The following is a 72,089-nucleotide window of genomic DNA, read 5'->3' on the forward strand; positions in this document are numbered from 1 at the left end:
AGGGCCCTGCAGACTAGTGCTAATCAGTGCTAATTTCATATGTTCCACAAATGAATAAGCAAATAAATATTAATAAGGAGCAGCCCTGGACTGTAATTGTGAATGAAAGCAAGAAGGTGATATTCATTCTCAAGAGAAAAATGTATTAGGATCTTAAAGACGTATAATTCAAGTTAACAGTTGTTTCTCCACTTTATGAGAAGCAAAAGTGTCGCTCTTCGTGACAGTACCATTTTTGAAATGTTGAGAGCTTGGATTATGTAGAGAACGATTTAAAAGCTCATTTGAAAGATTCAATGGCTTTTTATGAAGTCTGTGTTATCTTTTCTTTGAGGAACAGGGATGTATATCAGAAAATTAGATTAATCACTCTACTTAAATTGTTTTCTTGTTTCATTTTATATACTAGAATATTTTATATACTACCATTTTCATTAAAAATATTTAAGACGATCCTGAGTATACAATATGCACATGGGGGGACTACAGAAAAGTGCCGTGGTCTGAGTACCAAATGAATGCCTTTACTCTCAAAGACTTTATGGAAGGGGGTACTCTTTCTCTTGACATACATTGTGCTGAAACCAATCTTTGTTCATTTAAGAATTCAAGCAAAATAAGAGGACCACACAGATGCAAAAATGAGTCTAACTATGTTTTCTATTTTATAAACGTTAGAAGTGAATAAGTAAAATGTCAAGCATTTTGTTAAAAAGCAGTTTTTAAATTTAAGTATTTTAAATAATATTAAATATTATCAATTAAAACCTAAGCTTCACTCAAAAGCACCAGACATATCTTCTTTTTTAGAATGGGGAGACAAAGCTTGTTTTTTTCTCAATATGGTTCTTGAATTAACTTGACTACGGAAATCAAACTCTCTTAAGCTGTTATAAATAATTAACCAAAACTGATGTTCTGGGCTTCCCTGGTGGTGCAGTGGTTGAGAGTCCGCCTGCCGATGCAGGGGACACGGGTTCGTGCCCTGGTCCGGGAAGATCCCACATGCCGCGGAGCGGCTGAGCCCGTGAGCCATGGCCGCTGAGCCTGCGCGTCCGGAGCCTGTGCTCCACAACGGGAGAGGCCGCAACAGTGAGAGACCCGCGTACCGCCAAAAAAACAAACAAACAAACAAAACTGATGTTCTACATTTTTTGAAAGTACACATTTTTTTTCAAACGTTAATGCTTTCATTTCAGGAGAGTAGTCTTTAAAGAGAAAAACCAAATGCATCTTTAAAAAGCCAAGAATATGATTTCTTCTCTCTCATTAATATGTTTATGGCACTGAAAAAATATCTTATTTTAGGTAACTTCTTATTACTGGCCTCTACAAAACTTCTAGCCTCTACATACTTTCCATATGTCCATGTCAGTGCTTATTTGCCACAAAAATTAGTTATTATTTACAAAGATAGACATTTTTTTAAGTGAACAAGATATTTATCTTTGAGAATTTACATTTTGGATTGTGCTCTTAACTTTTCTTATAGGAATGCGCTAATTTTACATTTTAAGGAAAATGTCCTTTATAAATCGGAAAAATATTTAGTGATAAATTGAGTAACTGCTACAATTCAAAGTTGTAGATTTTAACAGCTAGTGACTAGAAAATAAGATTGTGCTTTCTTTTAATTCTCCAATTAATATAGCTTGAGCCTCTACCATTCTAATCACTGGAAGTAAGACTTCTGAGAGTTGTCCTGGGTCCCGCCTTTCATCTGCTCAGAAGTATTGGGCTCTTCATTACACTGTTGCCTCAGCTGCTGGCCCTGCTCCTGAAACCTCTAAATATGCAGGTTCAGCAACGTTGTCCTCAAGAACAACTACCACTGCTGCCTTTCTCTGATCCAAGTACTAACCAGGCCTGACCCTGCTCAGCTTCCAAGATCAGAGATCGGGTGTGTTCAGGGTGGTATGGCTGTAGACACTTCTGCCTTTCTGATCTCTCACAAGCCTGACCCTCTCTCTCCTCCATCTGAAAAATGAGATAGATCTCTGCTAACTCCCCAGAGGACAACTGAGATCAGGTTAAAATGTTAAATTGGCCTTATTAAAGGTTTGGGCATCATGGAAGGAAAGTACAATAAAGACAGTCATTTTACTATTGCTATAAAAGTGGCTATTTTAGAGTAGACAGGACCTCAGATCTCTTTTTGGTCCAGCTTTAGGCTGGCTGATATCTTGCCAGCAATGTTCCAGCATATCCAGCACTCAGAGCTCCATCCTAATCCCTAGGCCCAAAGTGAAGATGCCATTCACCCTAATCTAAGGCCTTAAATCCTCATTTCTTACCTCATATTGGAGCTCATCAAAGATGTTTGACAATAAGATATACTACCAACAAGGAAAAATCTACACCTATCCACAGAGCTGTGATCTTGCCTTAGAAGCCATCAAAAGACCCTACAACACCAAAACCTAACAGGTTTTTCTGCTTTAAGTAATGTTTCATTTGCATGTAGTCATCCAGGTGAGTGCGTACTGGCCTTACCCAGTCCAGCTTCCTCCCCATAGTATGAAGCAGAGGAAGAATTGGTCCTGTAAGACCTTCTTACCATCCTCTCTCTCCTTGTTTTACATTTCAAATACTCAGGGAATGAGACAGACAATGCTACAAATATGCAGTCACTGATACTTATAGTATGGCTCAAATCTAGTTTGTGAAAAGAAGCATTTTCTAAAAACACAGTCTCTGAAAGCTCTTCTTAAAAATTTCCCCGTTTACATGATTAAATCTTAACTTTCCATTCTGAAGCATTTGCACTGGAGTTATTTCATTGAGTTCAGGTTTTTCTTCCAAACAATGAGTTGGTACTTTTCTGCTTTTTTTTTTCCCTAGGAACAAAGTAACAGACTTCCTCAAGGACTCCACCCAAGAATGTAGGACTATGGATCAATGGAACAGGATAGAAAGTCCAGAGATAAACCCATGCACCTATGGTGATAGAGGAGGCAAGAACATACAATGGAGAAAAGACAGCCTCTTCAATAAGTGGTGCTGGGAAAATTGGACAGCTACATGTAAAAGAATGAAATTAAAGCACTCCCTAACACCATACACAAAAATAAACTCAAAATGGATTAAAGACCTCAATGTAAAACCAGACACTATGAAAGTCTTAGAGGAAAACATAGGCAGAACACTCTCTGACATAAATCGCAGCAAGATCTTTTTTGACCCACCTCCTAGAGTAATGGGAATAAAAACAAAAGTAAATAAATGGGACCTAATGAAACTTAAAAGGTTTTGCACGGCAAAGGAAACCATAAATAAGACAAAAAGACAACCCTCAGAATGGGAGAAAATATTTGCAAACTAAGCAACAGGGAAAGGATTAATCTCCAAAATATACAAACAGCTCATGCAGCTCAATAACAAGAAACCAAACACCCAGTCAAAAAATAAGCAGAAGATCTAAATAGACATTTCTCCAAAGAAGACATAGAGATGGCCAAAAAGCACATGAAAAAACGCTCAACAGGGCTTCCCTGGTGGCGCAGTGGTTGAGAGTCTGCCTGCCGATGCAGGGGACATGGATTCGTGCCCCGGTCCGGGAAGATCCCACATGCCGCGGAGCGGCTAGGCCCGTGAGCCATGGCCACTGGGCCTGTGCGTCCAGAGCCTGTGCTCTGCAACGGGAGAGGCCACAACAGTGAGAGGCCCGTGTACCGCAAAAAAAAAAAAAAAAAAAAAAAAGATGCTCAACATTACTAATTATTAAAGAAATGCAAATCAAAACTACAATGAGGTATTACCTCACACCAGTCAGAATGGTCATCATCAAAAAATCTGCAAACAATAAATGCTGGAGAGGGTGTGGAGAAAAGGGAACCCTCTTGCACTGTTGGTGGGCATGTAAATTGGTACAGCCACTATGGAAAATAGTATGGAGGTCCCTTAAAAAACTAAAAAGAGAGCTACTGTATGATCCAGCAATCCCACTCCTGGGCATATATCTGGAGAAAACCATAATTCGAAAAGATACATGCACCCCAATATTCATTGCAGCACTATTTACAGTAGCCAGGACATGGAAGCAACCTAAACGTTCATCAACAGAAGAATGAATAAAGAAGATGTGGTATATATACACACAATGGAATATTACTCAGCCATAAAAAAGAATGAAGTAATGCCATCTGCAGCAACATGGATGGACCTAGAGATTGTCATACTGAGTGAAGTAAGTCAGACAGAGAAGGACAAGTATCATATGATATCGTTTATACGTGGAATCTAAAATAATGGTACAAATGAACTTATTTACAAAACAGAAATAGAGTTACAGATGTGGAAAACAATCTAATGGTTACCAGGGGGTAAGGGGGGAGGGATAAATTGGGAGATTGGGATTGACATATACACAGTACTATATATAAAGTAGATAACTAGTAAGAGCCTACTGTATAGCACAGGGAACTCTACTCAGTACTATGTAATGACCTATATGGGAAAAGAGTCTAAAAAAGAGTGGATTATGTATATGTGCAAGTGATTCACTGTGCTGTACAAAAGAAAGTAACACAACATTGTAAATCAACTATACTCAAGAAGGAAAAAAAGGGAATTCCCTGTTGGTCCACTTGTTAGGACTCTGCGCTCTCACTTTTGAGGGCCTGTGTTCTGTCCCTGTTTGGGGAACTAAGATTCCACAAGCTGCTCATCACCTTGAAAATAGCACTTTTGGGGGCTTGCAGGGATTGGCAACAGCAGAGACAGCAGTGTGAAGAGGAGGCCACTAAGTTTTAAAAAATCTCAAATTTTAGAATCCAGAGCATCCTATAAGAAACTGATCTAAAATTGAATGGCTACCTTAGAACAATTTTTTATTCTCACAAGTTGGGTGAGGCTGGACTCCAGAGTCTGGGCTCTGAGCTGCAGACTGCATGTTGGGTTCATGCTAGTTCCATGTGTCTCATTCTGGAGCCCAGGTCAGAGTTCAGCTCTGGCAGATCCCAGAGCTCAAAGGGCTACCTCACGTGCACAAGTGCATTTCAAGCTTCTGCTTGAGCCATGCCCATAAACATCAGTCAAAAAAATCAGTCAAAGAAAGACACATGGCCAAGTCCAATGTCAAGTTGAAGCTCACTTAGCCTTCCCCTCCACAAAGCTGTTGCAAGGGTGTGGGTGCATAATTCTATTACAGAGGAGCCGATAATTATGTCCAGTAATTCAAAAGCCTTTTCTGGACCACTGCAGACTTTGCCCAGTTCCCCAACAACTCTCTCTGTGTCTAACCTTGCTCCATATCCTCATTGTTTATAACTATGTGATTGCTTCTTGGCTCAAATCAATGTTTCAAGTTTAGAAAAAATGTAAACTTTTTAGTGAGACCAGTAAATTCATCCTGGTTACTTTTATAGCATGTTTTATTTCTCTGTTTGTTCTTTCTGTACCCTCACCCTCTAGAGCTATGTTTCCATCTACCTGGCACTTCTCTGGACATCTAAACTCTTTTAAGGCTCAGGCTATTTCTTCTTACAGAAATTTATTTTATTTACCCAGCAAGTATTTATTAAATGCCTATGACATGCCGGGCACCCAGCTGTATTAGAGATACATTGGAGAACAAAATAGAAATTGTCCCTTTCCTCAGAGAGCTTACAGGATATTGAGGGAAACATTTGCCACAGTGAATATGCAGTCATATTTTAGGGTGCAGTTTTGATCACCTAAGACTTTCTCCGCTTTTCCCAGGGGTAGTTAATTTTTGCCGTTTTAACGTTCTCATACCACTTTGCATCAGAGTGGCTAAATTATATTTTGACATACAAATTAATGCTTTTTTTCTATACTTTCCCCTTTTTCCTCCTCCCTATTCTTTGGTCAGGGAAGTTTTTGGAAAAGAACCCCTCTTCTCTCCTCCAAAACAACTACATAACCTATTGAGAACATTTTGATAGGTGACCGTAAGAAAAATACCGAGATAGAGTGGTGTGTGACTGGAGGTGGAGAATCGAGGGGAGAGTGGTGGAGAGCACAGGACCTTTCTCCCTGGCCCGGGGAAAGGAGGAAGAGAAGAGACCTGTAGGTCCCAGAAGCAGAGAGGACCCATTTACTCCTTCTGGTAGTGCCCTGAGCATGATGGTGTCGGTAATCATAACAACAATAATAACAGCAACAGCAATGATAATGAGAGCAGTCAACTGTTACTGAATTCTTACAAAAATGCTAGGTATTGTTCCTAACGCTTTATATTAAATTACCTCATTTTGCCTTCACAACAACTCTGTGAGGTAGATAACATATACATGTCTACTTTGCAGATGAAAATCTGAAGTTTAGGAAATTGAAAAAATTCTGCCGAGGTCACACAGATATGGTATGCCCAGGATTGGGTTCAAGTGATGCCAAAGTCAGCCCTTTTTAAGCAATTCATGATTCTGCCTTTCCACAGCAGGGCCCTCTAGGCTGGCTGCCTGGGAAACTGAGGCAGAGAAAGCCATGTAAAAGCTTCTTGTTTCTTCTGCAGGACACAGAGGTGGTCAAAGGTCCCTGGGTCAAGGAGTCCTGTAGCCAAGGGGCAAACCCTCCACCCTCTTTTCCTTCCCATTCCAATGGCCCAGGTAAGAGGATGGGTGGGAAAAGAACTAAGAGTTAACAAGGTCAAATTTTCAGCTGGTCTGGAAGATGGGGGCTTGGTGTAAAAAAACAATCAAGCATAATTGGAGAAAATAATAAATGTAATTCTTGTGCATGTGAGTTTGTAAAGTGAGACTTATACCCATTACATAGATTATCTCTCTTCTTCCTCTTCTCACTTTGCATTATAATTAGAACATTTGCTGTTGATTATGAACAAGTAGAAGTTAGGAAATTTCTGTTGTTTGACTTTGTTACCTACACAAAGCAGAATGACAGGCATATGTTGGTTGAATGGATGATTGAGATGCCCTTAATAAGCTTTTTCTACTACTCAATTTTCCCCCAGTAAATTCTGTTTACTTACAATGTTGAAGTCTTTGTTGCAAATATAAATTCAATTAACAGGAATAGCTAATATTTCAAATGTCCTTGCTCTTGAAAGTATTTTTTACCACTTTCTTTATTCTTATTTTTAAGATAATGTTTTGAGAATAAATCAGAGACTGTAACATGAAAACATTTTAGACAAAATGCTTATTAATCGCACTATGAAATTTCTAAAGGCAAAGGGAACTTCCACAGTGTAACGACAATAGCTACAGAATTTATCAAGAAAACAGCACTGATGAATAGGAAGAGGAAATACATTCTCAGCTGAGGAATGATGCCAGAGAGACCTGCAACAAGTGACTCAGCAGGAGGAGGTCCTGTTACTGGTAAGGGCCAAGAAGCCAAGCACTGTCACTGAGAGTAAAATCAGGCAAAGAATGGAGAGCATGAAGCAACTTCATGTAAATCGAGCTATTGTTGGTATCTGTGATGATAACAGCTGCCCAGTTAGTGTGCTGCCCTTCTTACTCACTTCCTTCCTATTCCTCCAACTTTTTGTGGTTCCTGAGCTGCGTCTCTTGAGCTTGCCAATTCTCTAGTCCCACTAACCTCAAATAGATTTTTTTCTTTTGGGTAAATATCAACCTTAACAGCTTCCATTTGAATTCATGAGAATAACTATGTCAGTGACACCAAAGTACATGCATAAACTTACAAGTCTCAACTTAAAACTGTAAGACTTTTGAGGAAAAGCATAAGTTCTTAGGTTCATTCCTTCATTCACTCACAGACCATCCAGTCACCATCTATTATTTACTACATGTTGGACAGTGCTCTAACTGCAGGGATTCACAGATAAGGTGGGGAGACAGCCATGCGAATAACACAATGAATGCTAGAGTAGAGGCATTTTACGGTTCCACGAGAGCACAAAGGAAGAAGGCAACATGGAAAATAGATGAGGATTTCTAGAGCAGGGGACTTTTGAGCTGGATCTCAAAATATCCTAAGAGGGTTGCCTATTGGCTCAGAGAGAAAAAGGTATCCAGGGATAAAAAGAACGGCATTTTCAAAGGCCCAGAATCATGAAAGAACATGATGTATTTATGGATTGGAAAATGATTCCATGTGGATGATGTTAGGGTGAGCTGTGAGAAGAGAAGTTTGGGAGGTGAGGTAGGGGAAGAAAGGGAGGCTGTGAGTGGCTTTGAATGTTGTACTTAACAATTTAGAGATTGTTGCAAACTTCACTGATAACAGTTAATTTTCAATGGCAACAGTTATTCTGTTGACTGGTTGGGGACTGATGTGAATAGGCAATATCTCTCCACTGATGGCAAAATGATGCTAGTGCTAGGGTAGGGACAGCTGAACCCTGTAGGGACACAACCAAACAGGGTGTAGAGATGGCTCCAGTTTCTACTAAGTAGATTTGCACATGACGGGTATTCATGAATATTCTTGACTTATTGGGGTTTGGCGTGTGTGTGTATAAGATGATATTCGGTTCTATTGGAATTGAAATAAAGAAAGGTGGGCTGGGGTGGAGTATAAATATTGCTGCTCGCTCAGGTACTAGAAATTCTTAATTACGCCTCTGCTCACAATTACCTGGACAGAGTTATCCTTCAGGTTCTTGTGAGACATGAGTAATAGGTATACTATGTCAATGTTTCTCTTACCCACCCCTCCCTTAGTATATGGGGGAGTATTTTAGTTCAAGAGAAAAAGGGAAGTGTAGAGGAACTGGTGTGAGAGAAAATCCTTGAGAAAAATTCCTGTTAGTTTTTCTCATAGTTTTAATCTTTTGCTTCAAATTAGTCAGCATGACAAAGTGGGCCAGAGCAAACTTTGGAGGCAGATCATTCTAGGTTCTTATTCTGACTCTACCCATTAACAGCTATGGGACCTGTGGCAATCAGGTGACATCTTTTAACCCAATTTCCCATCTCCAAACTGGGCAGAGCAACTCCTACGTCGAGAGTAGTAAGAATCAAGAGAGGTTAATATGTGGAAAGTACTCAGCACAATGCTTATCATAGGAATCATAAACTAAATTAGTCTTTGTCGGAGACTTCCTATGAAGGATCTCTTTGCATCTGAAATGCATCGGTCATAGCCTTTTCTTTCTAAACACACCTTTTCTTGCCTAGTTCCATACGCAGTATGTCCTGTTCATTTCATATGTCACATCATAAGCCTCTGACCCTCCTCTCTCTTCTCACACTTGCTGCAAGGACCCACCAGCCCCTTTTCCCTTTTCGGGGCAGCACCTCCTGTCCGCTTGCTTGTTTCCATTTTGACGCCTTTGTGCCTGTTTGTAGACAGCTTTGGTTCTTCAATCATCGTGTCTAAACAGTATTTTTTTGACCTCTGAAATAGCACATTAACAATTAATTTGACTCTCTATTTTATGTTTGCTCTGAAGAACTTGCTCAGGGTTTAAAAAAATCTGGGCTATCCTCTCATTTTTTTAAAGTTGACTCAGTCATGAAGATTGGAAAACTAAACACTAAAAGTCACTAGACACAGGAGAACAACTAGACTTAAATTCTTAATTATTTTACAGTCAAATGTTACTTCTTACACTAGGAAATTTGACTTTAGAATGACAAGGTTGGAAATATTTGACTTGTTATATCTCAACAAAGATCATTTGCATTCAAATCTGCAATCAGGAATTACCTTTAATTCTTTAGGCTTTTTCCAAATACAGGTATCCCTGCTTTTCGAAAGTTTGTGTTATACCACTTCGCTTTTATGAAAAACCTACATTAATACTTGTTTTTGCTTTTTGCTTTTACAAAAAAAGGCAAAAAGTGAAAACAGTCTTCAGTATTTGTTTTGCGGCCAGCCATTATAGAGGCAGTGCGCCCCAGAGCAGCGAGAGTGGCCCCGCCAAACTCCTTCCCCCGGAACTACGCTCAGCATCTCAACAGCCAGCCGCCGTAGTTTTGAACTGTGTCTGTGAGCATCTGCGCTTTATCTCCATTTATTTTGCGCATCCGTTAGCACGGTTTATCTGAAGATAATTGCTTCTTCCCTTACACCATTTTGACTTACTTAAGCTGTCCTAGAAACAATCTACTTTCCAATATTGGGATATTGGGGTGGGGGTAGGGGACCTGTAGGCAAGAAAAAGCCACCAACTGCTGGAGATAAGTTTTGCATAATTATAAATTAGCATATAAAAGATGAGATTTTGAATTAGAAATCTAGAATAAGGTATCATGCATACTCTGGCATTATTTTTTGGTAATCTGTTAACTTACTGTCTCTCAGTTCTTCCACCTAAAATGCAATCAACAAATCCTTACTTTCCTTTGTTTATAGGGGAGTGGCGAGGCTAAATAAAGTAATATATATGAGGATATTATGTACTCTTTGGAGGACAGCTACTATGTAAATTCTAGTTATTATTATTGGCAACAAAAAGAGCACTGGAGCAGAAATATTCATCCTGCTTAATTCCTACCCTGACCTGCTATGAGCTTCAGTAGGCAGCTCGGAGGATTCCTGTACATTTCACTGTCACAGTTGTATAGCTAACAGGAGGGCACTCAGTTATGTGATTGGGGTACAAAGGGTTATGCTATTATTGGAGGACTGCATGGACAATGTCATGGGTAACCATGCTGTAGATAGAGACCTAGAAAGCCATTTTAGGATCTCATTGCCATCCTTGAGGGTCTCAGTGTTATTCCTAACAGGATTGGCAGAGAGTACAATCTGAGGCATTTTCTACCTCAATTAAAAATAGAAAACTTGAGATTTCCCTATTGGTCCAATGGGTAAGACTCCTTGCTCCCAATCCAAGGGCTCTGGGTTCAATTCCTGGTCAGGGAACTACATCCCCTATGCATGCCGCAACTAAGAAGCCCATATGCCACAACTTAAAAAAAAAAAAAAAAGAAAAGATCCCACATGCCACAGTTAAGACCCTGTGCAGCCAAATTAAATAAAATAAATAAATAAATTAATATTTTTTTAAAAAATAGAAAACTTAGTGTAAGATGTATATGTGGGCAGAATGAATGGCAAGAACTGGCAGGACCTGTTCCTCCCTTCCTTCTTTTGTAATCTAATCTATAGTATCTTTTCCATTGCTTAATAGCACAAATCTAAATTTTTTGTATCTAACAGTGTCTTGATATTCTGGACTTCGGGTGCCTTTATAAGAAGTCATTTGGGTTTTAGTTTTTTCATGGCTCAGTTCAGTAAACATCACAACTAGTATAAATATCTTTAGCTTTGTGTTGAAATCCTTGTTTTTCTTTGCAAGCCCAATATTATCTTGTAGCAGGTGCAGATCCTGTGTTTTCTGAGTTCTTAATGAAATCCCTAGTGGAGATATTTTTTATTCCCTACATGCCATTGTTCTTATAATGATGCTTATAAAAAACAGACAGATACTTTTCTAGACTGCATGACTAAGGATGTACTTCAAAAAAGGCCAGTGTTCATCAGGAAATGGGAAACTGCCTATGGCTTTTGTAGATACTCTATGCGGATGTCTTTGAGTAAGTTTGCTAAGTAAAAGCCACATTATTCATTGCAATCCTCTGGCATCAGCGTAGCTCACAGAAAGTGTGTCACACTGTGAAATTGTTATACGCCCCTTTCTGTGCTCCTGGAGTCACTTAGCTATTAAAATATAATTTAAAATGATAATTGCCGGAAATGGGCATGATCAGGGAAGGGTTCCAGGGAATTTTGCAAATAAATACAGACCATTTATAAGCACACTTTTAAAAACCTGGTTCCCAGACTCTATTTAAAAGATATCTGGGCGAGAGAAAAAAAAAATTAAACCAGTATTTTCCGCCATTCATCTAGTCTCCAATCATAATTTTTCAGAAGCAAGCGTCTGCTTGCAAATAACAGAATGGTGCCCCGATACATCTCTCTCTCTCTCATTGATGGAAGTAATGACATGAGTGAGGAATCTCTGAGGCCAATGATTACAGTTAATACGGTTACCTTTAGCCCACCTTGCAAACTGCTAGACACAGTGAAAGATCCTGTCTTTACCACATTATCTTGAAGGGTTAGGGAGTTGCATACCTAAAATAAATATAAGCATAATAAGCTCCTACCAATTATTCATGAGAAGCTTGTAGGGACTGTCAGGCTCTCGGAAGGAGTAGGTGGATTGCTTCTGATCCGTATCTCCATCCTGATCTTACTCCAGAGCTGGCATCTCACATTCCCCACTGCTGCTAGACATTTTCTTGTGAATGCCTCTTTGTTGCCTAAAACTCTATACGGTTAAAGCTAAACTCTAAACTTGGTTCATGTGTTTATTCTTTACTTCACTCAGTCAACTGACAAAATCTATCAATGTGTTTTCGTCCCCTCCCTCCCTCTCTCTCTCCATCCTTCCTTTCTTTATGCCATCTGTGCATCTATTCAAGCAGTATATGTTAAGTGTGTCCTCTATGCGGATCTCTGCGTATACAGATATCAATGAGGCAGCCACATGGTTTTCCTCCTTACTGATGGAACTGTTTAAAGGTGTCCTATCTAGATCCTTGTCCTCAGCGTCCCTTATCTTTTTCTCCTCCTCTTCCCACCAATTTCCTATCCATCCCACGCATTGTTATCAAATTAGTTGTTCAAAAAACTTTCCTTTGAATATGTTACTCTTTGGTTTTAAAAAACCTTCATTGGTATTTATTTTCCACAGGAAAATGGAAGTGGTTTGGAGGGAAGGAGGGGGGAGAAGCACTTCTTTCCCCCCTCACCCTCCTCAAGTCCATCTGACATGTCTTTTCAGTGGATTTCCTCTTAACCTTCTTCATAAGCCTTCTATCCCAGCAGTCCAAGTGTTCACTACCTTCTGAATAAGCCATGTGTCTTCCTCATGCTATGCTTTGCTCATTCTTTTCTTGAAAATCACCCCCCTCCCCATTCTGCCAGTATCAATTCTACCTTATTCTTCAAGATTTGATTCAAAACATATGTCTGTCATAAAGCTTTCCTTGCTCTTCTAGGCCAGGGATTGACAATTATTTTTTTTTCTGTGAAGGGCCAGGTAGTAAATATTTCAGGCTTTCCGGGCCATACAATCTCAGTAGCAACCATTCACCTCTGCTGTTGTATCATGAAAGCAGACATAGACAAAATGTAAAAGAGTGAGTATGGCTGTGTTCCAATAGAACTTTGTGGACACTGAAATTATACTTTCAACTTTCAAGGGTCATGATATATTTCTCCAAAATAAATGCATAGTTTCATTTGAATGATATATTGTTCTTCTTTTGAATTTTGTTCAATCATTTAAAAAGCAATCTTAGCGGGCTTCCCTGGTGGCGCAGTGGTTGAGAGTCCGCCTGCCGATGCAGGGGACACGGGTTTGTGCCCCGGTCCGGGAAGATCCCACATGCCGCGGAGCGGCTGGGCCCGTGAGCCATGGCCGCTGAGCCTGCGCGTCCGGAGCCTGTGTTCCGCAACGGGAGAGGCCACAACAGTGAGAGGCCTGCATACTGCAAAAAAAAAAAAAGCAATCTTAGCTTATGAACCATATAAAAACAGGTGCCAGGGCTTCCCTGGTGGTGCAGTGGTTGAGAGTCCACCTGCCGATGCAGGAGACACAGGTTCGTGCCCCGGTCCGGGAAGATCCCACATGCCACAGAGCGGCTGGGCCCGTGAGCCATGGCCTCTGAGCCTGCGTGTCCGGAGCCTGTGCTCCGCTACAGGAGAGGCCACAACAGTGAGAGGCCCGCGTACCGCAAAAAAACAAAACAAACAAACAAAAAAAACAGGTGGCAGGTAGATTTGGTCTATGGGCTGCAGTCTGTAGACTCCTGCTTTGGGCAGAAGATTCTTTCTCATGTAATTCCTAATTGTTTGAACCGTGCAACTAAAGTGCAGTGTACTTTTTCTATACTGACCTGCCCTGAGTTTTAAGTATGTGTTTATTAACTTTAATCAGACTAGAATCCATGGAAGCAGGGGTTTTATTTCATAGATCTTCCTACTTATTCAGCATCTATGACAATATCTTTCATATAATTAGCGTTCCATGAAAATATGATGATATAAGTGATTCAAGCATGCTTTGTTAGATGAGTCTTTCTGCCTCTATGTTTAGGTCAAAGTAAATGAGAAATAACGTTTTTTACAGATAACTTGTTGCAGAATTATTGCCCCTTTTCATGTGTTCATGTGCAAATTTAAGATACAGCTTGTTATTACAGGGATAAATATGACATAAGTTTATTTTTTGCTTTATAATCACTATAGCATTAATATGAAAATGCTTGCTTTCTCGGCAAGTAAAACAAATTAGGAAAATGACATGACAAAATTAGGATAGCAGCAATGGGAGTTTCTAAAACTGTATTTTTAATACCGAGACAGTGAAGGTATCCTCTTTTAAGACCTCTGAGGCCACCTGGAAATCAGCATACGTCATACTCCCATGGACACAGACACTGCAGTTATGGGTGGTACTGACACATCCCAGTGTCTGTGGTCTGCCCAGGCTCATTGGTGGCAGAACTGAGGCCACCAAATAAGTCATGATTATCACGGTTTTGCAAATAACTCCAGCCTTAAATTTAAGAAACAGTTGAATAAAAAGTTATACATTTGATTAAGTGTAAAGGGAGGTATTTCCAGGTATAAAAACATGTCACAAAGGAAGAAAATCCAGGCATTTCTTCTTTCCATTAGCCTTATAATACTCAGTCTCAAAAAAGTACTACAACTACTCTTCTGAGTAGTTGTGGGGATAGAATAAGCTCTGCAATTCTTTTGGTTTTTATGTTTGTCGCTAGTTTTTCAGGCCAGCTGGCTAAGCAGGGACTATTTCTAGCCTAAAGGAAGCTCTAAGGAAGACCTTGTGATTTAGTTGCTAAGTAAGTATTTCTGCAGATGCTGTTATCTTTAGGTAATGATGCCCTACTTTACAAATGAAACTATGCATTCATTTTGGAGGGATAGTTGGATTTCTGAAAACTTGTGCTTTCTTATCTGGGATTCTGCTATTAACTACTGGTGTGTCTCAAGAACGGCCCTCATTTATAAAGTATTGGTCTGGATGGTGTGTAAATTTCTCTCTGGCTTTATGACTCCACTTGTGTTTGAGTGCCCACTAGGGCTGAAAATATCCTGGTTTCCCAGCCAGAATGGAGAATAGACTTTCTGGTCTATCTCTTGCAGGGTGGAAAGCCCAACACCCATGAGGTGCAGATAGGTCACCCTCTTCAGACATAACAGAAAGTCGAATACTGTAACATGGATAACCATGTCCCTTTTCACAAGCACTTCCTGAGAAATCCTTGCTTATGAAAGGATATAATAAACTCTCTGGTTTGTCACCAGTGGTTAAAATACTTTAAGTAACTCAGATTACTTTGGGTTAAGCAGGATTGAAAAATATTATTTTTCTTGTCTGTGGGAGCAAATCATGAAAGATTTATTTTTAATTGCTCACTTGCCCTATTTGCAGGAACACAGTTTCGGGTCCTTGTTCTCCTTCTTCTTTTCTTTTGAAATCCTGTTTTCCACCTTATAGTAAGGTTAAGTGGTTTGTAGATTGAGTTGTTTAATCCAGACAGACATGACTTCCATGGCTCTGTTGATTGTCCTGACCACATTTATGCAGCAGAAATGACCACCCTGGCCTCTGGGGCACACAGTGGGGACATGAGCATGATTTGGGTGTCAGACTTATTTTAAAATACTAATTCTGTTGTTGGCTGGCCAGGGTAAACTGGGAAAATCATTTAACCTCCCTGAGCCTTAGTTTCCTAATCTTTTTTAAGGACTAAAATAAAATTATTTTTTAATTTACAAATTCTATTTGTAGGGCATACAACTAATCTAACACACTACTTAACTCAGAGTAGGAATACAATAAATGATAGCTTCTGGCCCCATATCCTCACCTAGGCCTTTTTGTTGTTATTGTTTGCTGTTGTGGTGATAGTCTGGTAACCAGGTAATTGCTGATTTTCAGGAATATAATAACAATATTTTATAGTGAGATACACTTCTAAGAATCTCAGAATTCTTACTGTATGCTACATCCCAACCCATTCCCCTCCACCCCCAACCCCTTGCTAGCAAACTGTGAAACAAATAGCAGTTCTTTTGCACAGTTTTCTTACAAAGGGAGAACTAAACTAAAAAGCAGTTAAATTTGAGATTGCAGAGAGGAAACGGAGGAGCTGGGAATAGGACCTGAAATTCTTGCTTAGCCTGGTGCTATGATAAGCACTATTAGATCATGTTCTCTGCTTGGAATGTCTTATCATCTATTTTGTGTAAGTATCCATAGAGATGGTTTTGTTTAAAAAGAAAACTCACAGAAAGTTTTAGGGAGCTATAATTTTTTAGTGCACAGTATGTTTTGCTCCAACATAGAAATTTAAAAGAAAATGGTTAAATAAATAGGACCCCCCAAATCTATTAAAACATAACACTTGACACCAGCCCTTCTCAATCTTAAAGTCCAAATTGAAGTTTCATTTAATGTCAGTGAGTATTGGCTGCTTCGCACAATATAGACACATTCTGTGACTAGTGATCATTTTCAGCCTTTATAAATCTTGATTTTTAAAGTCTCAGTTTCTTTAAAATTTTGGATGTGAATCCATCTGAACAATTACAAAAACTTTCCATTGCTGAACAGATAATAATCCAGTTTCTCTGACAAATAAATGTAGAGTACACAATTAACTTGACAAGTTTTTTTTTTTTTTTTTTTAACATCTTTATTGGGGTATAATTGCTTTACAATAGTGTATTAGTTTCTGCTTTATAACAAAGTGAATCAGCTATACATATACATATGCTCCCATGTGTCTTCCCTCTTGCGTCTCCCTCCCTCCCAACTTGACAAGTTTTGATAAACCTTGTTGAAATATAATGAAGTGTCTTCACACTTTCTTTCTTTTCTGTTATTACTAGGACTTATAAATAAATAAACCACATTAGTTAGCATTGAGAAGATATTCTCTCATTCATTAACTGGGAATGACAAATTAAACTTACGTGTTTTAATTGTAAAAAATTATTTTGCTAAAATTTTCTTAATTTACATAACCTTCTTCATATGACATTCACGCTTAATTGTATAAAAATGAAAATACCTTTTAAGACCATTACTGCAGTCCATACCTGTTATGGGCTCAGTTTTGTCCCCCGAAATTCTTATGTTGAAATCCTAACTCTCAGTACCGCAGAATGTGACAGGGTCTCTAAGACAAAATTAAGGTAAAATGAGGCAATTAGAGTGGGCCCTAATTTAATATAACTGGCGTCCCTAAAAGAACAGGAGATCAGGACAGAGACATGCAAAGAAAAGAGATGATGTGAAGATACAGGGAGAACACAGGCATCTACAAGCTGAAGAGAGAGGCCCCTGAGGAAATCAACTCTGCTGACAGGTTGATCTCCAAAATTGTGAGAAAATAAATTTTTCTTGTTTAAACCACCCAATATGTGGTACTTTGTTATGGTAGCCCTAACCAACTTATATAACATCTTAAATTTGGGAATAGTATTGTATGACAGAGCAAAAATTTCCCACATGAGTTTTTATTTCTGCCAAAATTCCCTTTAATTCTTTTTCTTCTGATACCATCAAAGTGTGACTGGCAAACCCTCTGGGCATAAGTATATTAAAATTTCTTTTACAGACAAATATTCTACAATTCTGACTTGAGGCAAACCAAATTTTGACCTTTTCCCTTAATTTTAATGAATTAATGAGATCTTCCTGAGTAATCCATCTCTGAGATAATTTTTACAAAATTGGTTCTAGGACAATCTCTTCAATATCCAATCAATTCTTAAGTCTTATTGCTTTTAATACATTACTCATAAAATACAGCATTTTGTTACCTTGTTTTCCCTTCCACTTTCACTACCCTAATGAAGACACTAATGTCTCTCTGGGCTCATATAATAACTTCCCAAATGCCCTCACCTCTAGACTCCATCTACCTCCAAATATTCAATACATAGACAGAAGAGTTAAGATTATGACAGGAAATTTTTCTCATGGCAAATTTCTTCAATAGTTTCCCATTATCTACAGGATAAAATCTAAACCCCTTTCACAACACAATAGCATAGGCTTCATGATGTAGTCCTGTGTATGCATTCTGCTTTGTGTCTATTGCCAGTCTCCCAAGCTCAGCCCTTACTTTACTAATACTTACTTCCTGTAGATTCTAGAATGTGTCAAGCTTTTTTTAAAAAATGCCTCTATGTCTTTGCATATGTGTTACAGAATGTAATGTTTCCTCAATACTTTCTGACCAACCTCTCATTCTTCAAGTCTTAGCTCAAATAATATTTCATCTCTTGGTAAGTTCAAATGTGTATTCTATGCACCCATGACATACTGTTTATAGCTCCTTGTTCATATCCACACTGGATCAATGTATCTCTACATTTGTCTACTCAGTCCCTAGTACTATGCCTTCATGGTGAAAGGACTCAGTAACTATTTACTAAGTGATTACAAGGATAATATGGGTTATGGCATTATATAATCCCTCAAAAGTTTTCAGAAGGCTGTACGCTCACACAAAGTCTTTATGGAGATGACCATAATGGAATATCATTTCAATACAATTCCCTCCATAGGGATAATGTAATGGGGTTGTATTAAAGAATCAAGACAATACCAGGTAAACCATAGTTTTGATCACATGGGCAAAGATATGACAATTATAAACTGATATAATTAATAAAGATTACGCTCTAAGTTCTATAATAGGAATATATGTGTTGTAGATATACTTGTAATTTAATGTAGTAAAAAGTAAATATAACTATTGAATAATAAACTTGACATTAGTTAAATTTTCTGAATCTTCTAAAATGAATTTAAGCCTTCTTTGAATACCCATATAATAGCAGTATCATTAGAATGAAATTCTAGAACAATATACTTAAAGTAAACTTGAAAGCAATATTAAGCACTAACAAAACATTTAATGTTAAATGTCATTTCTATTTCATTATAATAACTTATTTTAGAATTAGTGTGAAGTTGGCCTATATCTCTGTGAAAAGTATGTGAATTTCCCATGCACATTTGTGGGGATGTAAATTCAAAAACATATTTGACAGCAATTTATCTTTGTGTTTCCAGATTATTCAAATTGTTCACAGTATTTGACCTAGCATATGAAATCCTGGAAGCTGATCTTAAGAGACAAATCAGACATTTAAAAAAGCTTCATGAACAAATATGTTTACCATAGCACTGTCTGAAAAAAATTAATAAAGTGTTGTTAAGAAAACATGATACATCAGTTCAATGGAATATTTTACTGCTATTAGAAATTTACAATAGCATGGTGAAACATTAGTGTTATAATAGTGAAAAGCAGGAAAGAAAACTATGCTTAAAATAAGATCACAATTATGATATTGAAATATGCTGGGGAACAAACAATCCCGAAGTTAGTTGAAAGACGGAAATAACAAAGATCAGAGCAGAAATAGAAAAAAAAGACAGTAGAAAAGATCAGTGAGACTAAGAATTGGTTCTTTGGAATGATAAAGAAAATTGACAAACCTTAACTAAATCACCAAAAAAAAAAAAACCAAGACAGTTGACTCAAATAAATAAAATCAGAATTGAAAGTGGAGACTGATATAACAGATACCACAGGAATACAAAGAATTATAAGAGACTGCTATGAATAATTATATGCCAACAAACTGAATAACCTAGAAGAAATGGATAAGTTCCTAGAAACATACAACCTACCAAGACTGAATCATAAATAGAAAATCTGAACAGATCAATTACTAGTAAGAAGACTGAATCAGTAATCCAAAGCCCTCCCAACCAACAAAAGTCCAGGACCAGATGGATTCACTGGTGAATTCTACCAAACATTTAAAGAGTAACGATTATCAATTCTTCTCAAACTCTTCCAAGAAAGAGAATAGTAGGAGGGACCACTTTCAAACTCATTTTATAAGGCCAGGATTACCCTATTACCAAAACTAGACAAGGACACCACAAGAAAAGAAAATTACAGACCAATATCCCTGATGAACATAGATGTAAAAATCCTCAACAAAATATTAGCAAACTGAATTCAACAATACATTAAAAGCATCATACACCATGATCAAGTGAAATTTATTCCAGGATATTCAATCAGTGTGGTACCCCACATTGACAAGATGAAGAATAAAAATCATATGATCATCTCTATAGATGCAAACACAGTATTTGACAAAATTCAACATCTGTTTATGATAAAAACACTCAACAAAGTGGGTATAGAGGGAATGTATTTCAACATAATAAAGGCCATATATGACAAGCCCACAGCTTGAAATACTCAATAGCGAAAAGCTAAAAGCTTTTCATCTAAGATCAGGAACAAGACAAGGATGCCCATTCTTGCCACTCTTACTCAACATAGTATTGAAAGCCCTAGCCAGAGCAGTTATGCAAGAAAAAGAGGTAAAAGGCATCCAAATTGGAAAGAAAGAAGTAAAACTGTCATTATTTGTAGACGACATGATACTATATATAGAAAACATTATAAAGATTCCACCAAAAAACTGTTCGAACTAATTAAACAAATTCAGTAAAGTTGCACGATACAAAATCAATATACAAAAATCTGTTGCATTTCTATACACTTCTAACAAACTATCGAAAGGGAAATTAAGAATACAATCTCATTTACAGTTGCATCAAAAAGAATAAAACACCTAGGAATAAATTGAACAAGGAGGTGAAAGACATGTACACTGAAAACTGTAAGACATTGATGAAATAAATTGAAGACGACACCAATAAATGGAAAGATAGGTCATGTTCATGGATTAGAGGAACTAATACTGTTAAAATATCCATACTACCCAAAGCAATCTAGAGATTCAATGCAATCTCTATCAAAATCATAATGGCATTTTTCATAGAAATAGAACAAACAATTCTAAAATTTGTAAGGAACTGCAAAAGACCCCAAACAGCCAAAACAATCTTGAGAAAGAAGAACAAAGCTGGAGGCATCACGCTTCCTGATTTCAAACTACAGTTGGCCTTCCATATCTGTAGGTTCTGCATCTGCGTATGAGGAGGGCTGACTGTATTATACCATTTTATATAAGGAACTTGAGCATCTGTGGATTTGGATCTCCTCAGGGGCCTTGGAACAAATCCTCTACAGATACCAAGGGGTGACTGTGTATTACCAAGCTGTAAGTAATCAAAGCAGTGTGATATTGGCATTAAAAACAGACACACAGATCAATGGAATAGAATAGAGAGCCCAGAAAAAACCCATACATATATGGTCAATTAATTTATGACAAGGAGCCAAGAATATACAATAAGGAAAGGACAGTTTCTTCAATAAATGGTGATGGGAAAACTGGACAGTCACATGCAAAAGAATGAAACTGGGCCACTAGCTCCCAGAACAAAACATAGGCAATAAGCCTCTGGACACTGGTCTTGGCAATAATTTTTTGGATTTGACACAAAAAGCAAAGGTAAAAAAAAAAGCAAAAACAAACAAGTGGGTGTATATCAACTTAAAAGTCTTCTGCACAGCAGAGGAAACCATCAACAAATGAAAATGAAAGGTATGGAATGGGAGAAAATATTTGCAAATCATATATCTGATACAGGGTTAATATTGAAAACATACAAAGAACTCATACAACTCAACAGCAAAATTTAAAATAATCCATTAAAAAATAGAAGATCTGAATAGATGTTTATCTAAAGAAGACACACATATAGCCAACAGGTACTTGAAAAGGTGCTGAACATCACTCATCATCAGGGAAAAGCAAATCAAAATCACAATGAAACATCCCCTCACATCTGTTAGGATGGCTATTATCATAGGCATGGGCAGGGGGTGGGGAGGGGGAATGGGGAGTTACTGTTTAATGGGGACAGAATTTCAGTTTTGGAAGGTGAAAAATTCGGGAGATGGATGATGGTGAGAGTTGCACAACAATGTGAATGCACTTAGTGCCACTGAACTGCACAGTTAAATATGGTTAAAATAGCATGTGTTATATTATGTGACTTTTACCACAATAAAAAAATTAAAAATATTACTTAAATTAAAAAAAAGAATAAATTCTTGCTATTTGTGACAAGGACAGACTTTGAGGCCATTACGCTAAGTGAAGTACGTCAGACAGAGAAAGACAAATGTGACCTCGTTTATATGTGAAGTCTAAAAACAAAAAACAAAACCAAACTCAGAGATACAGAGAACAGATTGTTGGTTCCCAGAGACGGGGACTGGGGTGGGGGGGAGGGGAAATGGCTGAAGAGGGTCAAAAGGTACAAAATTCCAGTTACAATGTAAGTCCTGGGATGTAATGTACAGCATGGTGACTATAATTAATAATACGGTATTGTATATTTGAAAGTTCTCATCACAAGGGAAAATATTTTTGTAACTGTGTGTTGATACATGTTAACTAGATTTAATATGGTGAACAATTTGCAATATATTCAAATACTGTATCATTATGTTATACACCTGAAATGAATATGATGTTAAATGTTAATTTATTTCAATTTTTTAAAATTCCAAAGAAATATGCTGAGAAACCTGGAAGAAAATTCTTCAAAATATTAATGGTGACTGCTGCTGAGTTGTGAATTTTTCAAAACTTTTATTTACCTTCTCCAGGTCGTATGTACTATTTTATAATTGCAAATTTATTAACTTTCAACATTATTCCATTGGCCTTAGCTTTTTCTCAGCATTCTAGAGGCATAATGAGTAGTCATTGTTGTTGATAGACATGTTTCTCCCACTGAAAAATGATTCTTAGAAGTAAGTTCTCACTGTCTTCCCATTTCCTCAGTCTATTTCAAGTTACAATAGCATTTACTTGTGTCACTATCTCTTGGTTTCGTGTACTCCACTTCATGAAAACAACATGGCCATTATCCTAAACACTAAGCCATTAAGGGAAACCTTTAAAACGCACCTTCAAAACATCTTAGCAACTTGTTAGAATGGTACTTGAAGGAAGGAAAATTGGAGATGAGCTATATTGTACATTTCCTACATAAGGCTCTCTTCTCAGTCTTATAATAAATTTAAAGGTCACGTTTCTACCCTAGATAACAGTAATAGTCTTCCTTAAGTAGGTCAATGATAGTCTATGCCAGCTGTATATCCTATTCCTTATATTTGCTCTACTGTTCATTCCTGGTCTTCCTCTGGGTGGTTTTTTATTTGTAAGGCACAAACATGCTCTTATTTTAACTCCCTGATCTTGTTTTTACATTTAGTTTCAAATGGCATAGTCCTTATTTCAATCCAGAAGATTTAACTATTTCCTCTGAGAATAAATTGATATTTGCTCTTCCAGCAGTCAGACTGAAGTGTTTTGAGTAAGTGACTTACTAAAAATATCCTATTGTTTTCTGAATCATTTTGAATGATCATTTCTAAAGGAAGCATCTTCCTTTGGTCTGGAACCACTGACTCACAGAGAGATGCTCCTATGTTTCCAGTTATTTTGTGCACCAAACCTCAGGAGCAAATAAATTAAACTGCTATCTGAGCACCTTTTGGATTTACAGAAACAAAATGATAAAGAGAAATACTTTAATGCTGGTTCCTTCCATTCTCCTCCTAAGGTTTAACTTTGGCCATTTGCTTTCTAAACCTGCTGTCTTAATACTGCTGAAACCAAACATGTATCAGTACTTCAATGTAAGCACCATAGCACTGCTGGTTTCGTTAGGTGATTTGAATTGGATTATTTTCCAATCATTATTTTGGCATCATGTCCACCACTTACTGAGAGAAGATAAGGAACTGACCCAAGATGTCAATTAACATGTCCTCCCTGGAATGTGCTGGATGTTCCGCACCTGACAGACTCAGCATATTCCCATAATGTCTTTTTCTTTTGGTACCACTGGCCTGCCAGTGGGTAACACTCATACAAGTAGAAGTTTAAAATACATCCTATTTGGGGGTTCTCCAAAAATAAACAACCTGTCAAAGTACAATCTAAAAGCATAGTGCTTTTCTCAAAGAAAAATTACTACAGAAGTATTTTCCCAGGTACCAGTATGACACGTGAACTGACTGATGGAGGAGGTGGCCTTGCCAGGATGCCAAGAGTGCAGACATTTTAAAGACAATTCTAATGGCAGGAAACAGAGACGTTAACTGGCATATGAGCAAATCGGAGACTTCTTAGGTAAAAAGTATTTTGTTTAGAGAAAAGTTTTGTTTGTAAGCAGTATTTCCTGCATTTAGGGAAGACACATCTCCAATGAGTCTGAGTCACAAAGAATATGACCCAACACCAATATCATTTGAATGTACTTATTCTTAATAAGTCAATGAGAATTAAATATAAGCATATGATTCTTGAAATACCAGAACAATATTTGGATGTTGACCATTTTTCAGGTTCTCATAAATGAGGAAGAATAGCATGAGAAAAATGCATTTAAATTCTTTGTGTATGATATGGGGTGAGTGCAGTAGAACAGGTGGAAACATCACTTTAGAGGCAGAAAGCCAGTTTTCTAATCTATGAAACAGAGATAATAATCCCTATCTTGGGACTATTTGTGGATTAAATGAAATACTATATACGTAAGTAGTTTGTCATAAGAATAATACTCTGGAACTGGGATGAGATGTTTAAAGATGGCTGAATATTGGGAAATTGCTTTCACCCTATTGGGGAAGGTACCAAAATGAATGCCAATTAAGGAGGTTTCAAAAATGAGAACAGGGACACAGTCACTCTGGCTACTGTGATGCGATATACTGTTTTGACATGAAGAACAGCCAGTAGAATGTTGCAGAGGTAGGAGAGACAGGAAGAATTATAATGGTTAAATGGAATGAGTGGGTTGAAATGTTAAAGGGACTCAGAGAGATGAGAAGACCAAACACGATGTGGTAAAGAAGAAAAATGCCTGAAATACCAGGTGATCACTGTTTGATCTTGACTGAAGAAAAGGATGAATGGTAATAAGCAGGGTTAATTATGGAAGTTGATGGAGGGTATGATCTCTTTTATGATGTGAATTTGAGGGAGTATATAACTTAGCTCCCTGCTTGAAAACATTCACTTATTTGTCCTTAGGATTCCTATTGCCTGTCACATTTCTTAGCCCCCAGAATATACTAAATAAATATCTTGTATGAAGAATGAATGAGTGTCTTAAGTTGGATCTTTCCCCAGAAGAAGACCCTAAAATACTGACTCAAGGGCAAGTAGTTTATTTGAAAGGTAATACCAGGAATCCCCGGAAGTGAGACAAAAAAGGGGAAAGGAATCCAAAAATGGGTATGTTAATCAGCAGGTTACCACTGTGGGCCCCTGGGGCTTATTTCTGTTGGGGACCTCTGAGAGATGATGGAGAACTCCCAAACTTTATCAGTTGAGGTCTGCTGCCGAGGGCATCAACTCCCTATGACCTTCCTCTTGAGCATGCTCCTGTGGTAGAGAAAGCCCTGAGGCAAAGTCTCCAGGTGTTTGTAGTAAGAAATTGTAGGCTGTATAAGAATGGCGATTACTGATGTTGCTTTGGGCAAGCCCTTTTTATGAGGATTCTGATAATAGTTATCTTATGCAGTAGGATAAATATAATTGCATCCTGGAGAAATGTAAAGCATGTTAACTAACTAACCAACTTCCTCCCTCCCTCCCTCCTTCCCTCTCTTCCTTCCTTCCGAAATAAAGTATTAAATAGTTTCCCTCATCCTGTAGGATTTGTTTCAAGAATTCAGGTGATAGTGGTACAAAATAGAATCTTCCAATTTAGAGAAAATTTATGTTTGCTCCCTCTCTAATTAGGGTACTTAGAAAAGTTTCTAGGATTTTGAACATTCAACCCAATTCTATGCTTGTCTGACCTTCATAGAAGCCTAAGGCAAGCACAGAAGTCAGAGTTTGGCCCAATATCCTCACCCAGAGGGATTAATTGTCAAGTGTATTTCATTTACTAGATTGTGAATTTTTAGTGTCCACACTCACTCTTTTCCATAAAAGAGTAACTATATTTAAACAGGACTGCACCCTCACAAGAAGTGCCAGTTTGTGTTATTAGCCAGTTCAAACTTTGAAGAATTAATGGATTGGAACTGAGCATTTTATTGCTGCCTGCTTTTTCTTTGTCTCTGTTTGGTAATGTAAAATATGGAACATATCCCGTTATCAAGGTCAAATGCCTAACATTTTATTCACTGGCTATTCAAAAACAGTGGGATTAAGAAAATACCAGAATCATGTAGACAATTTTTAAAATGTATTTTAATGTATAGTCTTAGGAAGAGTTGTTAAAATATTCTTACATATTCTTCTATAAGTCAGTTGCCTAGGGTGGTTCAAATTTTGAATTTTTTCCCTTTAGCTTTTCTTTTATTTTGATGCTTAGAAATAAGTATAATATTTACTATTTGCCCAAAATCATTAAAAGAGAATATTTCTCAATGATTTTTCCTTTTAACAACTTCATTCACTGAACTCTGAATCTAACATGTAATCACTACATGTCTCTGTAAATACTTTTCCATTTAAATATTTAAAATTTAATTTCATTAAATATTCCATATTTAAATCTAAATTTCTCATATAAAAATTAAATGGTGATAATTTCTCAACTTGAATTAAATTGGTGAAAAATCATTGTTCTCAATTTTTTATGTTTGTTATTATGACGATCAGCACACAAACATTTGTAGTATCAATGTTGAAAGAAGATAGTACACCTACTAACAATATAAATCATTTACGGAGTATGTTTATACAGAGCATCTGAAAAAAATCAGCTGAGTCTGTTCTTAAAGATCAGAACTCAGCCATAATAACATGAATTCACTGTATAATAATACTTACTAATACTTCTCCAGATTATTTTATACTTCCTTATAACTGTTAGATCATTAAAAATAATACTTGAGTATTTAAAAATCATTGCTACTTACAAAGAAAAAGGTTTAGAAACTACAGAAAAATATTTTGGTAGAGTATGTGGTTAGAAACTGCAAGAAAAAGCATCAACTAATGCTAAGATATTGTCAACTATACCTTGTCTCAATATTTGTTTCTTTCAAAGTGAAATAAATTCTGTGAGATAACATCTATACACATAAAATTAATAAAATAAACTGAACATGCTCATATAGCAACATTGTTTAGGGAGATGTTTTATGATAATTACTTCTTTTAAAGCTCAGTACATTTTAAGGAGCCATTAAATAAATTTCCATTCTTTAATGCAAAACTGTCACATTACCTGGTTTGGATCATTTTGAAACTGGAGTCCTAATTGAATGAGGGAACTGTAGATTATATTTAAAATTTTTCCAGTATTTTTGACAAACAGATACATTTGCCTGATCAAAAATTTAAATTATTCAAAAAAGATATACAATGAAATTAACTTTTTCTTCCCTGGTCCTTGCCCCAAAGCTTCTTCCCCAGAGGCACATATTAATTTCTTGTGTGTCTTCCAGACATCTCTATATATTCACAATAATATAAGCAAAATTTCATGATCTCTTATCTATAAAACAACCATTTCTTTATATATCCTTTGATTAGCATATTATATGCAGTTTGATGACTTATTCACTTAATATTTCTTAGACATTACTTCATAACAATAAGTTACAATTCTAACTCACTTTAAAATATAACTATATACTATTACATCATATGGATATAGTAGTTTATTTTGTGTATTCAGTACCCTATTGTCAGACATTTATGTTGTTTCCATGCTTTTCAGAAATAAACATTTATAGCAATCAAGACTTTTTTTACATATAAAAAATAACATTTTTTGTACACAGATGGACGTATTTCAATAGCAAAAATTCCTATATGCAACACTTATTTATTTTGTTTTTCCAAAATAGATTTAAAAGTCCTTGAAGCCTGCTGTAATGTCTTCCATATTTTGATATTTTTAACACTAAGTAAAAAGGCATGCCTTGGGGCAAGCCCCATTTAAAACTCCTCTAATTGGTAACTTGAAATATTTTGCATCAATACTTAATTATCACAGTAAATGGTTAATCTCTGTGTTAGTGTCCATTTGCTCCTCATATTAGGAATTTACTGCAAAACCCTGCATTTGAACAGAATTGGAAAATGAGTAAATAATACAAATAGTTATCTTTTATATGATATCACATGCAATGTTGCTTTTATATTATTACTCTGTTAACATTGTTTTTGAAGACTGTATCTGTGTATCAAATCAAAGAATAAATAGATCTTTTTGCTTTATCAGTCTTGGGCACAGTGGGTCCTGAGCACCTTGCTCTAGAATGTAGCATCAGGAATTCCAAACATCAAAATAAAAAACATTGAGGAAATCCCCATCCTGTAGTCCAGGGGGGCTGGTTACCTCTTTTGCTAATGATAGGAAGATTAAATTACTACCCAGAAAATGTTTGCCTGTGTTAGACAACAGCTAGTGTAGCACTGAAGACACTACCACCTCCCGTAGAGAGAAGTGTCTCCCTCATCTGAACTGTATACTGAATGGGCAAGTTGGTTGTAAGTACAGTAACACCCTGAATGATGCAAAAAAGAAAAGTATTAAGTTTCACAAATATATTTTCAAATATATTTTCTCAGTTTCAGATCCTCAGCAATTTCATTGAGTGCAAGGCTTGAAGTGAAAGGGCTCAAGAAGAAAAATATTGCATTTTCTTATGTCTCAGGAAATACTTTCTATGGTAACTTAGACTGTCTATGAATAAGCCTGATAAAGTTATCTTTTCTTCACGTGATATTTTATGCAAGGCACTGCAGATGTGTTATGAGATGTGACTAATTTTGACAAATTCTATTAGATTTGTATCACTAGTTTATGTATACTCAGTCTTTCGTGAATCATCACTTTTTTGTTAAAAAACATGGCCTATTTTGAGCCTTTGTATAAGTACATTCCTGTTATTGTGACAAAAAAGCACCCCCAAAAATCAGAATTAAATAATGACTACCAGAAATCTGTTCGGTTTTAGTATTTTGTTTTAGTGTTACCATTACTGTCTTTGTTTAATGTAAAGGTGGATATTTAGCATTCAGTGTAATTTTTGATAAAAAATAACAAAAGTTTATGTTAAAAAAACAAAAAAAATCAAAGACTGATATTTGAACAGCTTTGTTTTTTTAAAAACATTATTTTACAGACTGCATTCTTAGACTTTGAAGATCAGGGTTCATATTATTATTATTATTTTTTTTAATTATTATTTTTTTTTTTTTGGTACACGGGCCTCTCACTGTTGTGGCCTCTCCCGTTGCGGAGCACAGGCTCTGGACGCGCGGGCTCAGCGGCCATAGCTCACGCGCCCAGCCTCTCCGCGGCATGTGGGATCTTCGCGGACTGGGGCACGAACCCGTGTCCCCTGCATCGCCAGACGGACTCTCAACCACTGCACCACGAGGGAAGCCCCAGGGTTCATATTATTTAGTGGTGATTGGGACAGTGTCATTTGGTGGCACTCCAGGGCAAGTAGCCTCAGGGTGTCATGATATGACATGTTGGTTCAGTAAAGTGGGATCATTCTAAATGACACTCTGAACTACTCTGGAAAGTTGGCTTTCTAATGAGAACTTAGCTACTTGAAGAAGCACTTGGCTAAGTAACAACAGATCTCTCTGCCATTGTAAAGAGTAATTTCTTCTTTTCTGTCAGCATTTAGAACACAACCACTTACATTTAGGAAGTTATCAATACAAGTAAAAATAAGGCGGGAAGGCAGAGAAGCAGTGGGAAATGTGTGGTTAAAATAATAATTTAGCTATAATGGACATGCTGGATGTGGGTAATACTTAGAAAAAAAATTGAATGCCATACATACAGAACTGAGGAAATTCATTTTTGATATACATGTGTCAGAATTGGCTCTGTGATACACTGGCAGTTTAAAAGTGTTTCCTGGGCTTCCCTGGTGGCGCAGTGGTTGGGGGTCCGCCTGCCAAGGCAGGGGGCATGGGTTCGTGCCGCGGAGCGGCTGGGCCTGTGAGCCGTGGCAGCTGGGCCTGCGCGTCCGGAGCCTGTGCTCCACGGGGGGAGAGGGCGCGGCAGTGAGAGGTCCGCATACCGCAAAAAAAAAAAAAAAAAAAAAAGTGTTTCCTGAAGCGAGGGCTGTGAGAGTCTGCTCCAAAACCAATATAAAAAGACTCTGTCTCAATCATAGTTTTCATCCTGCTTGCAGAGATACTATCAAATAAGGATCAATGAACACTCCACAAAAGTATCACACACAAGCACAAATACTGCTCAGAGACTTCCAGAAAACATTCATTCAATAAACGTTTTTTGAGGTCCAGGAGATATGATGAAGAACAAGACTAATGAGATCCCTCCTTTTATCAAAATTACATCCTAGCTGGGAGATACACAGTAATCAAGCATGTATATTTATAATGTAATTTCAGATAACATTAAGTTCTTTGGAGATAACAGAACAAGGTGGAGTGATACCTGGTGTGGGAGGCAACATTATTCAGGGAAGGCATCCTAGATAAGGACATTTGGGGCTAAAGCATAAATGATAAGAAGGAATCAGCCACATGAAGATTTGGAAGAAAGGAATTCCATACAGAGAAACAGCAGCTGCAAAGTCCTTGCTATGAGAAGGTTCAAACAGAAGAGAGCAAGCCAGCATGGTGAAGACAGAAGGGCAGTGTCGTGGAGGATGAGGTCAGAGAGATAGTGAAGAGTCCTGACTACACATGGCCTGGAAATAATGGCAAATTCAACTTTTGTTCTAAGTACAAAAGGAAGCCTTTGGCGAATTATAAGCACAGAAGTGAAATAATATTTATAATTAAAATCATCATAGTTTCTGAAACTAAGAAATTACCTGGTGCATAATTGGATGAAGATTAAATGGTGTAAGGACAAACTTAGAAGTGAGGAGACCAATTAGAGGTTGTTGTAGTCCAGATGTTTGACAATGGTGGTAGGATTAGGGTGGTAATAATGGAGATGGTAAAGTGATTAGATTCAAGATACATTTTGGGAGCAGAGTTTACTTGCTGAGGGTTTGGATAAGGGGAATGAGGAAAAGAGAGGAATCAAATATCACTTCTAGGATTTTGCCCTGAGCTTCTGGTTAGATGGAAGCACATTTACTGAGAGAAGATTGGGGGAGACCAATTTACAGGAGAGGAAATGAGAAGTTCCGTTTTGGACATGTTAAGTTCAAGATGTTTATTAGATGTCTAAGTGGATCTTGGCTATAAGTCTATCTGCAGTCTCAGCAAACTCAAGAGTTCTGTGGGTAATCGACAGTGTTCCCTTGTTCTTGCCTTCCTGCATATTCCTATATTGAGATCGAGGGAACATTAGAAGAAATTCACTTATTCATTCATTCGACAAATATCTATTAAGCATCTATGCCATAAACATTCATGCCAGGCGCTGTTCTAGCAGACGTGGACAGGACAATAAACAAGATGGAGTTGTATTTTGTATTAAACTTTTTCCCTTTCATGTTTGGTTCCAAGAGTGTGGGTGAAAAATAGATGACTCATTTCCGTTCTTTACTGGTGGGTACAAGACTGGCGGTCAGTTTGGCCTCTGTTGCATCACACTGCTCTGGTATTCAGTAGAAACATTCAGAAGCAGACTTAGTAGCCTGAGTGCACAATGTCACCTGCCAATGTCCATTAGTAATGAATACAAAATGAATGGTACTATTTAATATATATTTCCTCCCATTTATTCATCCTATCTTTTCATTCTTTTATCATTTACTGTTCTGTAGAGTACTAGAATAAATGTCTTTGAGCTTGCGATGATTAATAGAAACGGTTAGATATAGAAATAATTCAGTTTAAGTCTGCCAAAAAGCACCAAAATATTTGAGTAATTGGTTATTGCAGTCTTCATGGAATTTCATTAGCAGCAGATTGAGATTTCTGAAACTAAGAAATTACATGGTGCTTTTCAATACTGATATGATAGATTCTGAGGCTGCTTGTTTAATGAAGGACTAGTTTCTGTTTTTCTTCTATCGAATTTTAAACCAAAGAGAGAAGCAGAGATGGAAAATAACTTCTCATTTGTGCTTTGAACTAATTCTGGTCCTAATTAAATGGCAGGCGAACCAAATTTGAGACCATAAAATATAGTCAGCCTGATTGCTCAGCTTCACTTAATATTCCCGCCCCCCTTCCTTAAAACCAGTTCCCCCAGTTTCCATCTGAATGATGCTGTCATCAGAGTGAGCTGTGCCAAACTGAGATTATTGTGCACTGTAGTCACAGTCTGGTTTCCTGTCTGATGAAGAAGTGTTTCATGGTGGGTCACAGCATGGGCTTTAGTCAATTAGACTAGGATTTGAAATCTGGCCCTGCCATTCCCTGGCTGGATGACCTCGGGCAAGATTCTTATTCTTTCTGCACCTCAATTTCCTCGTTCGTGTTTATGTGTGAGACTCAAATGAGCTTCTCCAAGCTATAGGGCCCATCACAGAGTAGGCATTTGTTCACACACCTCACAAATATTTGAGTGTCAGTCACTGTTCTAGGCTCTGGGATAAAGCAGAAACAAATTAGACAGAGTCTGTGCCTTTGTGTATCTCATATTTGGGTACTCTATAACTTCAATTCCCTTTCTTGTCATTTTCTTTCCAGGATGGCTCAGGACAAAATAGTAATAGAGGAAAAAAAACTGGGTATTTTATCATACTCTTCCCTTTGTGTGTGTCACGGCAGGGTGTGTGTGGCCCAACTCCAGCTCATCCATTTACCAAAAGGCTGTCCTCCCAGGCTCAACCTCCACTACGGGCTTCCGTGTAATGCTCCCCAGCCCACCCCAGCAAGACTCACCTGCATAGTCTGTGCCTTATTCTCTCCCTTCTCAGTCACACAAGGCAATCAACAGAGTTTCTCATCACTGATACAGACCTAATATATTACTCTATTGAGGACTTTGCTTAGTCCCCCCAAAATGAATCTCTAGAAGTAGAGTGTTATAACCTTGTGGAATATATGAAACAGTAGAGGGCTGTAGAGAAGCCTCTGCTGTGTCTGTTTACAGAGCACAATGTTTTGTTTCTTGAACCTAGCCTGTCAAATGACTTTCTTCTTTTCTTCCCATACTTTTCCCCTTTCACCCCTTTCTCTTAGGTTCATATCATTCACCTTACACAAAATATATCCTGTAGCCAACTTAAGTACTGTGTCCTCCTATGACCTTTCCAGTTGAAAATAATCTCCCTCCTCTTTACCTCTCTGGCCAGTCTTCCCAGTATTGTCCACTGACTTGTTACTTCTTCCTCACCTCTCTGCAACCACCAACTTCATTAAGACATGTATGAATGTGTGGGGATAAAATCCAAGTGAGCCTTTCAGAGGTTGAGCAAGGCCCTTCCCTCCCTCTCTTTTTTTTCTTTCCTCAAAATATGTTTTTAAAAAGCTAAAACAAATTTTTAATATTATAAGAAATAATATTTTAATACATAAGTTATGATATAATAATTATGCTATTTATAAAAATCATTTGGGGTTTTATTTAAAAAGTAATATGTGGGATTTCCCTGGTGGTGTAGTGGTTAGGATTCTGCCTGCCAATGCAGGGGACATGGGTTTGATCCCTGGTCTGGGAGGATCCCACATGCCACAGAGCAACTAAGCCCGTGTGCCAAAGCTACTGAGCCTGCGCTCTAGAGCCTGCGAGCCACAACTACGGAGCCCATGTGCCACAACTACTGAAGCCTGTGAGCCTAGAGCCCGTGCTCCACAACAAAAAGAAGCCACCACAATGAGAAGTCCGTGCACTGCAACGAAGAGTAGTCCCCACTCGCCGCAAGTAGAGAAAGCCTGCGCGCAGCAATGGAGACCCAACGCAGCCAATAAAAATAAAAATAAAATAAAATAATAAATTAAAAAAGAAAATTAAAAAATAAAAGGTCAATTAATAAAAAGTAATTTGTGATACACTATAGGTATCTAGTAATTGGCTATTAAAGTTTTTTGATGAACGAAATCTCAAGTGTATACTGAAGACTACACATATAAAAGAATTCAGAAAGACTATTAGAAGTTTATTTGAGGCGTTATTGAGTGAGACCCAGAGTGAGTGACTCTTTACTCCATACCCTGTGATACATCCTGTGTATGAGCAGTGGTGTCAGGTGTAGATAAAATCGGTAACTAAAATGTTAATTGGATGAAAAGTTAGGGAGATCACAGATAGATGAAAAGATATAGAGGTAGAATTCTGGGGAAGGGCTGAGACAGTTTGGGGTGATGGTGTTTGTATTAGCTCAGGGCATGGGCACAGATCTTGACTGCTTTGAGGTTTCATAGAATCAGGGAGGCAAAGAACCAAGAGACCTAGAAAGAAGGTCTCCCCATCAGAGATAGGATTTTCGTAGTGGTGGAGGAAGGGCATCAAGGGAGAGGCCTCGTAAAAACAAAAAGAAGAGATTTAAGAACTTATCTTTGGTGGATCTGCTTTGGAGCATCTCTGCCCATCATCCCTTTCTTTGAGACCCTGTTCCCTATGTAGCACCAGTAATGGACAGTCCCAAGGAGCTGGTGATCTCCTTGCCAGAAAGCTGGTCTGCAAACAGAAGGAAGAGGACAGAGAAACTGTGCAGAGAGAAGCAGAAACTAGAAGCCATGTGAATCTTGAGAGATGAAATAAATTGTCTCATTTCCTTGATGACATCAGTTCCACTGAATCCTCTTTGTACTTTGCTGTGGATTCTGTGTATCTATAGCATTATCTGAAGCTCCCTTGCTTTATAACCTGCAAGTGAGAGTATTTTACAATGAGAAGGATCCTGATTAAAACAATATCTGGTATGTTGTTGAAAACTGATGGTCTCTTCTTGTCCCAGGAACTTAAGCTCTTAGTCATAGATACAGGGAGAACTATATCTGTTTCTTCACCCAGTTAATATAATTGGAGCTAGTTTCCCATTTTCAGTAGGGAGGTGTGTTTGGACAGTCTTCATACAGTTGGGTTGGACTAAGGTAAGGCAGAAGGGGGCAGTTTTTAATGAGGCTTGGATACAGATCGATGGATGTTATGTTTAGGGTAAAGTCTAATCTTTTGCTGAAACAAAGGGACCCTTCAAGTACAAGAGTTTCAATAAGATTAAAGTTTATCTCTTTTGTTCAAGTCATAGTAATATGTGAGTTCTTTTACATAAGGTCAGTTGTGTCAGTTGTCCTTGTCTACAGGGTCACTAGTATCGTGATCATGTTCCAACCCGCAGGAATGGAGAAAGGCGTAAAGCTGGATTTGTCACACACTACCCACAGTCATATCTCATTGGCCAAAACTCAGTTATTTGATCATATGTAGCTGCAAGGGAGGCTGGCTGATCTACTCTCTAGCTTTGTGGCCACATAACCAGCTAAATAACTTTTGATACTCTATCATAAAAAGAAAGGAGGAGCAGCAATTACCTTCTGGTTTCAGGGGTCCATTAGGAGAATTTGAAGCAAGCAGGAGCCTAGCTGGAGAACTATCTCCTGAAAGATGAACATGGTTTGTGTTCTCCTCTCCCTTTGGTACTGACTGGATTTTGGGTTTCATTCATCTGTTTACAATTTTAATTAGCTCATTAATTTTATTTGTTATGTGTGGTATGTGTTTTGTTGTTGAATATTTTGTATTTCTAATTCACTAAAAGGCAATCAAAAATTCAAATTCAAATTTTTTACATATTACTTTTGTATGACCATTAATAGTTTTATTGGGTATGGGTAGGTGTCAACAACTTTCTAAAATCAGTTATTGCTGATTTAATCCTCTGGACACACTAGCAAGGAAAGTGTGTTTCACTCTGATAAGCCGCCTCTGGGGATCAGAAATTGCTATTTCAAAGCAGAAAGAAATGCCAGCTAGTGGCTGCAGGTGGAGGTGGAATATGTGAAATACTTTTATAATTTATTTAACTCTTTAAAAATAGTTGTGTGATAACTTTTCAGGAGGTCATGGTAGGGCAAGGCATCTAAGAGAAATAAAGGCAATCAGACACAGCAAAGCATAGGGAGGACACAAGAATCCAGAGCTGAAAAAACTGGAGATATTCATTCTTTTATAAACAGTGTGTCAGCGTTTGCTACCTTAGTAGCACATTAAAAATAACCTGAATGTAAATATGTACAAAAATCCTATAGTTTTCCACCTTCATTTTTTTTTTTTTTTCTAGATTGGGCTTGGCAATTAGAAGCAGAAAAATCAAAGTACTCTGCTGTGATCCCTGCTTCTAGGGGCTTACTGGCAGGGACCTTTTATGTCCTCAAAGTAGATATGGCTTTAAATAGAACTCAGAAAAGAAAAATTTCATGTGAGGTCATATGGGCAAGATTCTTCAGAGAGAATGGAAAGAGTTCGGGCTGCTAGGGGAGAATGGAAAACTATTTTAGATACACAGTGTCACTTATCCTTCACAACAAAATCTATCCTTCTTAGAATCTCTCTGGATTCCAAGGTCTGTTGCCTGCTCTAATATTCTGCACTTTTCCTGTCCTCCTGGCCTTGTCTGATCTATGGTTCTGAACTACCACTTTGACCTTACCTTTTGGCACAGGTATTTAGTGAATGTTTCTTCTGTAGAATGCTTCACTAGTTCCAAGCTCCAACTTGTGACCACCTGCATCTGAATTTCCACCAGGGCTGGACCACTCAGGTGCCTAAGCTTTATCTTCTGTCGAGCCTTGTCTCAGGTTTTCTGAGCCTGATTTTCATCCTCTTTTTATAAACTGCTCTTTAACAGTACAAATAGTCAGACACTCATTTCAATTGTGCAGAATAGACCTGAAAATGGTACAGGAAGTCAGAAAAGAAAGATTATTGGGAACTTAAGGTGAGAAATCAGGGTGAAGGTGAGTTCTTAGCAAGGCCTTAAAGGATGAGGTGTGTCCAATGTGGAATGACACCTTTGTGATGCTGTGGAGTGAAGCAGCTGGACGTTCTGGTGACCCACACACACAGAAAACAGTGCGGGCTGAGGTGGAAGTGTTTGGCAGAATGTGTTGAGCCCTACATCTGAACCCTTATTCTCATCTCCGGATACCTGTGTGTATTTCCTGCTTCCAATTTTGGATACCTCCAAGTCTGTTCTTCAGATCATAGCCTGCATTCATCTTTTGCTCATAAAATACTTAGTATTGACCTTGTATTCCTGTGAGTTTCATTTTTGTTCAGTCCTAAGTAGAGTGAGATGTGTGAAAAGGGTGGGGAAGAAGACCTTCTTTCAGTAGAAGTCAAGGCAATCTAATACTAACCTTTAAGGGATTTGGAGTTTTGGTGGATAAAGTCAAACACTGAGAAAATAAAACCTGTAAATGTACAAGACCAAAACTGCAAGGTATGAAACTTGACTTACATTAGACCATTTGGTTTTACCATGTAATACCTCTCCCTTTCTAATAGTGTGATTTAATTATTCACTAAACTCTGTCATTTAGAAAGGCACCACACTGAATATTTTGGAGTACAATGTCCACGATTTAGCTATGGAAGAACAGTAATGTGGCACTCTCTAGAAGACTAATTTTTCCAGATGCTCAACACATGGACCCTGAAAGCCAGCTGCCTATTTATTTTTCATGTTACATTTGCTGATTAAAGCTATATCTGGAGTTAAAAAATATTTGGCAGATTCATAAGGATCCTTTTTAAACTAAAATTCGACAGTGGCCTTTTAGCATTTAATGTCATGCTATGTGTAGAGAGGTGGGAATGGAAAATGTCTTTCCGGGGAAAACACTGACACCTGGAAGGCTTCTGGCAACTTCCAACAAAAGCACTGTGGAAAACTGCACATCAGATGCTATGCAAATGTGCTTCTATTTAGCATACACCATCAAGTACATTGTATCCTGTTATTCTGATACATATTGGAAAATAATTTTAATATCCATTTTAGGATTTTTTTCTCCATGGGTCCTTCTCATAAAAAGAAATTTCTCTGATACCCTTTTATAATTATTGTTTATTAAAATAACAGAGGCTCTGCTCTGATCATTCCTGATCATATTGCTGCTGCTCTCCTTTCAACCCCTGGTGTACTTTATGCCTCACCGATGCTACTTGTCATTTCCAGCTTTCTTTACTTTTTACTTCCTCTCTCCTATTTGACTGTGAACTCCTAAAAGACAGATTCCACATTCATTTCACCCATCTCCTGTATAACATTTTGCTTAACATTGTTGCTCAAGGGAACAGATTATGTTGTGACACTATACTTTGGACCTTGAGGTCCAAAGAGAATACCTCATTCATAACTCCCAGCACCTGTCAAATTCTTTTTTTTTTTTTTTTTTTTGGTACACGGGCCTCTCACCACTGTGGCCTCTCCCGTTGCGGAGCACAGGCTCCGGACGCGCAGGCCCAGCAGCCCTGGCTCACAGGCCCAGCCGCTCCGCGGCATGTGGGATACTCCCGGACAGGGGCACGAACCCGTCTCCCCTGCATCGGCAGGCGGACTCTCAACCACTGCGCCACCAGGGAAGCCCCTGTTAAATTCTTTAGTCTGCAGAAGAATTCAATAAACAATTGTCCCATAAATCAATGGGAATTGTATGCAAATGCTACATTTTGTCTTCTGCACATGTTTGTCTTAACTGCTTTCAGGGAAAGGGGAGATGTGTTCAGACAAACCACAGGAATCACATGGAATGTTCCCATTGGTTCTCTAATTCCAACAAAGGTAGCTGTATAATGTTGCCAACAGATCATAAAGCTCCAAAGAAAGATCTGGGACAGGTGCAAAATTTATATGGAGACACGGGGGAGATTATAAAGAGTAAGTATACTCTATATTGTTTTCACATTCATGTTTGGGAGACAAATATGATATAAACAAGTTTATTAACATTCTTAGCTTTATCTATCAAAATTAATTTGAAACCTCTTCACCATTGGTATCTAGGCAGATGGAAGAGTTATTTAAAGGCAAACTTTTTGTGATATTATGGGAAGTATATCAAGTGGGTTGGGATTGCCAACTGCCACACAGTTGAATCCACAGATAAATGGGAAAATTATACCAATGAGTTATTGCTGATGACCTTTTATAAAATATAGTTCAAGTAGTCAGCATGGTGGAAAATAGCAGAAAAGGCTGCAAAAAGAAGGACAAAAGTGAAAACTAATGAAAAAAACTTGATAATATAGAAGAGGCTGTTTGAAATAAAGAAGGCAATGTAATTTTGCTTACATGATCTAATCAAACCTGTGCAAGGACCTTACCAACTTATTATGCACATCATATAAACATGTCCTGATAGTGGGCAACAATTTTTCAGGTCTGTGTTACAGGTTGAACTAGTAATGACCATGTAACAGAGTTTCTGGTCATCATTGTTGATGTTAGGAAGATAAAGCACATGATCTCATTTTGCATACATCTAGAGGCTAATTTTTTAAAAACAAGGAGGCAGTTTTTAGAACATGAGTAACAGAAGCAAGGTCTTTATATAAAAGTAAACTAAGTTTAGTATAAAAGGAAAGGGAATTTTTAGAAACACAGATGCATGACAAGAAGACAGCGTAATATCATTCCAAGATTTCAAAAGGAGATTATTTTACTTAATTTGTTTTGAAATCAGCCAAATTTGTTTCAGATTTTGGGGGGATAAAGGGCTGAGTTAATTTTTAGAATCTCTTTTATAACTATCACAGGGGATTGTTTAGATCCTTACCCTATGAAGAAATAGATTTTTTAAAGTTCATTCTAAATTTTGACAAAGCTGTATCTATATTCTTGAGCAATTATATTAATATGAAATGGCAAAGGAGAGGAAGTAATTAAAAAATGAGTGTGGTGTCATGCTACCAGTGCTCAAGTGTTGGCATCCACCACATTATCTGATTGTGGTGAATGGGTCAAGGTGCCGGACAGCTTCGGGTAGAGAGCCACAGTAGGGTAAGGGAAAAGAGAGAGAGAGGAAGTAATTTTGATTCCATTTCCTATATCAGTGTTATCATGTCATAATATCTAAATTCTAATCTGGAGTTATTTTGTGATAAGCTTCTCTCACTTTATTCTCTTCTTTTCTTTTCCCAGGTCTTATAAAATGTGTGACAAAAAATATGAGTCCTATTTTTGTATCTCTGTTGCTTAATAATGATGAACTACTAATTCAGTTAATTCTGTATGTTATTCCAACTTTCTACGCACTTGGAAGACCAGGCAGCATTGAGGCTCGGGCCTTATCTTTCTTTTTCAGTCAGACAGGGGTAGGCCTATGAAATCTATTTTTTGACAATCTTTTCAGGTGATTCTGAGCGTCAGCTAGGATTTTAAATCCTAAAACGTGTCCTTCTCTTTAACCCTTTCCCACCTCATTCAGGAAGCAGAGTAATCTTTTCCTTGAGATTAACTGATTTCAATAATGATGTAGTTAACGTATTACCCCTTCTTCTTTACATCTGCATTTCAAGATAGGCTTCAATGTGTTAAAACAGAGCATCAGTTCTCGTCTGAGTTTCCATCACTTCCAGAATTATCTAAGAACCAAGATAATTCTGTGGGGTGGTTTACTCAGTCCGAAAGGTTCTGTCCACTTCCCAAGGCCAGTTGGAGAGAATACTGGAGGGTCGAATCTGTTCACTACTGCACGTGCTTCTGGCACTCACAGTATTTGATGGACGCTTACAGTCATGCCCTTGGTGGCTAGATCCTTGCCTAAGCCCGAGCTCCACAGTTAGGCTTTCTGATCAGAGCTCCCTTTATTTTATACTCACATGCTTACCAAAACAACACTGGTTCCGAAGTCTGCTAGATTAACATTTTTGCGTGTGTGTGTGTTCACGCACCAGCATCAGTCCTTTCTCAAAAATCTGTAGATCCTCATGATAAGCTTAGCATTTCAGCCCAGGCTACCCTTTCCTTATGGTGAGATTGTGTCCTCACTGGCTAGCACAGGAGCTCTCACATGTTAACTTGCGTTAAGATCACTTTGAGGATTTATTAAAACACAGATGGCTGGGCCCGCACCTCCCAGTTGCTTACTCAATAGGTGTTATGGATTGAATTGTGTCTCCTCAAAATTTATATGTTGAAGCCCTAACCCTGATACCTTAGAATGTGACTGTATTTGGAGATAGGGCCTTTAAAGAGGCAATTAGGTTAAATGGTCATAACGGCGGGGCCCTAATCCAACAGGACTGGTTTTCGTACAAGAAGAGGAAGAAACTCCAGGGGTGCTCACACACAGAGGAAAGGGCACAGCAGGAAGGCAGCCATCTGCAAGCCAGAGAGAGAGAGACCTCAGGAGAAACCAAATCTGTGGGCACCTTGACCTTAGACGTCTAATTCTCCAGAACTGTAACAACAAATTTCTGTTGTTCAAGCCCCTCAGTCTGTGTTGTTTTGTCATGGCAGCCCTAGCTGACTAATACAGTAGATTTGGGCTGGGCTCAAGAATTTGCCTTTCTAACAAGTTCCTGGATGCTGCTGACGCTGCTGGTCTGAGAACCACATTTTGTGAAAGGCTGAGCTGGCAAATCTTTATTTTAGTATTGAAAACTAAAATTAACTAATATGAATATGGTACTTCCTATTTGAGTCAAATTGAGTGATCTAAGCTTTTTATTCTCCCCTCCTTATTTCTGAGGTGCTTGGTTTCTCTCCAAATCCTAACTCTGAGTTGAGAATAAAAGAGAAACTTATTAGTTAAAAAAGAGGGCAAAAGAAAACCTGAGAATGAATTGCTGATTTAGAGTAACGCAAGGGTACAGTAGGGATCAAGAAGAAGATCAGACTGGGAGTCTGGAGAATTAGGAGTCTGAAAATTTGGATTGTGTCTTGATTCTGTCCCTGACTAACTAGAGGACTGTGATCAATTTAAGAGCTAAGGTTCCTATTTGTATAAAGATGACATTGGATCAGATGGTCTTTAAGGTTCTACATTGTTCCAATATTTTATAATTTATCCAATAGATGCTAATAAAATCCTGAGGAATGGTGATGGAGAGTACTCAATAATTTTAACCCTTTCCCTTTTCCCAAGTCAGTGAATGACCAATGACAGTAGAAATAATCGCAGTAAATAGTGGGATCCCCAAAGGTGCACCTAGTAAATAGCACTCCTCTTCCCCAACAGGCTTCTAAACTTGTTGAGAAATAAGATAAATGAGAGAAACAGAGGGGTATCACCCTAATTATTTTATTTTATTATTATTATTTTTTTGTGGTACGCGGGCCTCTCACTGCTGTGGCCTCTCCCGTTGCGGAGCACAGGCTCTGGACATGCAGGCTCAGCGGCCATGGCTCATGGGCCCAGCCGCTCCACGGCATGTGGGATCCTCCCTGACCTGAGCATGAACCCGCGTCCCCTGCATCTGTAGGCGGACTCCCAACCACTGCGCCACCAGGGAAGCCCCACCCTAATTATTAATAGAGACGGTGTTAGAAGATGTGGCTTTAAGTCTTACCCACCAATCATGACAATGCTGAACTGGGACAAGCCTCCCAGGTAAGACTGAAGGCATAGGAAAGCAGAACATACCTTTGTTCTCTATGACTCTGGTGGCCAGGCTTGCTCCTTGGAGCTAAGTGTGAAGAGTTATTCTTTTCAAATTTACTAATCAGAAAAGTCTTTTCCCAGAGGCAGAACAAATAGAACATGTAGCGAGCCAGTGCAGGTCTTTGGACCTGGAAAAAACCCTCAGTAGTGGGGAGATAAGCTTTATCTCCTACTGTCCTCACCATCCCATGAAGTTGATGAGGTTTGCAAAGGTGAACCGCTTACCTTGGGTCACACAGCTGCAAAGATGCATAGCTGGGCCCGCAGCCCAGTTCTGATTGCCTCTGATATCAGCATTCCTAACTTCTCTGCCAAAGCTGTAGCTGTAGAAATGAAACCTGGTGATGTGTATGTAAATCTCATACTGATACATAGGGAAGCTAAGCCCAGGCTAAGAGCCTGGACTTCAGCTGTGATAATCAACCATCACAGTAGCCATTTTCTTTGGGTATATGTTCATTTAATTTTAAGGGAAGAAACACATCCCCTGCTTTTCCCCTCCATTTCATCCTGCAAGGCCTGCTGCAGATGCTTCAGATTTACTTGGTATATTCCTGCTATCAAAGGGCTCTAGTGCTCTTTGGTTTTCACAAATACAAGACCATGATAATTATTAAAACTGGGCTAAACAAGCACAGAAGCACATTGCTTCTCAACATTTACACTTATTCTTCTTTCTAGTTAAAATATAGCCTTTAGACTTTGGGGAGGAACTACTTCCCTTTAAATCTCTCCAGAACCTTTGAGTTTGGAAATTAAATGGAAAAAGAAGCTTAAGAAAGTAAAATTCATATTCAATCCATATTCACACACACACAAAAATGGTAGTAACAACAGATGCCTCTGCTTACAGGAACAGATTTATCCTAAATCTGGATATAATGAACTCCTTTTATTTCCTTAGAAAAGCAGATCTTTGACCAGATTTAGTAGAATATTTCTCTCTTGTGAGTTAACAAAATTATCTCAGCCTATATTTTAATTATGTGAAATGATGGAAAATGAATTCTTCACCACTTTTAAGGTATTGTTTCTATATAATATTCTCTAGTTCTAGCACAAGGCTGACATATAGTTCCATTTATTTGGCTATTCTTTAATTGATCTTGCTTGGTTCTTTAAAAAATGTAATGTCTTAATATTTATATCATCCAACCTTTAGAGAATTTTAAGTTTCAAGACATTCAGAGATTATTACAGTATTCATTAGTTAGGTTAATTAGCTTACTGATAATACAGTAGGTAATAATAGAAGATTTTTACTTTGTCTCTGACCATATACCTGTCAATTTTGTTGCTAGACAATTTTCACAGGTATGAAAGGCTGTAAGAATTGGGTAAATGAAGAAAAATTGTGTTATTATATGGCAAACACTTGATGTTTAACATATTCACACATCTTATATGTTCCTATTAAGTGAATTTTAGGTATAATTTTCTAGAGAAATTTTGCTAATAACTGACATTATCCTTTCTGTTCTATATGCTATGCTGATTTGCTTCTGCATTAAATCACTACAACTTAAAAGGGCAATAGTTTATATAAGGGTTTTAGCAAGTACTGGATTATTGGATTATTAGTTGTACTATTTTCTATTTCCCCTCAGTCACTGCTAATCCTTCCCTCTTACTGGGAAAGTTTAGATGCTTCTTTTCTTTTTTTTCTCTTCTCTTCTCTCCTCCCATCTCCCCTTCCCTTCCCCTCCCCTCTCCCTCCCTCCCTCCCTTCCTTCCTTTTCTCTTTCTCTCTTCCTCTCTTCTTTCCCTTTCCTTCCTTCCTTCCATCCCTCTTCTTTTTTCTTTTCTAAAACTTTACTCAAAGGTTTAACTTTTAAATGTTTCCCTATTATTTTCTCACTGATATACCATTTTTTCACATACCATTTCACCTCTTAGCCTTAATAATTATACTTTAACTGAATAAAGTCAGTTTTCTGTTTAAACCTGCTTGCTTGGTATTCTAATGTACTTTTCTGGCTTTTGGAAGTTAACTGTCACAGAAATCGATTCATTTTACTGAAATTAATACATTGACATTTGCTCTTTCTCTGCCTGGGATGCTCTCCTCAGAGCTCCCCATGGCTTCCTCTTTCTCAGTCTCAGGGTCCTGCTCAAATACCACCTCCTAGTATGACCATCACTGACTACTATTGAAAATAGCTCCTCTGCACCCTGGTCACTCTCCATTTTTGTGCAAACCCAGGCTTTGCCCTCAGATCCTTTCCTTGCCCATCTCCCACTGGACTGTTGGACATGGGCTGACTATGGAAAGCTGTATTTTCTAGTCTGGCCTGTTAGCTGGCTTCCTGTTGCATTTGGCCAATGAGTGGCATTGATGCAGAGATGGAATTTTCCTACCCCTCTCTTTCTGGGGTGGTGTCTCCAGCAATGCCTTTTTTTTCTCTGTGGCTCTAGCTCATTCCAGGTGCACTGTGGTTTCTGCTTCTTCCAGATGACCCCAGTCCTTCGAATCTAGTTAACACAACCTCCTTCCTTTGTCCTTCCCACCTAGGAGTGGTAATGACATTCCTCTTCTGCTAATCTCTGGAAAGTATTCCCTATTTGACTCTTCAGCTCTGCCACTAATTCATTACCTTTTTTTAAAACTTTTTTTCATATTGGAGTATAGCCGATTAACAATGTTGTGATAGCTTCAGGTGCACAACAAAGAGACTCAGCCATACATATACATGTAACCATTCTCCCCCAGACTCCCCTCCCATCCAGGCTGCCATGTAACATTGAACAGAGTTCCCTGTACAGTAGGTCCTTGTTGGTTATCCATTTTAAATATAGCAGTGTGTACATGTCGATTACCTTTTTTTTAAATAGAGTATTTCCTTGATTGTATGCTAATTTATTCTTATTGCTCTGTTTTATTTTCTTTAAAATCTTTACCAGTATCTGATATTATTTTTGTCACTATCTGTGCTGTCTGGACTTCACTGCAGTATTACTGGTTTACATTAATAGAATGTAAGAGCCAAAAGGACAGATGCTTTGTCTACTTATCACTGTGTTATCAATATCTATCACAGTGCTTGGCACATGGTAGTTGCTGGATAAACATTTTGAGTAAAATAAAAGTCTGGATGAATTTCTTCAGGTTTCAAATATTGATATAACTCTAGTAGCAGCACATATATTGTTCTCATACTAATGAGGTCTTTAAACACCAGTCCTAATGAAAAGGCCATTTTTTTCCCCTAATCTAATGGAAATAGGGGTGTTTTAATTTGTTTTAGAGGAGAGTGAGAAAAAGCATCTAAGAAGTGTGATTCTATGAGATTCAGAGTTCTAAGCTGAATCAAGGGTTTTATAAATCCAAATGGATTATTCCTATAAGGCTGTGGTATCCCCATTCTTTTTTTTGGGGGGTATGGTTGTTTTACAATGTTGTGTTAGTTTCTACTGTACAACGAAGTGGAGTTCCCTGTGTTATACAGCAAGTTCTCATTAGTTATCTGTCTTATGCATATTAGTGTATATATGTTAATCCCAATCTCCCAATTCATCCCATCCTCCCTTTCCCCCCTTGGTGTCCATATGTTTGTTCTCTACATCTGTGTCTCTATTTCTGTCTTGCAAACCGGTTCATCTGTACCATTTTTCTAGGTTCCACAAATATGTATTAATATACGATATTTGTTTTTCGCTTTCTGACTTACTTCACTCTGTATGACAGTCTCTAGGTCCATCCACGTCTCTACAGATGACCCAGTTTCATTCCTCTTTATGGCTGAGTAATGTTCCATGGTATATATGTACCACATCTTCTTTATCCATTCATCTGTCGATGGATGTCCCCATTCTTAACAAAATGGTCTTTTATACATGGGTGTGTACGTCTTTTTGAATCACAATCCTAATAAAGGCCAATTGTTTGATTCACTTGACAATGCTGTGATTCCCTTCAGTTTGGCTGGCATCAATAAAAACATAGGGAACTTCTTACTTTGCAGGCAAAATTGACATATCAATTTTTGTCCTCAACGATGTCCTAATGAATATCGGACAGATTTTATTCTGTTGGTGGCCTCATTTTTAATGATTCTACTATTGAAGATACTTTCAGTTTTCTAAAGACAATGCTGCTTTTGGACACTTGTGTAAACTTTGGTGGGATAATCAAGACCCAAATCTATTAATACTAAAATTTACTGTTTGGTCAGTGGCTGTAGAAAAGCAAGTCCTGGCATACTATATTTATTTGTTTGTTTATTTATGAATCTACCTATTCACCTATCTGTTCATTCATTAGTATACATACATTCATTAGTATACATACATTCATTAGTAAACATTTCTGCCCCATTCTCCAATTCAAAAAATAGTTTTAAGGTACATATAGGAGTGCATATCCCATACAGGATAAAGAGAATGAATGAATGGTTGTGACAATAAGAACACAGGTAAATAATGAATAGTAAGGGAAATTGAATATAAATTTAGTATACAAAAAGCATGTCATAAAATTCTTAATAGTCCCTAGAGGTAGGTCAATAGTTAGTTCAGAGTTTTCTAGCAACAAAAACAAAGAAAGAATGTCATGATTCACAAGTTCATAGTGTCTATAGGGCTAACAAATGAAAAACTACTCAGAAGCTAAGCCTTCTGAGGTACTGAAAGGATTTTCCAGTGGGCTCTTATAAATGGGGCACAATGCATCCTTATAAAGAAGAAAGACAAACACTGCTTTGTCAAGAAAGCACAAGGGAAATGAGAGATATGATTTCAAATATGGTGGGATGTCAGAAGTAGATAGATATAGAGCCTGTCATTGTGCCAGCACAGAGGGGCTGAGGGCACACCCCAGAGAAAGTGTTGCTATATATCATCTAGTGAAATTCTCTAGATGAGATAGGTGAGGCATCTGGGTTCAGAACAGATAAACAACTTTCCAAAAGACTTGCAACGTGTATGAAATTCAAGAGTTTGGATTCTAATCAATGTCTCTGACTCCATACGCAATGTTTTTCCAACAAACTAAGTGAAAAATGTAATCTGATTTTATTTCCACAGTTCCATAAATCAGTGATAGTTGGAGAAAGGCAGAACACAGGTGTAGCCCAGATTTTGAGTCATCAAATAGGAAATGAAGAGCTTGGATGTGCAGGAGTTAAAAAACTGGAGTATGAAATTTAGTGTGATAATTTCAGAAAGAAAATGGATGTTGAATCAGACAGACCTGGTATAAATTCTGTCTCTGCCTTCTACCAGATGTGTGAACTAGACAAGTTATTTATCATTTTAGAGATTCCATTTTCTTATTTATGAGATAGGAATAATGAAGCATTATTTCAAGAATGCAATAATATGTGTATAGCAGTTGGCAGACATCGTGCCCTGTAATGTTAGCCTTTACTGTAATTATGATTATTATCAGGCCAAAGAAGTAATTAAGGAAGCAAAAAGTTCAATGCATATACAGAATTTGAAGGTCAGGACGGGCAAGAAGAAAAATACCAGTTTGGAAACCCAAAGTCAAAAATTATAAAGGACAAATCCAAGCTTAAGATCAAGAAGACATAGGTGCAGAAGGTAGCAGAGCCAGGTAGGCAGGGCAACACATTCTAATTACCCTGGATGGGAAAGGCTGGATTTGATGCCCTGTTATGTTTAATTCAGGAATTTGCCATTTGCTTCTACCTGGCACAGAAGCCCCTCCCAGCACTTAACCCACTGGGGGGTGAGTGATGTTCATTAAAGTGAAAATGAGAACAGATCCTCACCCAACGGGACAAAGCTTCTTACTGAAAATCTCATCAAAGGAAACACTGACTTCCCAAATGCTAATTTGAGCGCATGTGCATCTGAACTCAACCAGGGAAGTTGGTGGCACACAGTTCAACCTTTGGTGCACAACATGCTGTGCTAAAGTTCATAAAATCTCAGGTGAAGAAGACAATGACCAAGAAGAGCGAGCACCAATCAAGCACTGTGTTCTATCACTCATCATTTAAACAGATTGATTTTGTAGTCAACGTGAACAATATCAAGAATTTTGATTATCTTTTAAATAGAAAAAAAAGTCTTCAGATATATTACTCCCCAAATCAATTTGTTAAAGTTTATTTAGCATTGCTATTTCTATTTTTGAGATGACGAAACAGAGTTACATATAGGATCAAAAACCTTTATGACTAAACGTTATAAAATCAAGTGCCAAAATTCTTAGTACGTCAACCGGAACTTCTACAATTATTCTGTCACCTCCCTTCAGACTTTTTACTTCCTTTCTCATAAATGAGATATTCTAATCTAACACACTACTCCAGAAATATGCCTTGCACTCTCCTCTTTTTCTGTATTTGCTCACATTTTCCCTATAACCAGTGGGGATATATTTGTTCCCTCCACTTTTGAATACTGAAATCCTAGTTATCTAAATTTCTCTTCCTCTGTGGAATTTTCCCAAGTCTCTCCAGATCAATTAATTGTACTTTCTTTATACTTCACTTTTGGTTATTGAGTAAAATTTTTGCATGCATCCATTCCACCCTCCTCCCTTTCATTGTGCTAAGCATTTGTGCAAAGTTCTGAGTAACAGTGAGAAAAAGGAAAAACAAACAGGAGGAGACATTCCTGCCTTCTTCTAACTTACAGTTAAGTGGGGGAGACAAATATGAAACAAATTAATATGAGGTGAGTATATAATTGCATATTATGGCAAGTGCTATGAAGGAAAACAAAATCATACCAGGAGAAAGGCTAACAAGGGAAACCTATTTAGATTTAGGGAGGGAGGGCTAGGAGAGCCTTTCTGAAGGAACATTTAAGCTGAGAACTGAAGGATGAGTATCTTTTTAATGCAGTCATTTACATACTTGGGTTTTCCCCTGCTAGATCTAAGTTCCTATATGCATATTCATCTTTATCTCCTCTACAGGATCTGACACAGGACCTTGCCTGTTGGCTGCCTCGATAAATGTTGCATGAAAGCCCACATAGGAAAAATCTAACTTGGTAAATTTGTCTTCGTTGTGAAGAAATGTTTTAAGCTCTCTTTTGTCTTAAACTGGACACTTTGGACTGAGTCCTTGGTGGTTCAGGAGGCACTGGACTAGGGGAAAGGGAGAAGGAAAGTTTGCTGCTAGCCAGGTCTTCACCACAAGATGAAGCTCAGGAGATATGCACACAAATTCTGCTCATATTAGTTTTCAATCCCTTAGGAAAGAATTGGGAGGACATTCCATGGGTAATCTTTGTCTTTGCAAAGGAGTGGGGGATTCTGTTATCAAATTAGGGAAAATCAATGTAAAATTCAAAACATGGAGACTGTTGCAACTAGAACACATTTAATACCTATATATTTTTTAATGGGAATGTCTTTAATTTACATGGGTTTTTAGTAGTATTGCCACTGTGATAAGTATATAAATCACATGCTCTTTAGCCATCTTCACCAAAATTGATTTTCCAGTTGGATACCTCTACATGTCCAGTTTTCTTTGGCAAGAGAATAAGATTGATTTCAAATTAGAGTTGGTAAGTCCTAAGGCATTGCTTTCGGATGATTGAACAGGGAGGTGTGAAGTAGTTTGGCTACAACACTGAACTTTTCATTGATTTCTTGGGCGGATTCAACTGGTCTGGCTCATTTGTCTTTGCTAAAACTTAAATTTGACTTTCAGGAAAAAACATACTGTGCTCCTCTTCTGGGACTGATGAAAAACCCAAACAAGTAATCTGGGGAAAGAGTCTGAATCTAGACATTTACAGCGGGAGGCCATTTGTCATATAGGACATGCAGAATGGTGAGTCCACCTGGAGAGAAGCCCAGGCCTCTCCTGCCCAAAGGAAATCACACCAAGCAGAGCAGGCGCCAAGGTGTGTTTGGAAGATTGGTAATTATTATCTTTAAGTAATTTAATATAAGAACATGATAGTGTTAGAACTGAAGTAAGAGAACTGTCTAAAAGAAAAATCATAGTAAAACAGAGACAGTTTCAGAGTGACAGCATTTCTATGACATCTAGGACCAGAAAATAAACATTTACCCACATGAAAAACATACTTAACGGTTTGTATGGACTGAACAGAAAATTAGCATTATTTTCTTTCATTCTTTTTGTCCAAAAAACATAACTGGACAGTGTATTGTCGCAACACATTGTGATCTTTCTTGAGACATTTTCCAATTAATGGTATTGCTTCCTTAGGTGTAAGCTCACACCTAAGGAAGCAATACCACAATTTAAATAGCAGCCTACGTTCAAAGATATATTTCATGCTGTGTCACTTTATCAGAAGAGCAATCTGCCATTTTTTGACAGCCAGTGACTTGTGGCTGAATCAGTGATACGTTTAAAAAGAACTCATTATCAGTCTAGTGAACAAAATATGCATTATAAAATAGTGCAGGATTTAAATTTTCGATGTCAGTGATTTTTGTCTGCATAGGTATGATGGATTGCGATCAGCTGAAGCAGTTTCAAATATTTCATATCAGGAGATTAGCAAATTTAGACAGTCAAGGATACCCTCCATTCTTCTTGGGATAAACTATCTGTTCTTTTCTTACGAGTAGTCCTACTCTGAGGAGAGATTAAGAAAAGAAATTAAGACATGTTCTGTGACTCAGAAGTCATCTTTTGAGGAACACGGGAGCATTAGTAGCCATGCAGACATCTTTTATAAACATCATCAATGGACTTCATTTGAGAATTAAGGATGAATGAAACATGGGCTAGGCTATATGGTCTTGATTAATTCTGAAAAGTTCTTCATGGTTCTGTGACATTGCAGTCAATTTCACATCCTGTGAGAAGTCAGCTAATGGAAAAAACAAAACAAAACAAAACTAGAATGTGAAGAGGTTAGAAGAACAGCATCCTGCTAGCTGACCTAAGGACATTTTTAGACAAACAATCCTAATCACTGATGGCCTGTGGCAGATTATTTACACATCTCTAGTGTTGGTTATTATATGAATGCCTCAAATTATTTCAGCTATGGAAAGGTGACATTGTGATGGTGTCAGGTTGAAACCTCATTTGAGAGAATCCCACATTCCACAACGACTAATGACTGGAAACTCAGATTTGATGAGGAAAGGGAGAGAAGTGAGCACAATGAAATAGCACTGGCACCAGAATACTTGTCATTTTTCAGAAGAATTTTTTTTTTTTTTTGAAACTGATCACTTACTTTTAACCCCATACAGGCATATCTAAATCTCTGTTATGGGATTTCCATCTGGCCATATACTATTTATAAGCGTCTAATATCTCCATCAGAAAGTATTCTCACTTAGAGTGAGTTGAAAAGATTTTTTAAATACTGTGAAAATTTTTATGTTAAGACCTCACCTCCTTATAGAATATGCATAAAATGAAAAAAAAATGAGGTGAATCTATTCTTTCTGTCATCCCCCACCAAAATGCCTTTTCCTAATATTGGTATATGTCAATGTCAGCTGCTTGGTGGTAGAAGGCAGAGATGGTTTATCTATCAGGCTTTGGAGTCATAGTGGCTTGTGTTTAAAACTCAACTTTTCCACTTGTTTGGAATCTATTATAAGTGTAGTATGGAGAGTTATAAATGTTATTATTGCTCAAGTGATGAATCTAGGCAGCATTTGCTACCGCTCTGCTTTTATACTTTTCAAATCTGCTTGGTTACCAGACTTTATCCATCTGATCTAATAAGTATTTTCCAGTAATCATATCCTAACCAGCCATATTGCCACAGCCTCTGCTACTGCCATGGGCCTTTATCACTGTTTGCTTAGGTTTCTGAGATAACTTCTTCTTTGGACTCCTTTTCTCCCTGTAATTCTTTCTACATGTTACTGAAAAATATAATCTTATAAAATTCAAATCTAATCACACCATAACATGTATTAGAATCCTTCAGTAGCTTTCTTTAACTTCCAACATAAAGTTTAAACTCATAAAACTGTATACAAGACTCTTCGTTTCCTCTCCTATAGCATATTTATGGATACCCTATGGGCCAGTTAGATTGAAATATACATTATTTTCCACACTGAGAGGCCTAAAATTTACCCTTTGTTGACCCCTTCACTCTTACCTTGCACCCTTCCCCTCCTCCCAACCCCCCCCCCCCCCACATGCACACACACTCTAACTCTTACTGGTCCTGACCATGCTACTGAAATGGAGGTTCCTCTGGGAAATCTTCCCTTACTCACCATAATGAATTTGGTTTACCTTCCTCGAGTCTCAATGACACAAGCCCACACATCTTTCTGAGCACCTAGACTCTATTTGTAATGTGAGTCTTCAGGACTGATTTTATAATTGGAGTGTAACACCCTTGAGGCAGTGATTGTGTCTTCTTTACTTTTAGATTCCTCGTAAAGTGTTAGGCAACACAATAAATAAGCTATAAACGATTGTTGAAAGGATGAATGTTTAAGGCTTAAGTGTTACTAATTCTAGAGGTATTTGTATTTTGAATGAGATCAACAACTTATGCTAAGGAAGTGAGTCTTAAATTGTGGAATTTCAGGCTTAGACCAACTGATGAATGGGGAATGTGTATATACGTGTGTATGTGTGCTGTGATGTGTCAGTGTATGTGTCAAGAGATGCAGTAGGAATGTGGGCAGCAGGGATGTAGGCAATAGGAATGTCTCAAAATGCTTTGAATAATATCAGGTAGTTGGCTATTCTATCAGTTAGGTATATGACTATTAGTCACCGTGACTTAAACACAATAGGACTTATTTTTCTCTTGTAATGAGAAGTCTGGAGGTAGGTAGTTGCTGGTTCAGTGGCTCAAAAATGTCAGGAAAGAGGTCTCTACGATTCTCTTAGTCTTTTTCTTAAGGCCCCAAAATAGGATTGAGGTTTGGGTGAGATTTTCTCCAGAGTTGTATAAGGTCATCAGAGACAGTGACAGTCAAGATCGCCAGCACGTCTCTTTCTTTTTCCTCTCACCCTTCCCTTTTCTCCATCTGTTCTGGTGAGACTTTAGGGATCTTCTTTTAAGGATGCACGTGGATTGAAACTGGAAGATTATCAGGTATTAGGGCAGCTCTAGGGATCAGAAGTAATCTTTTGTTTTCTTTTTTCCATTTGAACAAGTGTTTCCATGGTTAAAAACAAGTTTGAAGGCCATATGTCAAAAGCAATGGATCAATTAAATACCCTTCAGAGAACTCTACACAAATTCTAATTCTTTCTGTTGATATTCAAGCTGTTGTATATTTTGTTAAAATTTTTTTCTTAAATGTAAATTCTTTTTTCTCACTTCATAAACCACAAGGGCATAAGTATTATTTTAACATCTGACTTTTCAGAGCAACTTTGTTGTAGATGACACTGTGGACTTTTAATGTCTACAGCTTTTCTATATGATTTTTCCTGCTCAGAATAACTCACATCATAATAAACCATCCTGAAATGATACTCTTTTCATAGATATCTCCTAAAGCAATTTCAAGTCTATAATGTGCTCAATAAATGCTTTTAATATAGGCGAGGCAGTGTGTGACTCTGTGATTGGTCATAGTTACAGTTTCTACTTGTGGGGCCTCTACTTTTCACTTCAGAGACATAAATTTAAGAGATATTCGTACATAAAAGGTTTTTGTTTCTTTGCTGTGTTTACTTCTAGGGAAGCCTCAGTTGGAAATACAGTACTATCCTTACACCATTAAGCCGGGAGAGAATTCTTTATTTTTGTGTTTTACTACTCTGTTATTTTATTTCTTCTTTCCTTACTTTTTTCTTTTTTATTTCCTTTTCTCTCTTTTGCTGCAACTTTATCTAATTTCATTAAAGACTCTTTAGGAGAAATTATGGTCTTTATTTAAATACAAAAGGGCTAGGTGTTAGACTATGGCTAGTGTTATTCAAAACTTAAAAGCTATTACCTAAAAATATTATTTCAGAAAAATGCAGCATTTTATGAAAGGCTACATTTTTACTTCCATCAGGAAAGATATGATAATGTGTTACTAAATTGCTAGTAAAAGAGAAATTTCAGATTATATAATTTTTTAGTGTATATGCAAATATGTATAGTCTTATTGCTTGCTGTTCCAACAAATTGCAGTCACTCAAAATGAAATGTAATAGGCTTCTTTAAAGGATTTGTGGGAATAGTTTTCAAATCTGTATTTGTAAAGGATGAACTGTTCAAATCTAAATATGGGAGAGATAACTTGGAAATCTGTTTATAGACATTTGGACTGAACTTCCACAACAGGAGGGAAATAAAATTAACTTATTCAGATTGTGCTCATGTTTAAGATAAGGGGAAAGAAAGTGGTTTCTGCTATTAGATCCAGTGTTAAAGTGCAACCACAGGGGAGAAACAGTTTCAGAATGCTCTGTGAAAGCAGCAAAATGAAATGAAAATCTAAATGTGTGATGAAAAGTGAAGTATCACTCAAGGGCAGAATTTTCAAAGGGGATTTACCCTAAAATCTCTTCAGAGATGTTCAATCTGTAGTGTGAACATTTAATTTTTTTTGCTCAGCTTTGAAATTATACCCATTTAAATCTGCCTTGTGCCATTTTAGAAAGGCCTATACATTTGAGAAGGTGTCTGAGTCATTTCTCATATTAATGCCAAAGGCAAGAGACAAGGTCTTTGAATTTATCTCACTGGGACAAAATCAGAAGGTTTGGGGTTATAATTTCAGAGAGACAGGGAAATGCATAAGTACCAACAAATTCCTGTATTTTGCTTATGGATTGTTTGAGAGAGATAATTTAGCTTGTGCTATTATTGTAGAGAACTTGAAGTGACTGCTATGTATGTATTTTTAAATGACTTATTTCAGACTTTATATATTGAGACTGTGAAAGATTGTCTCCCCGTCTTGTTCAGAGGTGTGAATTTTCAGAACTCTTTCTAATAATCTTGTGATATGCTTGGATTTCCCCCAAAGTATGAAGGACGATGGAGCAAGAATGTCCAAGGAGGAGGAAAGGTGAGAATTAAGGTAGCACATTTCCTATCATGTAAATTAAATTGACACCTATCTGGAAACTATTCCTTATTATCCTTTTAAAATAGCCTAGAATTGTCTTTGTTTTACAACTTAGTGCCCTATAGTTCTACTTTGTCTTGGGAATACTATATTTAGTGTAGAAAACTAAATATGTATGAATGCCTTCAAATTAACATTGGAAAGATATTTTAAAATTATTGTTTTTAAAATGAACTTTTTCCTTACTGAAGTGAATAAAGTTCAAAAGTCTATAAGCTCTTCAGCTAGATATCTGTGTGATTCTTTTCTGAACTAATGGCACCCGACTAAGCATGTTGTTTGAGACCTGTTTTTACATGCTACCTCTTACCTCATTTCTTCTAGGTTTTACTCACTATATCTAGGACCTCTCAATAGTTCTCTTCACTCTTGAAGTAAAATCACTTTATTCATCAATTTAATTCATTCATATAGGTATTTGTTGAATGTGTAAACATTGAGGAGGTTATTCACTCATCTATTCATTAAACTAAATGAAAAGAATATTGAACAACTACTCAAAATAATGTGTAGTTCTGGGTGCTTGCAGTATTCATTAATGACTAGCACCTGACTTTCTTTTGACTAGCTTGCAGTGTACCAGAGGGTGTAATATGTATTCAGAAATAACTCTAATACAAGAAAGAAAATGGTGCCTCAGGAGAAGACAGGACTGCTACCTAAGGTAATTCAAAAGATGAAATTAGTTACATATCGGTTTAGTATTTCATCTGCATCAACCTCTCCATCTTGCAACCAAGAACCATTTCAAATGGATTATTTCAGGAGGAAAGGATGTACAACTGGAATGTGCTTAAAAGAGATTTTTTTTTTCATCTAGCATCTTCTGAATAATTCTGGACCTCAGGCACCTTTATCTGTTTCTAGTCATTGAAACCCAAATTTCTTCCTGCCTTCCTCTTTCAGAAGTCAGCTTCCTCTAACATACGGGGGAGGAGGGTGGAGAAGACAGTCTAGGTGTCTCTCTTCAGTCCTCTTTAGGGTCATATATTTTTTTCCCAGCTGCTCGTTGCAGTCTACTCAAGGTTACCACACCAGGCAGGGAAAATCTACAAAATTTGTATTATTGTACGGATGGAATCATTTCAAAAGGGAATGATACAGTAGGATGGGAAATACATAAAATTTTGAATTTTATTTATTTTTTATACAGCAGATTCTTATTAGTTGTCTATTTTATACATATTAGTGTATACATGTCATAGGAAATATTTTAACACTTCATAACTAGGACTTTCCCCAAAGTACCAGAGAGAAAGTACCTAAGTAAGTTAGGCCCTTCCCAATGGGGAAGGGATGAGGTTGGGGGAAAGAGAAGAGTTACCTATTTTTTCCTTTTGCCATTTGCATTGATAGAGTTCACTCTGGAGATAGTAAAAATGTAAGACCAAATAAAATAGTCTGGTTTTGTCATGCTTTAAACTGTAGGGGCAGTGTACAGGAAAACTTAAGCTATTATTTAACTATGTAAAACAACCACTTGATTTTTGTTGTTGCTGTTTTTCTAATTTTTAACTTGTTTGAAAATATCTACACAAGTCAAATAGGTATGTCAGTAATGTAGAAAGTTGACACAATTTGAAAGATTTAAAAACCCCTTGGTTTAAGAAGTTATCTCTTAAAACACCTACTAAAAGGCAAACGTAGTTCTGGAAAGTGAAGGCTGGAGAAATGAAGTATATAGGTAGAAAACAAACTTTGACACAATGGAATTCAGTACAGAAAAAATTTTATGAGGGTATCATTGGAATATATTTCACTGGAGTGCCCTAAGAAGTCAGGAAGTAGCCTGGGGGTGCTGGATACATATGGGCTTCAGAAAGGAGAGGATGCAGATGGGGATACTTCATATTCTGTCTAGCACATGTGATCAAACCCACCCTTCATGCACATTTTCTCCTAATATGGTATTCAAGTCCCACCTTTAAAAAGTAATTTGGGGGCTTCCCTGATGGCGCAGTGGTTGAGAATTTGCCTGCTAATGCAGGGGACACGGGTTTGAGCCCTGGTCTGGGAGGATCCCACATGCCGCGGAGCAACTAGGCCTGTGAGCCACAACTACTGAGCCTGCGCGTCTGGAGCCTGTGCTCCGCAACAAGAGAGGCCGCGATAGTGAGAGGCCTGCGCACCGCGATGAAGAGTGGCCCCCGCTTGCCACAAATAGAGAAAGCCCTCGCACAGAAACGAAAACTCAACACAGCAAAAATAAATTAATTAATTAATAAACTCCTACCCCCAACATGTTCTTTAAAAAAAAGTAATTTGTAACAATAGATTAAAAAATGTTGCCAAGTTGCATTCAGATATGAAAGTTTCGCTAATGAAACATTTTTTAAACCATGTTTTTTTTTTTAATTTAAAGAATAAGATTTAATGTGTTTGTCTCTCTTATATACTGTTTTTCTCTAACATTTTTTTAAAGGAAAAATTCACAGAAAACTTAATGTGATATACCCTTATTGTTTAATAGTCCAAACTTCTTAGTAAGAGCCTTGGAAGGATGGCCAGAGTCTGCATTTTTTATATATTTGTATTTCCCTCCACTTTTGTCATTACATTAAAAACTACAGAACATTTACTATACGATGTTAGAAAACGTATATGTTAATGAGGTTTGTGGCCAATAATCTTACAGTTTATAATCTACCAGAGTCCACACAATATATCCCACAGATGTATAGTCAAGTAGATGACCTGAAAATTGAGCAAATGAAGTTGGGAAGTTATAAATGAGTAATGAACTAAGTGCATTTAATGGGATTCTCAGTGACAAAATCACATGTTGTGTGCATGTTTAGACCACCTGGGATGGGATCTAATGACCATCTTTCTGAAAGAGGGAAGGGTTTATAGAAGAGATGAGTTTCATGAATTCTTTCTATGAAAGAAAGGGGAGAGTTTGGTCACCTGATAATACTCTAGGCTCTTAACTCTTCAGGTATTTTTGGTAGTTTGAAAGGAGCCTTTCATCTTATTTTTTAGCATAATTGACATATAATTATACATAGGTGCAAAACATAATGATTGGATGTATACATATATTCTGAAATGATTACCACAAAAAGTTCAGGCCTTTTGACTTAGTTCTGAATTCTTTTTTGTTGTTGTTTTGTTTTCAATTGTTTTTCTTTATTTTCTTTATTTTTTATACAGCAGGTTCTTATTAGTTATCCATTTTATACATATTAGTGTATATATGTCAATCCTGAATTCTTGATCTTTTTATAATGGCATTAAATTGAAAATGGGTGTATAATTATTTAACTGGAAAATACATAAATAAATATAACTGAAACTAATTGGTGTGTCTTTTCTTCCTTCTTCTGTCTACCATTTGTATTAATATATACAGATTTCAGACTCCTTGCTTTTCATCTGTGCCATTCTAAGTCAGAGAAGGCCCTTTTTATAGAGCACGTGCAGACCCCCTGTGCCACTTGAGGGAGGTGTTTGATGTTCTAGGATCTAGTCTCCTTGTGCATCTGTAGGCAGCTTTTGCCTTTATCTTCTCAGCTAAATTAGTTCCTGCATGTTAAGAAAGGGGAAGTGGTGAGCCACCCCCACGGAAGGCTTTATTTGGTTTTTAAAAGTGGGTTTGTTAGGATCCTGCTGTGGTTATTACAGGAGACAATTTTAGCACTTTGAGCTGTGTGTTTTCCAGAGGAAGTGTTTAAAGAAGGATTTTGCAAAATGTTGAAGGTTAACATTTCAGCCCTGCTAGTTGTTAAAGGTCAGGATATGTTTTGTGATTAAGTGTGGGAGAATTCATGTGATGTGAGTGACAGAAATTAATAAGGAAATAGTACACAGTGCATCCACACTTTCTTGTTCCTACAACTTACTGTTTAATATACACTGAAAATTCCTTGCACTTCTTTTCTTTTTCAGTGGAATATGTTGTTGGAAACAACTCAAAGTGCTTTCCCAAGAGTTAGTGGGTGGTAATTTTACATACAAACAATAGCACAGTGTTACAGTGGTGAAAGAGGGCACTGACAAATGTCTAGATCTTTCTTATAGTACGGATCTATGTAGCTTATATTTCCACATATGCAAAATTCATTGACAAAATACAATACTAGTGCTTGTTTAGGAGACACGAATGGAATAATCTATTTGCTGGTACTATGATGTAATAACTTGAAATTCCATACATGTTATAAAAAAAAGTCTAGATACATAAATTGGTGTCTTGACAATGAAAAGAAATACTAGTTAATCTAAGACAAAGTTAGTTTCCTAGTTTTTAATGGTGTTCTTCAAACCATTGCTTTGAATTTTGAACTGCTTTTGGTTTCTTACCCAGGGATCCATTGTTTTGATACATGTAGAGAAATCATATGTGAAACTGTATCACTGCTTCAGTTCCTGGAACATGGCAGGTAGTCAGCTAATGTTGTGGAATATATTATAGCTAAATGACTCATAGTGTGCAGGGAATATTAATTATCTATAAGGTAATTTTAAATATCTATTAGGCCTAAAAATGTCCTTCCAAGAGAATGAAAGAGGAAATTGGAAAGAACCTAAAAATGTCAGTGACTGACAATCCTTTCTCAAAGGTCATCCAAAGGGAACCAAAGGGCTCATTATCACATATATCATCTTCATTTCAGATTGGGAAACTGGGAAGAAGGGTGTTTGCCGTAGTCCTTTTATTTAAGTAGATAAGAAGAAATTCTCCAAATAGTATCAATAACTATATTACACTTGAAAAGCTCTTGCTATGGGCCACTCAAAGTGCTAAGTAACTTAGAGATGGGGTCTTAATCAATCCTCACAATGAATGGATGAGGTAGATAATGATAGTACTACATTCAAAGCAGTAAGTGGAGAAGCCAGGATTTGAACCCAGGTACTTTCTAACCTGAACACCGTGATACACTCTACAATTAATTAGAAGTTAGTTTATATGTTCTGGTTAGTAGCCATTGCCAACTTTGAGATACTAACACTGAAGCTCCATTCTGTGCTTGGCTGACATCATCATCATTAAGCCTGTGTTCATTCCTTTTATTTCTTAACAGAATCCCATTTCTGTGCTGATTGGTACAATAGCTTAATTTTTGTTTTTATTGCATTGTCTTCTGTTACTTTCCTACGCTTTCTTCTCCTCCCCTGACAGAGAACTCTATAGATTAAAAAGCAAAATTGTACCTGCTTATAGTTCATTAAAATTTTTTCTCAAGTGTAAAACTTTCTATAGTAACTCAAACAAGTGGCATTTTTCAAGAAGTGCTTGTTACAATTACTAGCATTTCTTTTATTTTTTTTTGTACTTTTCAATTTTTTAAATTTTTGGCTGCGTTGGGTCTTCGTTGCTGCACACGGGATTTCTCTAGCTGCAGCGAGCAGGGGCTACTCTTTGTTGTGAGCGGGCTTCTCATTGTCGGTGGCTTCTCTTGTTGCGGAGCAAGGCCCTAGGCCCCTGGGCTTCAGTAGTTTTGGTTCCAGAAGATCCCACATGCCTCAGAGCAACTAAGCCCGTGTGCCACAACTACTGAGCCTGCGCTCTAGAGCCCTCGAGCCACAACTAACATTTTTTTTTTAATAGAAAGGGGAGTGCCAACAAGGTCTCCATCCCTATGGAGCAAACACGTGCATAGAAGATAATGTTTATATTAGAAAGCAGGAGAAATAGTACTGCCACTTGCCTCTATTTTACTTGCTAGTTAGTAATTGAAACTTGAAACTTGCAATTTCCTTGTACATTGCAAACCTCCCTTTCAGGCGGGCTTTTTGCAAGGGCTTGTTCTTGTCACTTAGTATCGCTTTTACTTCTGCAGCTTGGCAGCCGCAGGGCCGCATTCTGACAGCTCAGCAGATTCCCTCCCTGGCTGGCTCCACCTCAGTTCCTCCTCCTCTCTCATCTCTCAAGTGTATCGGTACTCCGCTTTCCCGTTGTGGCATTCTAATCCACTGCCCCCACTTCCTGTGTTATTCCTTTATTTTCACTTCTATCAATGATAAAAACATCATTTATTCATGATCACCATTTTTACACTTAGTTTTATTTATGTTTGTTTCGTTCAATGGTCTATGTTGCATTTTTGCCCAACTACATTAAAAGCTCCTCAGAACTAGAACGTTCCTTTCTTTAATGCCAACCGAACACAATGTTGAATGCAATAGTTACTGCTTTGAATTACAGTAGATACGAAAAATAAATCAGGGTGTACTCCCCCAGCCCCTACTCAAGGCCCTGTTTCTCAGACTCCCCATTTCTCCCAGTAGTTTGCTAGTAGTATTCTATAGGCCTGTCTCCTTATAAAGGACTGTTAGAGTTATATTTGTTACGCTAGCCTTATTCTTCTGCAACCAGTCTATTAGGGACTTGGGTTTCCTCCTTTTTCAACATTTCTCAAATTCACCCTTTTGTTTCCTTTTCAAGCACCCTGCTATTAGTCAGATTCTTATGATAATATGCCTGAATTATGGATTTAGCCTCATGGCCGATATGCATAAATTAACTCATCTTTCTGCAGACCCAACCAACACAGATTCCTAAAACATCCTGTCCAGGTGTCACCCCCAGTTACAGAAACTATAATGTCTTCCTGACCTATCAGTTTCAAGTTCTTCAGCCATATATACAAGTCTGGGACTACCTGACTGTATGATTTTTTTTCATTGTTCCCTAATATATTCAGTCTACTTTGCCCAGGCTAATTTCATTCATTCTGTCTCCACATACATTCTACTCATTCCTATCTCTTTTCTTTAATTAAGTTGCTTCTGGGGATTGAGGATGTCTTGGCTACTATCCTTTGCTTACACTCCAATTAGATCTTCCTGTGTCCTTCATGAAACATTATCTAGACATTCAATTTATTTTTAAACACACACACATAATTATCTTTCCCAAATGTCCATGGCAAAGATATTTGTTCTGTAATCTAACTTTTAATGGTTTGTAAATTATTCTGTTTCTTTGCTTTACTCAACATTTAGATTGCAATGTCCTTAAAGTCCAGATTAGATGTAATTTCCTTATTGTTTAGATATTATTAAATGTTCAAGAAGCTTTCTGGTTCAAAATTCCCTCGTGGTCCTCATTATCAACAAAGGCCTTCTGCATTTTGAGAATAGGGAAAAAAGGTAGTCAACTTCCAAAGGCTTGGGTTTATCTTTGTTAAGGGACAAAGAGATTCTGGGAAGAAGCTAAATCTTTAAATTGTCTTTCATTTTTTTCTGCTTCTAAAGTAAATAATGTTGTTAGCAGCAGCTTAAAGATTTCTCTGTTCATATCAGAAAATACTTTGTACGATCAGATTCATATTATTTTATAAAAGAGCTTTAGCAAGTCATATACTATGTTTACTGTTAGTTCAAAAGTAAGAAGGCCCTTCCCTCATTTCCTTAGAGCAGAGCTCTAGGAAATTAGAATACGTCAAAGTGGTTAAAAGGACAGAACCTAACTCTAGCTCCCTCCTGATCACCTGTGCAGAATATTCTCACCACTGGGGGCCATTGGTCTTGTGGCTTTCGTTTCCTGCTCACTAGACTGTTGGTTGATGGGCTGAGGGTGTGACTTTGCTCATTTCCTTTTTGTCACCTCACAAAGCCCTGCTTTGTTTGCTTTATCTAAGACCTCTCTGCTACCTAGCTAAGACTGGCTTCCTGTCAAATGCTGTGCACTGCATCTGCATGGTCCCAGCTCAGTTGGAAGAAAATCAATTGAGGGTCTGAAAGCCTACCGAGTTTTTAACGACTTCCTCAAACTTCTTACTTACCCCTCAGTGCTGGCAACAGCCAAGTCAGAGGAGAAGGTGGTAGGGGTGACTCAAATATTTAAATTTTAGCACAGTAAAAATGCTGAGCATTCTGCTGGCTGAAACTGCATGGAGTAAGGGAGGGAATGGAAATTCTAGGGCAGAGCACTAGTTTCTATTGTGTGTATGTGTTTGGGTTTAATAATACTCCCTAGTACCTTCTGTTGGTAAGGAACAATAAGAATTTGACATCCCTTCATGATGGCACTTAAGGAAATCACTCCTACTTATTCTAAGGAGAAGTAGGAGGATTTTGGAGCTGGGGCAAGCCAGAAGTCTGGATTTTAAAAAGATAATGGTGAGCCCATAGTCAATATTAGGGATAGAAAGAACTTTAATAGTGAAAAAGGAATAGCCTTCCTAGAGGAGATATGGAGGACCAACTTCCTGTACACTGAATATGGATGTTTCTTCCCCAACCAAGCATGGACTCTGCTAGAGAGGTTTCTTTGGAAAGAGTTGAACCTGGTAGAGGATCATTGTATCAGGAGGGACTTTTCAGGTGTCTTCCTTACAATGACATATCTGAAAAGTATGGATATAAATTTCAGAGACATGGCCATAAACATGATGGGACAGGCTTATACCGTACCATTGCAGGGTGAGTAGTCAGCCCTCTAAAAACAGTGCACACCACCCAAGGGCAAGCAAAACCCACGTCTGTAAATTCTTTGAGATTTGCCATAGACCTTGGAATGAAAGCTTAAGAGAGTATCTATCAATCTGTATGTAAATTGGTACAGTCACTGTGGAAAACAGTACAGAGGTTCCACAAAAATTTAAAAATAGAGCTACCAGGGAAAAGCGGGGGGCAATAAATTAGGAGGTTGGGATTAACATATACACACTACTACATATAAAATAGATAATCAACAAGGACCTACTATATTGTACAGAGAACTCTACTCAATACTCTGTAATAACCTATATAGGAGGAAGAATGAATATATGAATATGTATAACTAAATCACTTTGCTGCACCCCTGAAACTGACACAACATTGTAAATCAACTATACTCCAATACAAAAGAAAAAAAAATAGAGCTACCATATGATCCAGGAATCTCACTTCTAAATATATATATGAAGAAGATAAAATCACTATCTCAAAGAAATATCTCTACTTCCTTGTTAATTGCAACATTATTCACAACAGTCAAGACATGGAAACAACTTAAAGGTTCACTGACAGATAAAAGGATATATATATATAACTGGTATATTATTCAGCCATAAAAATGAAGGAAATCCTGCCATTTGTGGCAGTATGGCTGGACCTTCAGGGCATTATGCAAAGGTCCAGTCATATGAGTGGACCTTCATATGAAGCAAACAGAGAAAGATAAATACTGTATGAATTCACTTACATGTGGAATCTAAAAGCAGCAAACTCATAGAAACAGAGAGTAGAATGGTGGTTGCTACGGGCTGAGAGGTGGAGAAAATGGGGAGACAGTGGCCAAAGGGTACAAGCTTTCAGTTATAATAAGTTCCAGATATCTAATATACAACATGGTGGCTATAGTTAACGGTTCTGTATTGTACACTTGAAAGTTGCTGTGAGGGCTTCCCTGGTGGTCCAGTGGTTAAGAATCCTCCTGCCGATGCAGGGGACACGGGAGCCCTGGTCCGGGAAGATCCCACATGCCACGGACAGCTAAGCCCCTGCACCACAACTACTGAAGCCCAGGTGCCTAGAGCCCATGTGCTGCAACAAGAGAAGCCATTGCAATGAGAAGCCCGCTCACCGCAACAAAGAGTAGCCCCTGCTCGCCGCAACTATAGAAAGCCCGTGCGCAGCAACAATGACTGAATGCAGCCAAAAATAAATAAATAAAATTTAAAAAAAAAGTTTTAATTAAAGAAAAAGAAAGTTGCTGTAAGAGTGGAGCTTTAATGTTCTCACCATAACAATAACAGCAAAATTGTAATTATGCAAGGTAAAGGATGGATTAACCTTATTCTGGTAAACATTTTGCAATATGTACTTGTATCAAGTCATCACACTGTACACCTTAAACTTACACAATGTAATATATCAAGTACATCTCAAAGCTAGAAAAAAAAAGCTGAAGTGCTTCTGGGTGTCTTGATTGAGGCCACTATCAGAGAGCGCTACTTGCTTGTTTTTGCTTTGTCACTACGTAAACACACACCACTATTATGAGTTATTTAATATATATATATATATATATATATATACATCATGTATAATCATGTATAAATGTATACAAACATACATATATATATCTTTATTATGTAGTATTTTACTACATTATCAGAAATCGAGATGTTGATATATATTAGAATTTTTGAAGACTGACTTGGTGGTTTGGCATTGCTAAACTGAATATAGATTTTAAGACCACTTAATGTTAAACCCTCTCCAAAGAGTGATCTGAAATTCCATTTCTTAAAGTAGTAGATGAAACTGAAATAAGCTGAAATTCTGAGGTACATGTGGTGTATACCAAAAATGTCTGCATTTTCTACACAAGGAATAAGCATTCTCTAACCCCTCTGCTTTCTCATAATTTAATTGTTAGAGTTATAAATCCTGATATGAATATAGAATGAGATAATAAAGTATAAAAATTCAAAGAGTTCAAGCATAATATAAGGTGAGCTACTAGTTTTTGAAACAAAGGCATTTTTTAAAGAGTATGAATTTATTCTTCTAAAAAAACTTAGAAGTCATTATTTAGCTTGGCTTCTAGTTTCAGTTCAGTATTTCACAATGAAAAAGTTAATAAAAAGCAAAATGGGAAGTGATAGCTGAAAGATAAAAAATACATTTTCCAAAATGATGTTTTACTCTTAGAAAATATTCAAATAAGTAACAACCTTAAGTTTTCCAAAACATCCTCTCTTCCAAACTGGGCCCTTTAGAAACAATGGTGACTCATGAAATTCTCCAAATTTTAAAAAATGACTTTAGAAAAATTATTATATGGAAATATATCAGCATAGTGCTAGAAATAGTTAATTCAGTTCCATAATTAATGAAATACTTACAAGCAGCTCTGTGAAGGAGAAATTTTCTTATTGGGGTGCTTTAGAGTTTGAGAGTGTGAACTGTGGAACAAACTTTCTCCTTTCAAGTCCTACATCTGCCATTGACAACTGTGTGATCTTGGGCAAGTTACAGACTTGTCTATGCCTCAGTTTACTCATCTTAAAAATGGGGATAAAATAGAATAAACCTCAAGTGGTTGTTAGGAGGATGAAACGAGGTTATGTAAAGTACTTGGAACATATCCCTGGCACATAGGGAGTTTGCATAAGGGTTTGCTATCATTATTATTAAAGTACACAGATTGCAAACTAGTTTCCTTCAGCCTTTTCTACATTTAAGTATCAGAAGAATGATACAGATTTTTTTAGTTTCTGTTGACAAATAAAAAAATATCTGGCCATGTGGTAGCGGGGCTAGTGTCCATGACCGTTCCCACTCCTGGGCCTGCTTCTCTCATTCAAGTTGATGTCCACCCGTGCAGCCCTGGGTGGGGCACAGTACCTTCGATGCCAAGAACCTTTATGGAGCAGGACTTGTGCTGATGGGGACACCAGGACTGGGCATTCCTGCTCTCCCCTCACCTCTTGAAATTAACGACATGTTTTTTAATATGTAAAAATGCCAACATTAAAAAAATGTTATTTTATTTAAAATGACAAATTTTAAAATATTTTAAATAACAAAAAAAATTATTTCCACAAGATCTGTAATAAAAGGTCTTGAGAATGTCCTTTTCTTTTCTTTTTCCTTTATTTTATGCTCTTGTATCTCATTGCGTTTCAGCTGTCTTCGCCTTTGGCCCCATCCTGGGATCATTTATTCATGTTCACCGTCTATGCTCTTCAGTGAGAACAACCCAAATTTAGCCTTTACAATCGTAGGTGACTAAACTAACACAAGATAGTTCCCAGATAACATCTATCCTCACCCACCTATTCATTTTTTTTCTTTAAACATCTTTATTGGAGTATAATTGCTTTACAATGGTGTGTTAGTTTCTGCTTTATAACAAAGTGAATCAGCTATATATATATACATATACATATATCCCCATATTTCCTCCCTCTTGTGTCTCCCTCTCACCCTCCCTATCCCACCCCTCTAGGTGGTCACAAAGTACCAAGCTGATCTCCCTGTGCTATGCGGCTGCTTCCCACTAGCTATCTATTTTACATTTGGTAGTGTATATATGTCCATGCCACTCTCTCACTTTGTCCCAGCTTACCCTTCTCCCTCCCCGTGTCCTCAGGTCCAATCTCTACATCTGCATCTTCATTCCTGTCCTGCTCCTAGGTTCTTCAGAACCATTTTTAATGCTCCCTTTGTTTCTTTACCTTTGCTGTGCTTAATTAAACTGACACTTGTTTTTGAGGTTCTTTTTCTGCAGAAAACACGCTAAGCCAGCTAGTCCAACAGAAAAAAATTAACCATGAAAATAAATCCTTTCAGGGAAAACATTAATGTTGAAATATTTCATTTTCATACCGTTACAAATGTTGTTTTGGTCCATGATACTCTGAACATCTAGATCCTATAATGACAAATACATCACTCATAGATCTGACATTATTTAATTTACATGAACAAATGAGACCATTTTCAGGCACCTTTCTTGTCATCTGACATAATGAATGGGATAGTTCAAATATTTGTGGCTATAAATGCATTAACACTCTGATGTTAAGGTGATAAAATTCTCAAATTTGTCTAAATTTATACTGCATTTTTCTTTATTATATATTTTATAAGATCTTAACAGAGACAGTATTTTCCTTTAAACCAGTGATAAAATGTCACTCAGCCTCATAAGGCTGACTCATTTTAAAACTTGCTTTAGAAATGTGTTACAGTGTTAGGCATTAAATTACAGATTTAGATGATATTCTTTATGGTTTTTCTGAATTGCAAGAAATAGATATGATAATAAAATGTTATGCATTTCAGTATATTCTGCTTCAAGTTGTCAGCTGGTCATTTAATGGTAAATTTTTTTATCTTTATAGGTGATATTCAGATTAATTTTGAAGTTGACATTTTTGCACTGCATGGAATACTTTCACTACTTCAGCTTACTATAAATTATTTCATCCCTTCATAGTCTCCGTTAGAAAAAAACGTTAAAATTTAAAATTCCTGTTCTGAAATATCTCAGGAAACTTCGTTCATTTTGACACATAAAAACAGCTGCATACTAGAACCACTTCCCCACCATATCTCTGAAAGTGTGACTTTTCAAACTCTGAGATAGGTAGAAAGATAGCCGAAGGCATCGTTTTTATTGCTTGGCTTTTATTTTTTTTAACTAAATTAATATTAATTTTACTTTAAAATAAACTGATTTTTAAATATAATCCATTGAATAGGTAATAAAATCATCTTTCAAAGAAAAAACCCATGTAATTATGTGTAGTCTGCAAAGACTGCCTTCTATCATAGTCTCCTTTTCCCATTTCCCTCCCCTCCCCCCTTATACATACACTGGTAACTACTATAATTAATTGTGTATTCTTCCTGAGGTTCAGTAGGCAAATATAAACCAATAAAAACACAAAAGCAATCTTTTTCAAAGAGTGGATATAAAAAAACACAAAAGGAAAAATCACAAAGGAAAAGAATGACAATTTGACTCCATCAAAATAAAAAACAGGTGCACATCAGAAGAAACCACATATAAAATTAAAAGCTAAGCCATGATACAGAAGAAAATAATTGCCTCACATAAAGCAAACAATAGATTGTTTTCTAGGAAGTAAAAAGAAACCCTAAAATAATCAATTTGAAAAAGACAAACAATCAAGTAGAAACAAGCGTGTAAAGATGCAAACAGGCAATTTCACAGGAGAGGAAATCGAAATGGTCATTAAACACATAAGAAGCTGCAGTAATCAGCGAAATGCTAACTTAAAACAATAAGATGTCATATTTCTACCCATTAGATTTGCAAAGATCAGAAAATTTGAAAATATCATGTACTAGGGAATCAAATATCCTTACAGATGGCTAATAATGGGAGTATGAATTAAGGTTTCTTTAGCAGTCTCTGGTAAATTTAAACATTTGCTGTATTTGAAATTCATGTTGGTGTGTGGTGTGAAGTATGGATTTAACTTAAAAAAATATTTTTCAGAAGTTTACCCAGCTGCTTTCACACCATTTGCTTAAATAGTCCCTCTTTTTCCCCCTGACTTGAGATGCCATCTTTGCCATATACTAGATTCATGTGTGTATTTGGGTCGCTTTCTGAATTTACCAATCTGTTCATTGATCTATCAATTCATGTGTCACTGCCACATTGTTTTAATTATTAAAGCTTTATGATATGATTTACAGTATTGTGGGAATTACTCTTTTTTTCTGTCTGACTTTTGTTCTTGGTGACATTTTTCTGGTGAGATTTTTTTTTTCTTATACTGCCTTTGTATTGATTTTGTACTTATTCCGTTTCTTTTAGTTATTGTCAAATGGGTTGAATTTTCCTAGACCAGCTATTTTCTGTAGGTTCCATTCCAGTTAAATAGAGGGAGGGGTCACCACTTAGGATGTTTCTCCTTGTTTGCTGCCACAGAAGCAGAGTACTCCTGCAAATAGGGTTAATCAGCATGATGCTTCTTCAGAACCACTCATGTTCTGCTACACCGAATCAAATTGCTACCTGCATTGCTCAACACAGTTCCAGCACACTTGCTGCAAACAAGGACTACGGTTTTTGGATTTCAAAATGGGTCTTTCATTTTGAGAAAGTTGTATTTTTGTTGGTGCTTTTTGGGACAACCTGCAACATCAGGCACACTCCACTTTCTGTAATTCTACTCATCATGAACTTCTGTACTGCTTGTGACCAATCGTAATTGTTTTTGTCAATTCATAGTTATATTCAGGTTATATTTCCTAGTTTATTTGCAAAGATTTTTATTAAGTTTTTATTTTTTATTCTTGTTAGCTTTGTGTACTTCTTGGAAGAGCGGGATGAGAAAGGATTCCTGACTTTTGTAGCCTTGTTTTCACTTAGAAGGACTGGTGTTGCCTTTTTCTTATGCCTGTCCCAGCTAACATAGATGTGTTTGCAGTTCTGACTACAGAATGTCACTGTGCATAGTAAGACACTCAGGGCTTTGCCCATGCCTGAAAATTCTTTCTGAAAAGCCCACCACTGACTTCTCCCTTTTCACTTAATTTACTCAGACTTGTCCTCGGAGATCCATTTGTTGTATCACTTCTTTGTAGAAGCTTTCCCTCATGTAATAGGGAAGAGCAAATTTGACTCCATATGGGATCTGTTTCTTTTACTTTAATCTTGGTATTCTATTACCTCTGCTGTAAGTTAATAACTAAAAGAATGTTGCCTATAACCTGAAATATACAGGATAGCCCATTCTCAAGGCTCTGACCTTTAAATGTATAACACGTTTCCATCCATATACAGATAAAAAGTTGCAGAACAGAGAATAACATTTGTCTTGTTGGAGGTTTATAGGAACACTGTGACCAGACCTACATGGACAGATGCAAGAACAAAGGTTTCTGGCGCCAAGAAGTTTACAGTAACCAACCATACACCCTCATTCCCTTTTAATACAAAAAAGGCCTGAATTCTAACTTGGGTAAGATGGTTCTTTGGGAAACTAGTCCACCTCTTCTTGGTCTGCTGGCTCTCCAAATAAAGTCACTACTCCTCGCCCCAACAACTCACCTCTCAAATTATTGGCCTGTCCTGCGGCGAGAAGTACATGCTTGGATTTGGTAACACACGCACTCAGTCCTTGGAACCTTCCTTTGTACTCGTATTCCACCCAGTGATGCTACCATAGCTCTTATTTCCTTAAACCACAATTATCTGTTTACTTGTCTATATACTCTAGAGGGTATTTCTCAAAGTATTCTCATGCACTGCTTCTTCCAGATGCATTGTGAAAACTGTGGTGTGAACAGGTAAGTTTGGGAAATAATGCTTATTATATTTTGAGTCCTGGAGAGACACAGATTACATTTGAATATCAGAAGTCTCAAAAAGTCCTAAGGAAAAGATATACCTCAGAGTGACCATAAAGTATTTGTTTATAAAACCCTCATTTACTTATGACACACGTTAATACATTCCAGGAGGCTACATGTAAGAAGAGCCTCCTTGAGGGTCCCTATGGCAGGATCTCCAGTTCTTAGCACAGTGCCTGGCACATAGGGGCTACTTCTTATGTGCCTGTTAAATAACTTATCTATCTTATATACTATCTAAGATGCTTAGTCGTTTAGAGAAACATTTTATACGATGGTTTTACATCCAAAGGATCGTAATTGCATAAACTCTGGAGACTTCTGTAGGTGAGCTTCAAATAAATAGATTTGACTTCAATGTTTGATGCTATTTATGAGGCATGGGGGGCATTTTCCAAACAAAGAGCATCCAGAGGAGGGTGAGCAGGTGCTTTAGGGACTTGGAAAACTTTTCTATGTGAAATGGCACGACATATTATATACGTGTAGTTTGGAGAAGAGAGGAAGAAAATTCTGTCTTCAAATATTTGAACAATGACTAAGATAACCTTTCTTCAGCCCAAAATTTCACAGTAGAATGAAGAAAACATATACTTGTTACAACATAATGAAGCTAGCCCTGGTGGAGTCCATTGGGATAGAGAAAAGGGAGTGGCTGCTCTGCTTGGAAGGTGGGTGAGGGGTAGTCAGGGAGATTCCCTAATGAGGCAGCATCTGAGCAAACTTTCAAGGGTGAGCATTACAGAGTGCTTCCTACCATGACACAGCCCACCTTTGAAGAAAGCTCTGGGTGAAAATCAAGAGTATTTCTCATTAAAGGCAAACTGTCATGTTTGGACAGAGAGTTGTTCCAGTCCCTTGGTCTACATTGACCATTTCTCACTTGTGGCATAATGTAGCAGGCAATGGCTGAGATGTTTGAAGTGTTTTTCAAATTGTT

The sequence above is a fragment of the Phocoena sinus genome, chromosome 3 (genome assembly GCF_008692025.1).
Source record: "Phocoena sinus isolate mPhoSin1 chromosome 3, mPhoSin1.pri, whole genome shotgun sequence".
Taxonomy (NCBI): domain Eukaryota; kingdom Metazoa; phylum Chordata; class Mammalia; order Artiodactyla; family Phocoenidae; genus Phocoena; species Phocoena sinus.